Source organism: Podarcis cretensis (assembly GCF_951804945.1).
Source record: "Podarcis cretensis genome assembly, chromosome: 10".
Classification (NCBI taxonomy): Eukaryota; Metazoa; Chordata; class Lepidosauria; order Squamata; family Lacertidae; genus Podarcis; species Podarcis cretensis.
Genome location: NC_137179.1, coordinates 56,420,152 through 56,492,240, shown reverse-complemented (window position 1 = coordinate 56,492,240; position 72,089 = coordinate 56,420,152). Strand labels below are relative to the sequence as shown.

Here is a 72,089-nt window from a genome sequence, read left to right as displayed (position 1 = left end):
CTAAGAGACCTATGCATGCACCTCCATATGTGCATGATTAGCAGATGCTATCTTGCATTCACTGAACATGGGGCCCCCCTCCCCATGTTCAGTGAATGCAAGATAGCATCTGCTAATCAGGAGGCTCCCAAAATACCTAATCACTCACTACCAGAATGCCATCACACTCTGTACCCCCAGAGGCACATGAGAGCAACATCTGATAAAGCTGCTCCACCTCCTCGTGGGGCAGGGTTGCGGGCAGGCTACATGGTCTCCCCATATGCTGAGGGGACGTGGCCTAGCCCCCATGCCATTTGGGAGTCCCAGCTGTGTCACAGCCCCTGGCCAACCAATCCGGTTGGTCAGGGGGCGTGGCTTAGTGCTTTTAAGGAGCCGTGTGACCAGGGGAGCTTCCTTCTTGCTTTGGCTTCTGTGGATCTCCCACTCTCTTGTTATGTGTTCCACATCTTGGCCTTGCTATGGACCTTGGTTGGTTGCCTGTCAAGGGGGCCTGGTAGGAATTTTTCCACTTGGCAAATTGGCACCAGCCATTTGGTTTTCGCCTACCTTATAGCAATCGTCACCACTTTTGTAAGGTTTGGCAGTTAGGCATTGGTAAAACCAGGTTCTTGGGAGGGGAGGTTGCGGCCATCACCTGCCCCTCCCCCTTTAAGGGTATTCCGTTAAAGGGATCCAGGTGTGTGGATCTTGTCTGAAGCCTGGGTAGGGGCTAGGGCCATGCCACAACCCCGTCGGGGACCCTGGGGGAGCTTTCAGTTGATGTACATCAACAGGGCTCCCCCTACTAGTGGTTGACCCTTATGAGACGACCTGCATGGTGGGCAGGAATCAGATATAGTTGGTTCAATTCCAGTGCCTAAGCCAATACCACTCACATTCTGTAACCAATAAAGTTGTGGCCTTAATTTGCCCATTAACCTAAAATACTGTGTCCATGTGTCTATTATTCTACAAATGGGGAGGGCTTGGGGCCTTGACACACAAATGGGATCTTTCTAGAGATAGTTTCCCTCTTCCTCAGCATGACATGCTCTTACCCCAGACCCACATTCACCACAGAGCTATCAGGATAACTGCAAGACCTCTCCGTCATGTACCTGAAGTGCTGGCTGCTATTGGAGGTGGGCTACTACTGGGCCAAATGGACTGTTTGTCTCTAAGACTGTCCACATGTAATGTTGGTATGCTTGGACCCACCTGTGTTATATATGGCCGTCAACAATTCCTTAAGCAGGACCCTTCAGAAATATGCTGAATGTTCAGCAAGATTTAAGATGCAGACTGAAGAGGATACAGATGCATACATTAATGACACACTGTGTGTGTGTGTGAATGTGTCTTTTTTATTAGAGAATCAATGGCATTTCCACCTTACAATGCTTCAGAGTAACCCACAGACACCAAAGAAATATAAATATATAGTCTGAGCATTTTTCTTCAGGCAACAGATGCTCTGATCCCTTAATCAAAGTGACTTTTACATTAAACAGCTTAGCTCAGCTATTACTCTTAGAAAACGTATTTTATTCTGCTTGGCTACATTTATTTTAATGTATGTTTGCTCCTTCACATATAAAGCAGTGCTTTGAAATAGTGCTCTATAACTAAAAGTCCCCATCATTTCCATTAAAAATTCTTTTTTTCTAAAAATTTCCAGGAAACATGGCAGAATAAAATGTTCTGAACTCCTAAGAGTTAGGGGGGGGGGTAGTTGTTTGCTTTCCCCAAATGTTTTTTTCTCTTGCTTTTAAAATGATTCCTTTCACATAATAGAAAATATCAGTGCTGATTTTTGTTTAAGTTAAGGGGGGTGTAAACTGAGCAGCACATGTGCCTAAAAACTGGCCATTTTACACATTCACCAGGCCTTATGGAGAATGTGCTCATGCTCCTTCCCTGTAGAGGAAATTCTGCATATTTCCCAGTCAATAAACATAATCTCCAGCAGGCCTTAGGAAATGTGCATCTCTCCCATACTCCTAAGGAACAAAATAGCATCCTTTCACTAGCCAAAGTTAAATCATTAAACCAAAATTTGCCTTTTGATCTAAACTGATATTATTTTGGAGTTACTACCTCTCACTGTGTGGAGCTCAAGGAAGCTATGGAATAATGCTAAGGCTAGATTTGACTACAGGGATGTGGGTGGTGCTGTGGGTTAAACCACAGAGCCTAGGACTTGCCAATCAGAAGGTCGGTGGTTCAAATCCCTGCGACGGGGTGAGGTCCTGTTGCTCAGTCCCTGCTCCTGCCAACCTAGCAGTTCAAAAGCACATCAAAGTGCAAGTAGATAAATAGGTACCGCTCCGGCGGGAAGGTAAACAGCGTTTCCGTGCGCTGCTCTGGTTCACCAGAGGTGGCTTAGTCATGCTGGCCACATGCCCCAGAAGCTGTACACTGGCTCCCTCGGCCAATAAAGCGAGATGAGCGCCGCAAGCCCAGAGTCGGCCACGACTGGACCTAATGGTCAGGGGTCCCTTTACCTTTACCTAGATTTGACTACATGATTATAGAGGCTACACACAACTGTCTTTCCATACAATGTGCTTTTAAAGTGCTGCCACGAGACTCCAAGTGAACTGAATCAACCCCTGACCACTTGTCCTCATGTTGTTTCAGAAGAATTGTATCGTATTTATTTTATTTTATTGATTTTATTATTACATTTATACATAGCTCACCTTTCCTACAAAGTGTTCAAGGTGGTGTACCTGGTTCTCCTCCCTCTCCATTTTGTCATCACAACAACCCTGTGAGGTAGGTTAAGCTGAGAGACTAAGACTAAGTCATCAAGCATATTTCATGGCTGAATGGCGATTTGTACCTTGGTCTTACGGGTCCTAGTCCAACGCTCTCAACACTCCAACATAGCTCTCAAACATGGTAAGTTGGGGCTGGTAAAAAAAAAAAAAAAAACTACTAAAAAGTTCCACCACAACTTTCAGTCATTTAACTTGCAGAAATACTTAAAAGAGTTGTATTGTATCGGTTTCCATTTTTCATGGTGGACAATGTCTTCCTGAGCCACGTGGCAGGCAAAAGCCCAGCCAGTGCCGATATCTCCACTACTGTATATCTCAGTGTCCTTTCATCTATCTTATTTGCCATCCCCAATACTGTATGTTTAGCAAAACAAACTAGAGGAATTCGTTCATGTGGGACTGTGTATCAGATTTTGCTAAAGGTGCAAGGCTGCAATGCATTTAAAACAAAATGCACAACACAGGAATAAAAACTGCACCAAAATTCAGTGTATTTGTAGTATATCTAGAAAAGGGATAGAATAGTAGAACGAGGGAGTTGTGCTGTGAGAGACTGGAGATGCAGAGTAACAAATGTACCTTTGTTGTAAAAAAGAGACCCTTTGCATTATAAAATACAATATTCCTTTACAGTACTAGAATAAAGTGTATCTTACAGTATCAAAGACCTAACATGGCTAGGACCTAGGTTCCTGGGAAAATGTTTAGGTCCTGCATTCAGATCAGTTACATTTGTTGATGAAATTTCTATTGTGTTCCTACTGACACTTTAAATCTTTTAACAAGGTGCATTGTCAGGAATGAATTTACAAAGGCTTTACCGTAGCTCCATAAATGTTTTGGCATAGTGGATGGAAAAAGTGCAGGCTTTGAGCAGGACCATTCCGTTAACAGGTATTCTTTTAAATGGATTCCACTGTAATAAGATACAAGGTTTGGGTAATGAGATGGAAAATTGCTAACTACACATTAGGTGATTACAGTGTTTTTGCCCAAATCAATTTTGTCAGACAATAATAAATCTAGAAAATGAATGTCTAGTCTGCATTTTATAGACATCAGAAAGGTATTTTTTTGTGAAAATACTTTCCAATTTACTTCTTATCTAGTGGGGCTGGAGAAATTTGACAAAAGCCACATTTTTGATAACCTTATGGTGATGAACCAGGAAAAATAGGATGGGCAGAAGTGGGGGGGGGGGGACCTGGAAGCATACAGTGCATGTTTCTGCTTTCATTTGTGGCTTTGGGTAAAGGCAGATATCTAATGCAGTTTCACAGCATTTATAGGTAGGTAGGGTGTGTGTGTGTGTGTGTGTTTGTGTAAGAGAGAGAGAGAGAGAGAGAGAGAGAGAGAGAGAGAGAGAGAGAGAGAGTTTAAATACCGTTACTACTAATATTACCTCAAAACATACTTCTCAGTATTTATCATTTCAGAGTCAACTTTTACTACTCAAAAGCCACAATAAATCCATCAAGCCACTTGGACACGGGCTAACCATGTTGTCACCGTAAACACAGGAAGAAATACGACTGACCATTTTCAGATTACCATCACTGTTTCCAGAGAATCCAGAATATACATAAGGCATGTTAAGGCCGTAGCCATCCATTATCTCGGTGTTATTTCTGTCTAAACACAACTGTAAAGGGGTGCTGAAGGGATGCTGGTGTGATCCCCGTTGATGGGAGCCAGTGGAAAGCCCTGAAACAGGGTCCTACCGGGGCAGGAAGGGGATAGGACCGAGTCAGCTTGGGATCCACTAGATTCTGATCTGGTCTCACTGCACATAATGCTCTAGCCTGGCACACCAATCCTGCTAAAGGTGGGGCGAGGGGGCACATGCACTCAAACTTTGCTCCCATCGCTTTTTCAAATTCAGATAAGTGCTTGAGCTTATTCCACTTGAAGATAAATCAAGTTCTTATTCAAAATAATTAAGCCAAGCCTGAAATATTAAGACACGGAGGAGTACCTACAGTCTGAGCGGAGCTGGAATTTGGAATGCTGTGATCATCATGGGAAGCAGCCCCACGTTATATAGAGTCCTTATAATTGTACTCTCCAATAATGAAAACTCAAATGAGCAGACTGTCAACACACTAGGCGGTGGGAATCTTAACCATTACCATGCTGTTCCAGGGTGTAAATGGGGTTTGTTGGAAGAACCAACTACTTGTCAGGGACTGGCTAGATGAAGGGGAGTGGTGGAAGCTGCCTGACCAAGAACCCCCCAGGAAAAGCACTGAGGGAGAGAATTTGGATCTTGGCTCCTGGTGGTGGGAAACTGGCCACACCCCAGAGGACGGGACAAGCTGGGAAGTAGAGGTACAGGCATAGCTTGGTTTTAGAACAGCTTAGTTTTCGAACATTTTGGCTCCCGGATGCCGCAAACCCAGAAGTGACTCTTCTGGTTTGTGAACTATTTTTGGAAGCCAAACATCTGATGGGGCTTCCGTGGCTTCCAAATGGCTGCAGGAGCTTTCTGCAGGAGCTTTCTGTAGCCAATCAGAAGCCGCACTTTGGTTTCCCAACGTTTTGGAATGTTTTGGACTTCCGGAATGGATTCTGTTTGACTTCCAAGGTACAACTGTACTGGAGAGAGCTTGAGAGATCATGAAGAGGAGGAAACTGATAGAATTCCTGCTCCATGATTGCAGTCATGGGATTTTTGTCTATCACACGACAGTGTATGTTTTGACTCCACAAAGTGGGAAGTGACGGAGACAGGATGTTTGTGTTACTGTGTTCTGTGAAGTGGGACTATTGTCCTTTGTTCTTCCTCTTTGCTGTCTGATGCTAGAGAGAGAGGGAGCCATGTTGCAGTGCTCCGTGTGTGTTTATATGTAAATAAAGTAGATTAGCCAAAATGCTGAGTTGCTGAGGTCTGTTACGCAAGCTGCGAAGGCTCTGCGGATCCCTAAGTGTGCCTGTGTTGGTTGGCATCGGTTGCTGTGATGTTCAGGCTGAAGAAAGCTTTTGAAGCTCCTGAACGAATGACCAGGAGGGAGAGAACATGCCAGCTGGGCATGTGTCTCTACCAGGGTCCTACTCGAATGTAGGATGAGCTCCTGACAGAAACAGGCAGCTGCCCCAGCACAGGCCAGGCAGGAATCAGACTTGGCAGTTCTACCACAGAGCCACTCTGACAGCTTTTCTGCTCACAGCTTGCAAACCCCCTACCCTCCCAAAATCAGGTGAATGTTGCCGAGCAGAGAGCCAGGCAGACACAGAAAGCTTGAAGTAGACAGAGGGAGGGGCTTGACACAGAGGGCTAGGGAGTGAAGGGGGAGCTGCAAGCCCATCTAGACAACTGCTTCATCTAGACAGGAACACCCTTTAGAAGTTTCTCATTGTTTTTTGTTCTGCTTTCCTTAATAAAGAAACAAAGTTAGCCAAGAGTTTCACTCTCTTTCTCTGATCTGCTAACAACCTGCTCTCCTTGCCAGCTCCCTGACACTACTTTGCATTAAAAATGTCATTAAAGGAATATAATAGGAGGATAACAGTACTAGGAACTTTGCTATCAGCAGCAGCAACAACAACTGGCCCAGCCCTAACTGTCTTAGGATGGGTAAAGGTGCCGCAATGTTCTTGTATTTTGTTAGTTTTTATTGCTGGAAGCATGCTTCTGTTGGAGGAAGGTAGTAAATCATCCTGTTAGCTCTGCCCCATTATCTTATACACTTCATGTTGGGATTGGAAATACCTCCAAATAGAAATTTATACAGTAGCATTAAATAACTTCAAACTCAGTGTGTTTCTTCAAGGATGAACTAACCATTCCTATGCAGTTTATATCATTGCCAAGGGGGGGGGGGAATATACCAAATGGTAAGGGAGGGGTTGGGGGGAAAATGGAAGGGGGCATGGGGGGTGAGTAAGGCTGTATAGTTCTTTTTATAGTTCCCTTTCCAGTCCTTGAAAAGCAAAGTTTAAACAACAAGCAACAACAAAATAAGTCCACTTAAATAACTATACTTTATGATCAATTTTTTTGCAAGTTGTATTGATCAAAACTAATCCCGGCAGTGGCACCTGAACAACAGAATAATGACCAAGCACCTCCATGCATCTAAATAATAGCACACAGTAGTAAATGAAAAGGAAGACATAAAGGCCCTAAGAGATCACATAAAGTGTGGCATTACAGAATATTAAGTGCTCTGCAGATAACTGGTAACATATGAACAAAATTAAAATAGGCAGTCTGAAGCTGCAAGCTGGGAAACATTAATTCCTTTCACACTAATGTCTCCCTAATGGATGCTTCCAATGCATGATGGGGATTTATTTTTAAATAATGTTATTGCACTACCAGCTGACCTTCCTGTCTCGTTCAATTTACATAAAGAATGAAGGTGCTCAAAAGATATTTCTTCCCCTCTGTCCAGACAAAACTTCCGAAGGGTTCTGCAATAAAATATAGCTTTTGGGTTCCTATATGAAAGAACAAGGGTACAACCAGAGTTTATCAATGGTTACTGACGTTGAAACACATTTGAAGCACACATGCATAGGAATGGTCAGTTACATGAACGCAGTCACTCTGGATTCCTCATGACCTACTTAAGAAATTGCACACAGCCACAAAGCTGTGCATTGGACATAGCTGGAAGCCTCCCAAACAACCATGATAAAATTTGAGATAATGTGATTGTGTACAAGAGTCCTCAGCAAGTGCGGCAAGCAAGGAATCCTCATTCTAGAAACATGTATTATAGCACTGTTGTTTCTGTTTATCTCCCATGTGGAAACCCTTTGAGCTTCTGATCTAATTCCAATTAATTAGAAAGGTTTATATTTTCCTGACTGTTAAGGTATTTATGATATCTATGATATCTTCCACTAAATGGTGATCTACACCTTAGGCCAGGGTTTCCAAAACTTAGGGCTCCAGCTGTTTTTGAGCTAGAGTTCCCTTCATCCCTGACAGGTGGTCTTGCTAGCTAGGGATGATGGGAGTTGTAGTCCAAAAACAGCAGGCAACACCAGTTTGAAAAACCCTGCCTTAGGCCAATGGGTCCCAAATCTCACCACCACCATGAGCCACTTGAAAACTGCAGAAGGTCTCTTTTATTGCTTCTTTTATTTCTTATATTGTATTCTAATGTATTACAATCTGCTACAGAATTTAAAGAGGCAGTATCACAAATAACATAGGATAGGGATTTTTCAGTTGTGGAGTCCCAGGTTTTGTTTTGCAGCTTTAAACTTTTATGTACCATTTTAAAGCAGTTTTTCCTTTTCTGGTGCCCTTACTTTTCTACTGTGGTTCTTTTTTTTTACTGCAATGCCGTTACTGTTTTGTTATAACTTAAATTCAGACAACCATTCCAAGAGCCTATTGTCTGAAGAGTGAGGTATACATTGTCCAAAAAACACACACAACCAAAGTTGGGTCCTGCAACCAGCAACTGGATTTGGAAAATCACAACAAACCAATAAAGTCTCCTGAAATCTATGTGGCTGAAACATCCTGCAGAGAAAGATGCCCAAACAACCAGATTGGTCAGGTCTAACTGTTCATTAAAGAATGGTACAAACTTACAGCAAAAGCGGGGTGGCTCCCTCCTTGTTCCTGCTCATAGCATTCTGTGGGCCAGACTTCACAGCGAGGAGATGGCTTGTCTGTATCCAAGTAAAGATACACACAATCTTTATTCGCCCAGGCAGGCTATGTCACATGGGAACACAGGAGGCAGGTGTTACCCATTGCCTGGGATCCCTTGGGAACACAGGTGGCTGGTATTAACCATTATCTCCCTGTCTAGCTATGCCTGGGGCCTGTTGATACATCAAAGTGTGTGGAACACATATGAGCTCAGTGCTACAGCTGCTACCAATTAGGTAGGGGGCTTCTCGACTGTCAATATGTTGCAAGCAGGGCTTGCAAACCAGCTCGCCTTTCGGGTCAACACAGTGGCCAATGATTGCACTCAATGGAGTCAGAGAGAGGACTGCGGAAATGCAGCTGGTTTGGGCAGGATACCTAATGGTAAAAGCCTCATATGCTCCAACCCTCAAGTTTATGCATGTGGACACCACTCCTCATCATTCAGTTCAGCTATGCATTGCCTTTCTTAAGCAACACGATTTTGCAGCAAGAAACGACAACTGTCAACAACATTCTTTTACATTTTGTATCCTCTTGTTTCTTTTTTTAAAAAAAATACATTTTTATTAGTTTTTAACATATTAATTATCATTCATACAACAAAACTTCTCATCTTATACAATAATTTTTGGACTTCTGTCAACACCTCTGATGATTTTCCGTTCTTATCACTTATTATGCATTTCTTAATTTCATATTACCTTTAATTATCTTTAACTAATAATTCTCATTGTCTTTTCTGCAATATTTCAAATAATTCACCTCACAAAACTTCTTGCAAACCTACTAGTGTAATCTGTTCATCACAATTACTTTTCAAATAGTCCGTAAATTTACTCCAGTCTTCTGAGAATCTCTGGTCCCGCAGGTTTCGAATCCTTTCTGTTAGTTTATTTAATTCTGCATAGTCCATCATTTTCATCCTCCATTCTTCTTTCGTCGGTAATTCATGCTTCCAATTTTGTGCCAATAATATTCTTGCTGCTGTCATTGCATACAAAAATAACTTACAATCCTTTCTGTTTATATCATCACCTACAATGCCAATGTATCCTCTTGTTTCTATGGCGATATCATTTTTGCATCTGTACCTTCTATTTCAGGCATCCCCAACCTTCGGCCCTCCGGATGTTTTGGACTACAATTCCCATCATCTCTGACCACAGATTCTGTTTGCTGGGGATCATGGGAGTTGTAGGCCAAAACATCTGGAGGGCCGCAGGTTGGGGATGCCTGTTCTATTTCCTACCCAATCCTAAATATCTTCACCTCTTTTTAGTTTTATAGCATCTTGCGGGCTGTATTCAACGAAACTGAAATTAACGAACCTAAGCTATTCATGTCCATTAAGTCTACTCTGAGATGGACTAGCACCAAATACCACCCTTAGTTTTCCCAAACCTCTACCCATTGTACTCATCATCATTGTAACCAGTGCTATTTTTCTAGAAAAAGAGGTACTTGAGCTCACAATGAACTTAACCATTGTTCTCTCAGAATGGCAATGGTGTCCACCTGAGAGGTGCTATAACTGAGCTCCTCTGAACTCTGGTTGAATAATTAAAAAAAAGCCCTGATGGTAACTCTCCTCATTTGCACATTGATAAGTGTGTCTATTAGTTTAAATCCTCCATGTATTGGAAGCAAAGCCAGCAACAGCCCAAAATGCTAATGGTCTAGACTCTAGAGCACCTATTGGAAAAACACTTGCCTTGCCTTGTGCTTTCCAGTTTGTTTGAACCACTCTGTAATGTTCTTTGACTGTGTACTGATTTTCACACAGATGAATTCACATTCAACTGAATGCCACAGCATTAATTTCTCTAGCTGTGTTCATGGTATGACCCTGAGTGAAGCAGCTTTAGGAATGTGATGGTAATTGCTTTAATTTCTTTGCTCGCTGGTGTTCAGTTTCTTTACAATCACTCTGATGGTGCAAGGGAACCTTTTGATCCCTGCGTGGCTATACTTTTATATCTCTATGGAGACTTTGTTCTCTTCTTTTTGAATCTCCATGGAGCTTGGTATATATGATCCATGACTACTCCCCTTCCCTTCCTTCTTAGGTTTGGGTTACTGAATCAAGAAATGACTGCTGATTCTACCACTAGGGAGCTATATGCTTCCCTTTAAAAGGCCAATTTAGATGTCATGGTAAATACGTGACTGCCCCCCCCCCCAAAAAAGGCAGCTTATAGTGGTATTCAATTAAGTATTGCTGTAAAGTAAGTTTATTGAAATTAATGGACGTAATTATTCATTATTTCCAATGGATATCGTTCTTAATCTTTAGCATTTCCTGCCCCTCTTTAACACCTAGTGTAACTTAGGCATGTCCTGATATTATGCATCTCTCACTCTCAATGTCTCTCATATATATACATCACATTAAATTAGGCTTCCTCAAACTTGGCCCTCCAGATGATTTTGGCCTACAACTCCCATGATCCCTAGCTAGCAGGACCAGTGGTCAGGGATGATGGGGATTGTAGTCTCAAAACATCTGGAGGGCCAAGTTTGAGGAAGCCTGCATTAAATGCTTCAGCTTGCAAAGGGGAGGGGTAGGGAAAGAGGGAAAATCACAACCCCAGGTCACGGATAAGTGCTACTAGACATTAAGGTGCAGAAAGCAGGGAGGTAAATGTGTCGTTGCTATTTAGCAAAGGAATGAGGCAGACAAATTTCAGGGCAATATTGTTAGTTCTTCAGCTTGTCAACACTGCAGCATTTTTTATTTTTTTGAAAAAAAGTATTGTCTTTCAGGAATGTACAGTCATACCTCGGGTTACAGTTGCTTCAGGTTGAGCAATTTCGGGTTGCGCTCCGTGGCGACCCGGAAGTAACAGAATGCGTTACTTTTGGGTTTCACCGCTCGCGCATTCGCAGACACTAAAAACGGCGTCACACACATGCGCAGAAGCAGAGAATCGTGACCAGTGCACATGCAGGCGCGGGTTGCGTTCTCTTCAGGATGCGAACGGGGCTCCGGAACGGATCCCGTTCGCATCCAGAGGTACCACTGTACATGGGTTGAGCAAGTATTATGCAGTAGTGGATGCTAAGGCGAGGCTGTGTCACTCATTGACACTCCTCTGGCTGGGTCGCTGCTGCACACTGGGATGGAGAGTGTCAAGGGGCCAAGATTGTTGGGAAACTGTGTACGTGCAGCTACTCACACAGAGTCAATTAAGGTTTGGCAGACAGCCAGAAGGCAATCTGAAGGAGTAAGTGTGCCTGGTGATAACAGAGACATGGAGACCACTTCCTGATTGGTCAAGCTCTCTCAAAGGAGTGATAATTAATGGCCTCCTAACTGGAATGTGTTAGTTCAGAGTTCAGAGTTCAGAGTTAGTTCAGAGTTCAGAGGTTCAGTTGTTCTGTGTCAATGTGGGAGTTAAGAGTTGTGTCAGAGAGAGCTAGCTAAAGATTCGTGTTCTGTTCCTGTAAATAGTCCACTGTATATAATAAACACCTAACTACAAGTTCCTGGTTCCTGCTTCGTCTATCCTGTCTGCAGCCAAGTTGCCAATTGCTTCTGTGGATTCCGCGTGTACTCTGCTAGGTCTGGCTAAGGTCCTGCAACTAGTCAGAAAGTTGCGCAACACCAAATAGGTTTTACCAATAAAGATTGCCGTGGTAAAAACAAGTCAGTGGAAGCACTGTATTGGCTCCACCAGCATATTTGCCAACCTCACTGCCACCTCACCCATCTCATTAATCAGCAGAGAGAGTTTGGGTGACCAGTGCAGCCCCACCCCAACGTCTGCTACTGGCATTATGGGATTACAAAACACAGGCAAGCAGTGCCAGACCCATGTCTAGAAACCCCAGCATGCAAAGCAAGCTTTCTCCCATGCCTAGCTAAATCCTAAATAGTTTTGCATTCAGGCTCTTCCTCCCTTATCACACTGTAGGTATGCTCTCTGCTTCACCAATCTCCCATTAATTAGTGCCCATTGCCCCCTGCTAGTTTGAGACCATTGGTTATGACTCAATGCATTTCAATGTCTGGTTCACCGAAATAACTGTTGATGTAAACGTGTCTTCCAGTTTTCCCCCTATTACACAAACTCCCAAATAAAGTTCAGAATCAATTCAGGGTAATGTCTCAGGCTGGGTTTTCAAAAACAAAACCTGTGACCTCATTATTATCAGACACTAGTCAAAGGAGTAAACTTTACAAGCCGAGTCAAGTCTCAAAGAAATAATCTCAGCCAACAGAAAAGGATAAAAAAACAGATCACCGTGGAGGCCCAAATGAGATTCCTCTTGAGGGAAAAATGAACTCTGAACATTATCAAAATGGAATATAATTAGATCAAGAAAAAGCAGTTCTTCCTACTTCCTGCATTGTGTCAAGCCAATAACAATTCATGACCTTATGCACTGAAAGCCATCTGGTCTCCGCCTATAGCAGCTATTGTGTACTATTAGGAAAAAGAAAAAGAAAATCAGGGAAAAATTGAGCAGATGGAGTGCCACTACTTATGGATGTGAAGAAATGCACCTGAGAATAACAAGAGCGGAATGATCAGTTTCTATTAATATTTTTAAAATCCTGAGAGAGAACTAGGTGTGGGAGAAGAAGAAGAAGAAGAAGAAGAAGAAGAAGAAGAAGAAGAAGAAGAAGAATAGTAGTTTGGATTTGATATACTGCTTTATCACTACTCTAAGGAGTCTCAAAGCGGCTAACAATCTCCTTTTTTCCTTCCTCCCCCACAACAAACACTCTGTGAGGTGAGTGGGGCTGAGAAACTTCAGAGAAGTGTGACTAGCCCAAGGTCACCCAGCAGCTGCATGTGGAGGAGTGGGGAAGCGAACCCGGTTCACCAGATTACGAGTCTACCGCTCTTAACCACTACACCACACTGGCTCTCAGAGAAGGAAAGTGGCACATGTTTTCAGTGGCTATATTTCAGTGGGGGGCAGATTAAGGAAAATAATTGTAGAACCAGAACTGGTTTTCATCAATTTCAGGGTTGGAATCTGAACATAATAAGAATATAGAAGCCTTCTTGGTCAGGCCAATGGCCAATCTAGGGCAGCACCTTTTCTCACAGTGGCCAACCAGTGGGAAGCATGCAAGCAAGACCCGAGCACAAGATCACTTCCTCCTCCTGTGGCTTACAGCAACTGGAATTCAGAAGCATTATCCTCCATGGCTTTCCTAGTCCTCTTCTAAAGCCATCCAGAGCTCCACTAGATCATAGGCCTATCTAGGCTTAGTAGCATCCTGTTTCCCATAGTGGCAACCAGGTACCTATGGGAAGCCCACAACAAGTCAGACCTGAGAGTCTCTCCCACTGTTTCCTCCCAGCAGTGAATATTCAGAGGCATGCTACTTCTGACACTAGAGATATGATGTAGCCATCAGGGCTAGTAGGCGTTGCTCAGTTTACATTCCCAAAAATGTCCCATCTCCTTTTAAGCTATCTAAGTTGGTGGTCATCGTCAACATTTTGTAGGCTCAGATTCTGTAGTTTTTGCTATGTGCTGGCTGAAGAAACACTTCCTTTAGCCTGTCCTGAATTTCCCACTATTCAGCTTCATTGACTTTGGGTTCCATTATTATGAGAGATGGAGGGAAATTTTATCTTTATCCACATTCTCCAATCCACACATATATAATTTTATAGCCTTCTATCATGTCTCCTCCATATTCATTTTTTTCTAAAACAAAGAAGCCAAATGTAACCTTCCTTATAGTTTTTCTCCATCTTTTTTCAGCTCTACAGTACACTTTTGAGATGTGGAGACCAGACCTTTACACAGTATTCTGAGTGCGGCCATATTATACATTTGTGTTATCGGTGTATGTCTTGGGCCAGTTAGATAATAATACATGCATACATTTTTTAAAAAGCTCTGATCACTTTAATAGGACATAGATGACCTGATCACTTTCAGAGCAACCAGAACCATTGGGTGCTTCCTGACTATGTTTTCCTCACCACGGACCTGTGCCTTGCAGAAAGCCACATTAGAGCAGCTCAGGTAACAACACAGCACGACAGGACATTTCCATTCCAGTAAATACCGACTTTTGTTTCCAATTTACAGTGCAATCCTAGCCTTGTCTACTGAGAGCTAAGTCCTATGAATTCAACGTATCTTACTCCCAAGTATGTGGGGTTAGGCTGGCAGCTGTATTTGTTAAGCTATAAATGCACATGAAATTCTATGGCCATTTGAGATGTGTGCATATATAAAATACCTAGAAAAAATGATGGGATATTTTGTAGCACATCAGAATAAACTGCATCATGTATACATGCATTAGTACTAATAGTTATGTATTAGTTATGTAACTATCTGTAAAATAAGGTGTGTGTTTGTTTAACTCTACTTTAAATATTTTCTCTTTCTCTCACATACACACACACAATGTGTGTGTGTGTGTGTGTGTATCCCTTCACAATCCCTGACATATCAAAAGAAGTTTACCAGCTCTTAATTGTCTGTCCAAGTTAAGAAGATGGTGGTGATTGTGATTGTAGAAGACAGATCAAAATATAATTTTTATTTCAAGTCAACACTGAGTTTATGACTCTAAAGTTAACAGACTTCGAAATATTAATCTCTGGTGCTATTGTACCATATCATTCTCTGATATAATTGTACTTTAATATTTTCTTGAATATTATTGGCAAATGAAACCTTGCTGAATATGCAGTATTTTTCCTTTGCAAGTCTGTAGTTTGATTCCCCTCCCCCCCCCGCCAGCTAATTTTAAATCTACTGTTAAGTGCAAAGTGTTAGCATATGTTAAATATGTCATATGGTCAGGAATGAGATTATTCATATTATGTTTTTAGATAATTAAACTTCCGAACTTCTGCAGTTTGGTTTATAGAGTTTATAGCTAGTGCCAAAAGAATCCTTGTAAGAAGAATCTACCTGTTTTAATGTGACATGGAAATTAGCTGGCTCCAAAGACCCCTCTGGTAGATTCTCCAAGGGCAATTGGCCTCTAGGCTGATGGAAATGGGGTAAGCCAGATATCCAGTAGAGAAAATCAGCCACATGAAGAAGCTTTGATCTATATTTTAAGTAGCAGCTGCTCAGGATGCTAACACATCCTAAAAAGACCCTTTTTTCCCCTTTGTAGAGTACTCTTCGACCTATATTATGTCCCAATGTGGGAGAACTGTGCAGGTTTGACATTAAACTATGTGTAGACTGGCAAAGAGTCAGCGTGGAGAACAGTCGGCCTGAAGTAAAATTAATAAAACAGGAGGTAGAAAACATCCCCTCCCCCAATGTGCTTATGAGACCATCTCACAAACATACACAATGATCTGGATCAGGGGTCAGCAAACTTTTTCAGCAGGGGGCCGGTCTACTGTCTCTCAGACCTTATGGGGGGCTGGACTATATTTTTTTTTGGGGGGGGAACGAATTCCGATGCCCCACAAATAACTCAGAGATGCATTTTAAATAAAAGGACACATTCTACTCATGTAAAAACACGCTGATTCCTGGACCATCCGCGGGCCGGATTTAGAAGGTGATTGGGCCGGATCCGGCTCCCGGGCCTTAGTTTGCCTACCCATGATCTAGATCTACTCAGCTAGACTGGTAAAGAAAAAGCAATTTATATGCACTGTATCGGTGATATAACATTGTGCCAACAGGTGGTGATGTGGAGTCCTGTTTATCTCTACCTGTTTTCCCTGTTTAAATTTACAATGCTTTAAACGGAAAGGCTTCTTTGATGTGTCTAGATCCAGCCCTAAACAAATGTCAGATGCTTTGATTTTGTCAGCCACCATATCACATTCGACTTCCATTGTCTTTTGCTGGTGCGCTTAAAAGGAAAACTGAAACAAAGAGCAATATAAGCTGTTGTTAGTTTCAGTGGCTGCAGATGTTGCCTGTTTTGAAGGCACTACCATCGATGCCTATAAGAACATACTCAGGATGTGGAACATATATGTTGACTCATAATGCTCTGCAAAACTCAATCAGCATGGGAAGGGATTGCATTTTCTAACTTTTGACAAATGTTTATGTGTTAGATGGGGATTCTACTCCATAATGAACATGAAACTGGGTGCACTAGAAACTGCCCTAGACAGTGCCAAGTATTTGCTCTCGTAGATGCAATGAATGAAAACCAATTCAGGGGTTGTGTAGCATCATTCAAGACGAGCACAATAACAGCCAGTCACATGAAACAGAAACCAGATACTTCTAGCTGATGTCTGTTGCAGCAAAAACAACTCATTGAATTTGTGAGAAACCAATATGCTCCCGCTCAGCACAGAGGAATGGGATAACTTCACAGACTTGAGAATCAACACTCCAAAACAATCCCAAGGAAGGAGAAATGATCAAATGATGTGCAGAACTGTCTGACACCAAGATCTTTTGAGTTACACTTTTGCCCTTTATTGCAAAAACATAAATTAAATTGTCCTTATGAAGCAAGCTGTCCTACCATTTGGACAAATGCAATAGAATTATAATAGCAATCCTTGTGTTTTATGAGGGGGCAATGAAGAAAATTCCAAAGATTGAAGCCCAAACTGTACAGTCAACTGAATACTCACATTTGAAAATATTTAGCTTAGCACATAGGACTGCTGACATTGATAGCGCTACCAGAAGATAAAGTATTTCTTCTGAATAAAATATTAAGCTGGCTACTTATGTCTAACTTGCCATCAAGTCTGACAAGAGAAAGGTCTGTTAAAGGTGAATTAGGAAGCTTCAAAGGAAGGAAGTGTCAGTCCTATATTTCTCAGCTCCATACATCTCTTTTTATCTTGGAAGATACTGGGGTGTTTGGACAGATCAAAGCATGAAATAATAAGTTAACAGCCACCTTGCAAGAGAATTAAATATGCTAAGGAAAGTCATTCATACCATTTAGAAAAGAAATTCAAGAATATTGTTCTGTACTTCTTTTAGAAAAGATGACTACTTGATTGATCTTGGGCCTGAATTCCCATTACATTTTTATAAACATAGATACATGCAAATCATTATAATGGGATCATTTTTAAATAACAAAATGAATACAGGGACATCAGTGGAATTAAATTTGAATGCTTATGTCCCTTTGCTCGGCTGTTTGAAACTGAGCCTATCGCCTCAGCTGAGGAAATAGCTTTCACCCTTGCTGATTCACAGCAAATTGTGAAAGCCACTATTCTGAAAAGTTGTAGCACCCAGCAGGAATGGGAGTAAGGGATAGAGTATTTAGGATCCCTGCCAGACTCCAGCACTTAATGCTTAGGACTGTCAACATAACCAGCTCTTTTTAGGATGAGTGCAACTCTGCACTGAAAATGGGCTTTATAGACCATAGAGCTTTGTCCCACCTATCGGAGACAGGATGCTTCCTTAACCAGAGGAGCGTAGAGAGAAGAAACACACAGAGAGGTCTCAACTGCCACAGCAGGAGCTGTGACTCTCCAAAAATCTGACTTCCCCTGCAAAGGCGCATTCTCCCATTGTCTGCCAAGACAGATGGATGCCAGCCCAATGTCATAACTTTAGATAGCAGCTTAGATGGAAACATCTAGAGCAGTGTTTCCCAACCTTGGGCCTCCAGATGTTTTGGGACTACAACTCCCATCATCCCTAGCTAGCAAGACCAGTGGTCAGGGATGATGGGAATTGTAGTTCAAAAACAGCTGGAGGCCCAAGGTTGGGAAACACTGATCTAGAGGAGCTGTTAAGTCTTCTAATTTAAATTAGCAATGCCTCTGCAGAGTGTAGTATATTTGAGCAACATATGTCTATCACAGTGCGGTTGAAAAATAAGATTCTCACTGGGAATATAAATAAATGTCATTTCTTTCTGTAAATTTGATAGCTTGCTTGCTTAGTCTCGCTATGCACGCATGCTGCAACTTGGTTCTCCTAGATCTTTCAAAGTGACTCCATATAGCCAGGATTGTTATGAATCTATATGTTCCATGTTCCTAAAGTCTATCGGTCTCTGTCTGCTTCTTCATTCTGTTTCAACACCAAAGGAAGAAAATTGACAGTTACAAAGCAGAGAGGGAGGCAGGCTGCCATATGCACAGATTTCCCCAGACGTTATTTTCAGAGGACAAATCTGGGGCGTATGGCAGCCCCGCCTTGGAGTCTCTTACAGAGCTAAGCCTCTATATGATTTCAGCAGTGGTGCATGAGGGAGACAAGAGTAGCAGAACCATCCTCCTGGCAGCAGTGGTACTGAGATGGGGCAGGACAAGGTGGTAGCAATGTCAGAAGAGCTCCTGGTTGGCAGTGGTGGGCCTGTATATGTGTGTGCATCTGCAGGGCCGCCGCTGCCAACTCAGTGCTCCCCCAACCTCACTGTCACCTCACCCTGTCCCTGGCGCAGAGAGTGGTGGTGCCACAGCTTACAGGTGAGTGCTGCTGCAGCGCCACCTGTTCATTGTCAGGAGCTTGACCTACACTCAAGTAGGACCCTGGCAGAGACACATGCCCAACTGGCATGTTCCCTCCCTCCTGGTCGATCATTCGGGAGCTTCAATAGCTTTCTTCAGCCCGAACATCACAGCAACTGATGCCAACAGACACTGGCACACTTAGGGATCCACAGAGTCTTTGCAACTTCCATGACAGACCTCAGCAACTCAGCACTTTGGCTAATCTACTTTATTTACATATAAACACACACGGAGCACTGCAACATGGCTCACTCTCTCTCTAGCATCAGACAGCAAAGAGAAAAAGAACAAAGGACAATAGTCCCACTTCACAGAACACAAACATCCTGTCTCCGTCACTTCCCACTCTGTGGAGTCAAAACATATACCGTCATGTGAAAGACAACAATCCCATGACTGAAATCATGGAGCAGGAATTCTAACATGTGCCACTTCATGCGCCACTGCTGTACAATTCTACGATCGGGGGGGGGGGGGACGACTGCTAAGCAAATGTGAAATGTGAACACACACTAGCTTAAACCCGACAATTTTCAGGCATATATAAGTTGTAATAATGGTGGACAGGGCAGAGGAAAGCAGGGCGGGAGCACGAAAGGGAGATGAACCAGCTTTCTTTCCTATGTACTCACTTATGGCTTATGTGTGTGGTACGGAAGCTGTACTACCCAGGACAGGATGGTGTTGTGCAGAGTTGTTAAGGCAGCAGAGAGCATTGTTGGCTGCCCACTCTCCACCTTAGAGCAGATTTATGCCACAAGGTGCCATAGGAAGGCACTGGACATAGTAAAAGATCCATCACATCCTGGTCACTGTCTCTTCGAGCTCCTGCCGTCGGGACGGAGATACAGGACGATGAAGACAAGAACAAGCCGTCTCAAGAACAGCTTCTTCTCCAGAGCGATCTCGGCCCTGAATGGGAAACCTGGACTTTGAAAGTCATCTAATCTTCCTTGCTGTATTATACGATATTGTTTTAATTAGTGTTTTTATAGTTGTTCTGATTTTGAGTGGAGTGCCCTACCTGGGTGGATGGAGCAGCCAAGTAATTTCGTTGTCCCCGAGAGGGGGCAATGACAATAAAGATGATATTATTATTATTATTATTATTATTATTATTATTATTATTATTATTATATAACAGATGAGGTACTTCATTACAACACCAGGGTTTCTTATCCTGTGAGTTTAAATGGAAGCAGAAAACAGTTATGTGCTGCATTAGATTAAATTCCCTAGGATAAGCAGCACAGGAAGAAGAAGAAAAAGTTAAATTAAGTTACACAATTATTTGGTCTGATCAGCGCCAGCGTACAAATAATTGGGAGCACATGCTGCTTTCATCTCGGTTCGCCAGATATAATTCACTTGCATGCGCATTCAAAATCAACACAATTAAACAGACTTTAGGAAAATACAAGAAAAGGACTTTTTTCACCCCTTTAAAAAGCTCATATGCATAATCCTAGGAAGGAGGATGAGGAATAATTGATCAATTTAATAGTTCTAAAGGTATCTCAGAGGCACAAAGTAATCAAAATAGTAATGTTGTGGAGGCACTGTTTGGAAAGAAACCTGAAAAAAGCAATATAGCCTGGAGCATAATAGCATTATTTCCCCCCGGAGATTTATTATGTATGTAATGCGTAATATCTAAACTTATTATCCTGACTGGTCGGAAACCTCCAAGGAAATTATGTACCATCTTATGAACAGTGGAATTGAGGGGAGAGAAGATGTATAAGCCACAAACACTTGACGCCAAAAATGTTATTTTAGTCTTTTCCTCTTTAAATATTGGATCTCTACTGTTAACAGTTAGAATTTTGTTTTGTAGTGCTCAGTGCAAGAGCAAACACTCGTTCTTCATCGTGATTTACAAAGTGAAATTAAGTCTAGGCTCAGAGTGGTTCGGGAGTGTTATTGTGAGAAGCACCTCCCAGACCTCAGGATGTGCAAGTGAGTCAATTTTCATGCTCCCTGTATAAGATTCCAAGCAATATCTCATGCTTCCTCCATTCGGTGTGAGATAATGGAGCCACATCTTGAACGCATACAGAAGACATGTGTGTAATTTGTTACTTTGGACATCAATTCGAAAGGCCTGGAGAGGATGTGCAACTCATATCTTATGTCATTGCTTCCTATAATCACTACAGCCACCTTAAAAAGCAGTGGGTGGGGTGGGGTCAGACTTATGATGGGAAGATCTGTAGCTCAATAGTAGAGTATCTGCTTTTGTTGTTTAGTCGTTTAGTCGTGTCCGACTCTTCGTGACCCCATGGACCAGAGCACGCCAGGCACTCCTGTCTTCCACTGCCTCCCGCAGTTTGGTCAGACTCATGTTTGTGGCTTCGAGAACACTGTCCAACCATCTCATCCTCTGTTACCCCCTTCTCCTTGTGCCCGCAATCTTTCCCAACATCAGGGTCTTTTCCAGGGAGTCTTCTCTTCTCATGAGGTGGCCAAAGTATTGGAGTCTCAGCTTCAGGATCTGTCCTTCCGGTGAGCACTCAGGGCTGATTTCCTTAAGAATGGATACGTTTGATCTTCTTGCAGTCCATGGGACTCTCAAGAGTCTCCTCCAGCACCATAATTCAAAAGTATCTGCTACACGCCCACAATGGTGAGTGGAACCCGCCGCACCTGGCTTCAAATGTCCTCAATGAAGTCAGACAGAGCAAGGCAGATATAGAAGTAGATATGATTCATATTGCCACTCAGTCCTTTACAATGGTACCCTAGAAGATGTAATGTAAAAGAGTTCCTGTAAGAAGTCTGATGTAAAAACACCTTTATATAAATTGTGACGGGACAGAGGGCAGTTCTGACAAGCAAGGCCGAGATGGGCTCTTCTGTCCCATCTGTCAGAAATAGGATGGACATTTAATTAGAGCAACACACCTGTACCACTTAGGGTCAACCTGTCACACTTGAAGCACAGAGACACACAGTTTTTATCAAGGAGCACATCCCGGTAACAGTTCAAGGCTTCTGCGACCTCAGTATTCGAACAGAATAATGATTTCCATGTTAAAAATTCATTATTCAACTTTAATGTGGTTAGGGAAGATCAATTATGCTTCACCTGAGAGAATAATTGATTTTCTACATGGATTACCAATATTTAAGACAGATTCACGAACTTTCTGGGGAGCTGGCAAATGGCCTGTGCCTGTATCCCTTTCATTTATTTGAGGCTGGTTATTTGAGAGCATGACCTCTATTTTCATTCTTCTGAGAACTCCAAAATAGAAGAAACAAAGACAGAGGAGGTTCTTCTTTCTTCTTTTTTGGCGATCACTCGTAGCCGAGTAAGATTGTCTTACATAAACACGGTTTTAACAATGGGTCCATAAGTGACTGTGGAGGCCAATTCTGGATCCACATGCCCTTCCACAGTGGGGACATTGGTTTCTGGGCAGGAGCTGATCACAGTGTGGAGGTTAATTTCACCCCAATACAGTATTTACATGTAAATCACAACCCCAAGTAATATTCGCTGCATTCTACCAACTGGCAAGATGTCTATGCCCAGTGGGATTTATGGTCACTCAAATCCCATTCCCAAACGTGCTTCAGTCCAGGTAGGTAGATATACATGCTGTACTCTAAACAGAAGCTTCCTCTTGTCTCTTTATCTGTGGGACACATCCACACTATGAATTTAAAGCACTATGATACCACTTTAAGCAGTCATGGCTTTCTCCAAAGTGTTCTGGGAACTATAGTATGTTAAGAGTTGTTAGGAGACCCCAAGGAGATCCCAGATCTATAATTCTCAGAGTTCCCTCTGGGATTGTTGCTCTCGCAGGGGAATTGGCGTCTCCCAACAAGTGTCAATTCCCCTGCGAGAGCAACAATCCCAACAACTGGGGTCTCCCAACAAGTGTCAAGGGACGCGGGTGGCGCTGTGGGTTAAACCACAGAGCCTAGGACTTGTCAATCAGAAGGTCAGCAGTTTGAATCCCCTCGACGGGGTGAGCTTCCATTGCTCGGTCCCTGCTCCTGCCAACCTAGCAGTTCGAATGCACGTCAAAGTGCAAGTAGATAAATAGGTACTGCTCCGGCGGGAAGGTAAACAGCGTTTCCGTGCGCTGCTCTGGTTCGCCAGAAGCGGCTTAGTCATGCTGGCCACATGACCCGGAAGCTGTACACCGGCTCCCTCGGCCAATAAAGCGAGATGAGCGCCGCAACTCCAGAGTTGGCCACGACTGGACCTAGTGGTCAGGCATCCCTTTACCTTTACCTAACAAGTGTCAGCATCCTTGACAAACCACAGTTTCCAGAATTCTTTGGAGGAAACCTTGACTATTGCTACTGTGCTTTAAACATATGGTGTGCCTCTGACCTTAGTCAGGCCAGTGCATGTGTTTTGCTTCCTGGAAGCAGAAAAACCATACTGCTATTTTCTATAAGCAGAACTTTGCTGTCAGAAATAGTGAATCTTGCTCAACGCATCCGCACGCCATATGGCAGCTGTTACTCTTGCTGCCAAAAATAACAGCAGCCTGTCACATTAGCGTGGGGCTTGTCAGGCTCTGCCACAATGAATGTCCGCACACAAAAGAAAAAGGGAAATTTGCTCAAACCTGCATTGGTGTAACAAAGAAAAAACAAAAAACAAAGAGGAATTTGGATGGCAGGACATTTCTTTAACCAGAGTAGGGATGTCAGAATTCCAACAGAAATGGAATTAGAAATTTCCAACGTTCACTTATTTTTCCCATGTGCAGAACTGAAATCAATCCAGCAAATAAACTCAGTATACATTATGGTTGTAAGTCCACAAACAATACATAATTGATGATGGGGGAATTTTCTATTTTCTATTTGCATTGTGCTTCCTTTGCTTTGAAATGAATGGTGTGGCACAATGTAATAATAACATAATTAATTGCATAAAATTCCACCATAGAGGACAGTGAGATGAGTAATGTAGTTTTTGTTGGGAGCTGAAATGCAGCTGAATGGAGACAGTGCTGCTTGCAACAAACATGGGTCACTAGATAAAACCATTCCCTTCTCACATCCCTAATCCAGAGGAAAGCAAGAGAGAGAATGATTAGAATGGAGTCATTCAAGGCCAGAATACACTTCAACATGCCCATGGCAGTGGACCCCTGGAAAGTCAAATAATCCACAATGTCAATAAGCACAAGACCAAGTGGATCCTATCTTAGTTAAGTCTTAACAGCATTGCTGCTGCTGCTACTACTGTTGATATTCTCCTTTCACGGTATATGCTGGATATTGATCAGATACAGCAGAGATAAATTTCTCGAACTGTATTTCTTGCTGGTTTTTCATTTTAGTTCCTGTCATCAGACCTAAACAACAGACAGAACAACAAAAATAATCTTCATGCCTTTTTATTTCTGCTCTAAAGTTCTGACTAGGGATGTAGCCACTGAGACTCTTCTTTCATGACTTAAAGATACAGACTTCAGTCTTGACTCAAGAGTGGGTTTAACAGTCTGTCTCTCTTCCCAGAGAACTGTGGCTCAGTGAGGGGAATATAGGCCTCCTAACCACCCTCACCACCTTTAACAAACTACAGTTCCCAGGATGCTCTGGGACAAGCTACTATGGCTGTTCAAAGCAATATGGTACCACTTTGAATGTCTAGTGCAGATGGAGATCCTATTGACCTCTGAATCCAAAACACTGTCCAAGACATCTGGAGTATTAAACATGATCCAATGAACCTATATTGTAAACATTGTTATCTGTATTGTATGGACACAATTCAAAGTGCTGGTTATAATCTACAGAACTCTGCATGACATGTGAAAGACTGCATTCATCCATATAAATGTTATATGGGTTTTAAGATTCTTGAGGGAGGGTCTTTGTGTGTCTCACCAATATCTGAAACACATTTAGGTGGTTGTTCCAAGGATCCAGGATTCCCCAGCTAGTCCTACTGCTGATTAACTTCTGCCGGCAGGCCAATACATTTTTATTTAGAAAGTCATTTTGCCAATAAACTGATTTTTAAACATACTGAAACTGATTTAAACTGGTTTTCTACTGAATTTAGCAATGCCTCATTTTTAAAAAATTTTTACATATTTATTTTCCTGTTGTTTTAAGGGTGTTTTATTATATTTTTTGTATTTGAATTGTTGTTGCTGGTGACCTTGAGCACCGTTTGGTGCGAAGGTAGGGTCCAAAGTCAGCAAATAAATAAGCAAACATCACTATACTTGGAAGCATATGAGCATATAGGAGTATTTTTAATTTGTCTGTAAGTTGTAACATCTGCTATTCTGTTATCCTTCCTGGAAATGCAGGGTGCTTTGTGACTGATGCTAGGAAGAGTGGCATATCCTCCTTGGGAAAGAAAAGCATAAGGTGGAATCCTGTGCCAAGTCAAACCTGTCAACCCCAATTAAGCTAATGATATCTATCCAATGGCCTTCATATTCCAAAGGCAAGAGGGACTTGGACTTGGGGAAACAGAGTACGTTTCCTTATGTTTGCAGACCTCTGCATTGCCTTTACTGTGCCCTTAGCTAAACGGTGGAGGTTTTGCAGATGTATGCTTGGAAAGACCTCACCACGTTCTCAAAATCAGTTGAATGTACATAGTAGATTATGTATCTAACGATACAAATTGTTGGACATGGCACACAGACATGTAATGTAGAAGAAGAGTAAAAACAGCCAGGTCCAATATGAGTGGTCAGCCACATCAGGCACACGTTGAGGACCCTGGTTCTCAGAGGGGTCCCACACCAAGTCAAGCCCCAGCCTACCACCATGCACTGCCACTCCCATGTCATGGCATGTCAGTTTGCATTTCTTAGTGCAGAAAGTATTGATCTGATTGTTGGCTATTTGCAGTTTAGTAGCGCTGCAGAGAGCTTGCTGGGGAGGCCATGCATTAAAAAGGGACTCAAAAATAACTTAAACAAGGTTTTAATAACAAAAACAAAAACTCCTTATACACTAAATACATCAACAACAAACCAGACCCAACCACCAACTCACCCCCCAGGGTAATGGGAGAGCTAGGTGCTGCTCCTTATATACTATACCCAATTGCTGACACAGCTTGATTAACACAACTCAGCAGCACCTGCTATGTTTCACAGCTGTAAGACTGGGTCTCGTTATTTGCCCTGGCCCTGGCCCTTAAAGACATAACCAACTTGTGAGATAATAATGAACCTTCACATTTGAAAGTGACCATTCAACACTGGTGTCTAGAGATCTTCCCTATTCTGCTTACCATATTTTTCGCCCTATAGGACGCACTGTCCCATAAGGCGCACCTAGTTTTTTGGGGGGGAAATAAAGGGGGGGAAATTATTTTTTCCCCAGGTGCGGGGCTGGGGCGGGGGAAGCCCGAGCTTCCCCCGACCCCAGCCCCCAAACAGGCAGCTCTCTGCAAGCTGTGGGAGCCCAGCGCTGGCTCCCGCTGCTTGCTGAGAGGTCCGCGGAGCCTGGACGCGCTGAGCTCAGCACGCGCAGGCTTCAGCATGCAGGCAACTCTCCGCAAGCAGCGGGAGCCCAGTGCCGGGCTCCCACGGCTTGCGGAGAGGTCCACGAAGTCTGGACGCACTGAGCTCAGCGCGCGCAGGCTTCGGCATGCAGGCAACTCTCTGCAAGCCGTGGGAGCCCAGCGCTGGGCTCCTGCTGCTTGCGGAGAGGTGCGCGAAGCCTGGAGAGCGAGAGGGGTCGGTGTGCACCGACCCCTCTCCCTCTCCAGGCTTCAGTGAAAGCCTGCATTTGCCCATAGGACGCACACACATTTCCCCTTCATTTTTGGAGGGGGAAAAGTGTGTCCTATAGGGCGAAAAATACGGTAATTCAAGAGGGTTCTGGAAGCTTCTTTGTGTGAAAGAAACAAGCAGAAGGTTCCTGATGTTTGGGTTATTCGTTCAGAGAAGCTGAGTACAGCCGGCTTAAACTGGTTCTCTTATCTCTTTCTGTCAAGGTCATGCTGACTATAAAAGTAAGGCCAGAAGGAGCCTGGGTTTCACTTTCTCTTTTCCTTCTGGTGTGGTGTTCTATACATAGTAGGCTTAGTGTTAAGGTTTTAGACTTATTATAAGTTAAAGTTAAGTCTGCTGCAACTGGATTTCTCATGGACAGTGCCAATCCTGAACGTATTGGATTTGTGACCATTATGCTCATTTGCCTTCAGTAGCAGTAAAGCTCTGCTGTATGAAATATAATTGCCTCTGGTCTATTTTTGGGGAATCCTGCAACGTGCTTAAGTTTTTACTCTGTTAACTATACGTCAGAGTTCTGCTCTGGATCAATATTGAGTTGAATTTCATGACAAGGTGCTTGTCTAATTCCAATTGGTATCAAATTCAAGAGGGCTGAAGCTGCAACAACGACAGGCTGGTTTCCAGTGCAAAATGCTTTCACTAGTACAAACTGCCTTCTGACTATTCGGTCAACCATCAAGATTTCAGACAGGGCACCTTCCCAACACTACCTGAAGATGCTGGGGATTGGACCTGGGAGGTGTTTTTTTGCAAAACAGTGGCTCTACCGCTTGATCAAATGCATCCATAGGATACGTTGGAGTTCTGCTCCAGAATTTCATGACATGACACCCTTGACAAGCCCCTGGACGGTCAGACATAGAATCATAGAATCACAGAATTGTAGAGTTGGAAGGGACCCCAATGGTCATTTAGTCCAACATGCTGCAATGAAGGAATCTTTTGCCCAACATGTGGCTTGAACTCATAACCCTGAGATTAAGAGTTTCATGCTCTACCGACTGAGCTGTCCCACATCAAGTAGGCTGTGCAGTTGCTGACCTTTTGAATGTGAGCCAATCAGCTCAGCTAAGGATGCGGGCAAAAATTGATTCAATTCTCATGTAAAGACAAACCTAACCCATTTGCACTTTCTGAAATAATGCAAAAAAAAATCAACAGTTAATTTTCAACTCAGCTAGGAGCTCAGAGAGCTTTCTTCTAGCTTAGTGTATCCCAATGGAATTTTCCAGTGTTAAACCCTTCAGCAATATACATACAGGCACTCTTCATTTCAGTGTGCAATTAAACAATGATATTTAACAAACTTCTTCAAAGGGATTCCCTATCCAAGTTATTCCTTCCTGATGCTCCCTGATCAGGGAAACCCCAACTTACCCAGTGGAACCTTGCCTCCAACTGGTACTCACACAGGAAGCACTTTGGTTTGGCTATAGTGTGATTAAAGCTTTCCTTCCTCTCTACAAATTGAGGTAGATGGAGGTGTGCCCTTTTGCCCCACTGATGAGTTCTGTTTTACGGCTGATATCCCAGGATAAAAAGCATAATTTGAGGGAAACTCTTGGTACTCCATAGAAGGAGTCTGAAGATGGGAAAATCTCCTGCATAATATCTCTATCCATTTTTTTAATGATTTACAACACTGAACAGATACCATTGTTGTGTGCTAAAGATAAATTTTATTTTAATAGATTTCCTCCTATCACAGTCCAAAGAAGTGCATAGGCTGCTTCTACTGAAAGGAAATGTGAGAGTTTCATCCTATTTCCCCACATGTTTGTTGTATTTCATTTGTGAGCAGAATTCTGGGGAGGGGAAAGGAAGGACTGGCCATGCATCCATTGAGAACCCAGGTGAAAGGATTAGAGTCTAAGAAAAGTTATCCTTGCCATTGTGGAAGTAAATAATCCCAACAAATGACATGCTTATTCAAAAGTAAGTCCACTGATTTCAAAAGGATGTACTCCCAGGAACATGTGTATGGGCTTACAGATCAAGCTATACCTCTAAATTACATTGTTCACAAAAACAGTTTAAAAGGGAGTCAGTGAAGTTCCATGATAGCAGCCACTATAAACCATACACACTTGCTCTTACATCTCAGCAAAGATAGGTGGGTTTCTGAGGTACCTTTTCAAGTCAAGGATTCCATCAGGGAGGAGCGGTAATCATTCACTAATGAACGGCATGCTTGTTTTACAACTGTAAAGGAATTAACCCAGCAATTAGCTCAAGAAACCAATTTCAAGTTCACAAAGCACAGAAATATACTACCCAATTGTTTCAACTGTTTTTAATGTGACAATTAACCGAACCAAATTGTTGTCAAAGGACTCTATTCTTCGTTACTGCAGCACAATCAAGGCAACTTGTATGGGGTTTGTCTTTCTGGAAACATATACCCGTCTTCTGTGTTATTCCACTCCAATGAAACACTTTAATGGTTCGTTTTTATCCAGGGGCAGAAAAGCTTTTGTGTTTTCTTCAGGCTATCCAGTCCTCCACTGTACCACACGCATTGCTTCTTCCTCTCAGAACTCTCTGGCAATATGCACCAGACCATCAAATACTGCAGTATCACTATTTATAGAAAACTCTGTAATATTTAATTATTAAGTAATTTCATTTACGAATCACATATTTCAAAGGGATATATACCTTAATCACTCCTAGTTCAGCCCCACGTATTGCAGGGGTTTTTTCAGGAGCACAATGATTTTGTCTTATAGTGCACCCAGCAAAATGTCTAGACTGTGGTCAGAAAACAGTGTCAGACATAGATGACCTGGGTACTGGGAAACATGCAAAGTGGAAAACTGGCTCTTTAAACCTTCTTTATTGAAAATACTCTGGCTGCCCACTGGGCAAACTAGTCCTGTTTCTACAGCATAGTCGAGCTGTCCTGTCCGACAAACTATTAAAATCACTTGCTTAAGAGTAGTTGCACGTCAACTCTGTGCTGAAAACCATTACTCACAAATTTCAACTGGCATCTTTTTCCCTTTTCTATTACAAAGGCTATAAATAGCCTTTGTTCTTTTCAAGTAGAATCTAAGGTTGGTTCCAGGTGACCTTTCATGGAGTATTCAGCCTAATTTGTTTGCAGGGAGGCTATACAACATTACATCAAAGGACTGTTATCCCACACTTCCGATCTCTTTCCTTATAACAAAAAGTCCAATATTGTGGTGTGGAAATATATAATTCCCACAGCAACACCAAATCATCTTCAATTGTGCAATCTAAATTTGCTGGTATGTGATTGAATCCCACCCAAGAATAGAGACAATCTGGAAGTACCCTAACAGAACAACACTGTACAGTGTTACCTTGGTTCTCAAATGTCTTGGTTCTCAAATGCCAAAAACTCGGAAGTAAGCGTTCTGGTTTTCAAACATTTTTCAAAAGCCGAACGTCCAATGCAGTTGCCAGCTATTGTTTCCAGAGCACCTGCACCAATCAGAAGATGCAGCTTGGTTTTTGAACATTTTGGAAAGTCACACAGACTTCCGGAACAGATTACGTTTGGTGCTTTTGTTTTTGATATTTATTTTGCATTTTTGTTTTTGAGGCGTTTTCGGTTAATTTGTTTTTGTGACTGTATGGAACCCAATCCAGCTACTGATTGATTGTGTGACTGTGGAAATAAATAGATGACTATCATCAGTGCAGGTAAGAAAAAAAAATATTTTTTATCATCTACAATACTGTCTTATTTTATAATACAGTACATTGATTATTGCTTTCATTTTATGGATCAATGGTCTTGTTGGATAGTAAAACTGATTACTGTTTTAGGGGTTGTTTTTTAAAGTCTGTAATGGATTAGTCCATTTTGCATTACTTTCTATGGGAAAGCGCGCCTTTGTTTTGGAATGCTTTGGTTTTGGAACGGACTTCCAGAACGGATTAAGTTTGAGAACCAAGGTGCCACTGTACTCTCATTATGCCACTAGATCAAATACATGCCCAGCCCAGAAAGTCGGGAAACACAGAACAAGAAAATACAATAAAGGCATAGAAATGTCAAACAGGCCCAAAGAATCTCTGGAAAGACCAATCAGGGACTTTGCTGCCGAAGATGACCACATGGCACCCACAAATAGAGGCAGCCAATCAAATCGCAGCATCAGGGACAGAAACCCCCCATAGAGCAGAAGGGCAAAAGATTGCTTGATCTTGATTTACAGTATGACTACAGACCATGAAAGCGGGGCCTCGCAATCCTACTGGCTTTTTGAGTTTTAAGCAGCAGGTGCTTTAAGTCAGAAATAACCAGATGAATCCAAAATCCTTACAAGGAAATGTTATAATGTTTAGCTTAAGGAAATTAAGTGAGGGGGAACATGGTAGTGGATTTATACAATTTAATATTTTGTTGGAAGCCGCCCAGAGTGGCTCGGTATAAATAAATTAATAATAATAATAATAATAATAATAATAATAATAATAATAATTAAAAAAAATGGTTGGAGACATTGGCTAGAGAGAAGAGTGGTCCCCTCTCACATCTTCTTTCCCCCATTTTTAAATTTTTTTTTTTGACAAAGTAATAATCCTACATAAATAAGAATAAAAATGTGCACCCCACCACCGATACCATTCCATTGTAACTACCCAACCTCCCAAAATTTCAACACCTCTTGTGATGCTTTGCCCCCTTTTCCGTTTTAACAGTACAAATTCTACCAACACCCTCCATATCTCCTCAAAATCATTTCTCCTGCATATTCCCTGTCTTACCTTAATGGAACATGTTAATTTACCACGAATAGCTATATCCCAACACCTCTTTATACCATTCTTCCATTTTATATTCTGCTTGCCCCTTCCAGTTCCTGGCTATAATGATTCATGCAGCTGTCCATAAATTTGTGAGCAAGTCCTTCATAGCCTGCGAACCTTCCATCCCATTCTAAAGTGATAATAATGCTACCTCTGGACTTTGGGTCAGCTTTATCCCCCCTCACATCTCTCATAATACTTGAACGTGGGGTAATCTAGTGCAGGGCTTCCCAATCTGTGGTCCCATAGACATCTGATTGGCCACTGTAGGTAGGAAACAGGACTCTGGACTTGATGAACCTTTGGTCTGATCCGACAAGGACCTTCTTACATCCACTGCTTTTCTCTTCAAACAAATGAGACTTGGGAGCATTGAGGATGTGATTCTGGACTAAAAAGGTCAAAGTAAAGGAGCCCTGACAGTTAAGTCCAGTCGCAAACGACTCTGGGGTTGTGGCGCTCATCTCGCTTTACTGACCAAGGAAGCCGACGTTTGTCTGCAGACAGTTTTTCTGGGTCATGTGGCCAGCATGACTAAGCCGCTTCTGGCGAAACCAGAGCAGCGCACGGAAACACCGTTTACCTTCCCACCGGAGCAGTACCTATTTATCTACTTGCACTTTGACATGCTTTCAAACTGCTGGTTGGGCAGGAGCAGGGACCGAGCAATGGGAGCTCACCCTGTCATGGGGATTCGAACCACCGACCTTCCAATCGGCAAGCCCAAGGCTCCGTGGTTTAGACCACAGCGCCACCCGCGTCCCTAGCCCTAGATTCTGGACTAGCCAATTCCTATTTTAATATATGCCCCTACTGTGAGAATGTTAGGCATATTAAGTTAATTTCATGCACCTAAATACAGAAGTTAGCTTTATTCCCAACAATCTTTCTGTTGCAACCGGCACATTGCTGAATGGGTTGCCCACACCTGTCCCGATTTCATTGTTTTCAAAATAATCTGAGATGGACCTTTGAAATGGATAATATTTCTATAAACCCCATGGCTTGCCAAATAATCCATGGTGAAGTGTATACCTGTTGTTTCCGCAATTTTCCATTCATCCTATCACTCACCGCCACATGGTACCTGCATAATTTTTCATCATCCTAAAAAAAAAGTTTCCACTTGGTAAATTTTAAGCTCATTTATTTCAAGCGTGTGTACTTAACAGCAGCAGCTTAACTGCTGTTTCATAAACAACATTGGCAATTATACCCATTGTGGATTTCTACTTTGGGCGGAGTATAAAAAATTAGCTTCGAATGTTTATGAACGGCTGGATGCAGGTGAGCATTAGATTCCTGCAGGCCAAACTAACAACACCAGTCCTTTGAATGACCTACATTTTTAATTTGGCATGAAACTACTTCAAGCTAGGTGCTGAAACTAATGAGGCTGCCACAACTGTGCAAAGCAATAATCAACCGCTACTTTATTGTTGCAAAGCGCATTAGGCCTATGCGCGAGGTGAACAGAGACAGGTTTCCTTGCTTCAGATTTTATTTTATTTTTAAATCTGTTGCTGCGCTCAAACTGTTTCTCTGAAAATGAATAAACATTCCACCTGTCTGCAGGGACCAAAAGGGGTCCAAGATTATTAGTTCCTTTCATAGAAATGCAAAGCAGGAAACACTCCCTTCTGCCATTAGACCTGGGAGAAATTTCAAGCTGATAGATTCCTGCTCCCGGAACATTAATCTTTTGCGATTCAAACAAATGATAAATGGAATATAGCAACAAAGCTACTATATTACACATAGCGGCATATCAAAAGAGGGAAAACAGTTACTGATATGTAACATTTAGTATTTAAATTATATTGTGCCAGATGCTCTATAGAAAAGTGAAGTGGGCCAATGAGACATGCCGCTAAATGCGTCATTGACAACCACATCTGTTGGGAGGGGAGGTAATAGGTAGAGTGGGCAATTTATTTAGGGCCACTAAACACAGGGATGGCAGGCTTAACCCTTACCTCTCAGCTGTGGTCCTGACAAAAATAACCTCGCTCTACAGACACACGCCCATTATTAGTTCCAGTAGAAAAGCCTCCATTGATGCCATTGGGAACTTCACATCTGGGACTAATAGCAACGTGCAGGGGGAGGGTGTCAGGTCAAGCAGGACAAGAAAGGGTTAAAAGACCCCATGCACCGCAGTCACACAAATAGTAGCACACCTGCTATTATTATTTTTCAACTGGCATGATTGGCAAAGGCACATTTAGTGTCAAATCTAGACTCTGCCAAATGGCTATGATACTGACTTTCACAGGTGACTGACTTCCGCATACAGACGTTTGCTTGTTTAAAGCAGCCTTTGTCAACCTTCAGATGTTTTGGGCGACAACTCGCATCATTCCCAGCCATCACAGGTGTGCCGGCTGGGACTGACAGGAGTTGCAGTTAAAAACATCTGGAGGGCACGAGGTTGGCAAAGGTAACCTTCAGGTATTTGTATTCTGCCTTACTGAACAAAGTGGCTTACAGAAAATCATTGCAAAAATGACAAATTTTAACCCCTATGTAGGAAACATGAGCACATTGGGTGAAAGATTCCTGAACTGCAGGCATTTAGAGCCCCTTCGTCCCTTCCAGCTCTACAGTTCTATAATTCTATGAAGAAAATTACAAGTTTCTTTTCTACCTTATCCAAGAGAAAACATGCAGCTTGCCTTCTGATGAAGGGAGGGAAGAGTGGCATGCAAGAATTTTATTCCCGTATAAATTTTGTCAAACAAAGATGTAAACGAAAACGAAAAGAAACTGAGCTTGCTAAATAAGTCGTGCTGCTTCTCTGGCACAGAGATAAACAGCAACGGAAAGATCTCAACAGTCAAGGCTATGGGTGGCCCTAGCTTGATTAATAAGAATGAGCAGGCTGCAATTACCCACTGAAATCTTTATTCCGAACTGAGTTCAGTTAGTCCAATTGTTCTGTGTTCTAAATAAATAGTTTGTATTACTCTAGGAAGGGGACGCAGGTGGCGCTGTGGGTTAAAGCCTCAGCGCCTAGGACTTGCCGATCGAAAGGTCGGTGGTTCGAATCCCTGCGGCGGGGTGCGCTCCCGCTGCTCGGTCCCAGCGCCTGCCAATCTAGCAGTTTGAAAGCACCTCCGGGTGCAAGTAGATAAATAGGGACCGCTTACCAGCGGGAAGGTAAACGGCGTTTCCGTGTGCGGCTCTGGCTCGCCAGAGCAGCGATGTCACGCTGGCCACGTGACCCGGAAGTGTCTCCGGACAGCGCTGGCCCCTGGCCTCTTGAGTGAGATGGGCGCACAACCCCAGAGTCTGTCAAGACTGGCCCGTACAGGCAGGGGTACCTTTACCTTTACCTTTTATTACTCTAGGAAGGAAAAGAAAAGCAGTCACATGCACAGACACAAGAACAATCCTAAGATTGTGTCTTGTAGCTTCGGATAGCTCACTTCACACTAAGCAGCTCTCCTGCAGGGAGGTGAATTTCATAGAGAGAAAGGGGTGTGGGCCATTTCGTTGAAGTGCAAGAATGAGTATGGCCTTTCAAAGCAAGTGCGCTAATCAGGCCAGCAACAGGAGTGTCAGCCTCCCAATCAGCGTACTTGAAGCCAAAGAACCCTGAGACGTTTATTTTGGGTGCATGAATATTAGCTCAGTATATATAAAAAATCCAATGTGCAAAGCAGCCCTCCAGCTGCTTTGGGTTTCAGCTCTTCTAAAGCGGCTGTCTAAGCAAGGTTTGGGATGCTTTATATGCTAATAAGCACTTAGTTAGAAGCAACATCTCCTCTTTGAAGCTGGGAGTGGAGCGAATGCATCTTGCGATCCAGGCGCCTCTCTGAGCGAAGCTGTGGAGTTAACCTGTTATGTGCTTTAAAACACTGTTTGGTAAGATGCAAATTAAGAGCTAGATTAGGTATCTCATCAGAAACAAGTGGGCCTGAATACACCAACTGCTGGTGTCTGTGTCCAGATCAATCCCTGTGAGGGACTGATGAGTGAAAAGGATGGGTACATAATCTCTACAAATGACCACCCAAGATCTTTCCCCCATAGCTGGCCTAACTTCCAGCTTCAGAGCTTTAAAAACCTTATTCAGGCCAGATCGTTTTCTCCCCTACTAAGGTAAAGGTAAAGGCACCACTGACCATTAGGTCCAGTCGTGACCGACTCTGGCTTGTGGTGCTCATCTCCCTTTTTGGCTGAGGGAGCCGTCATACAGCTTCCGGGTCATGTGGCCAGCATGACTAAGCCACTTCTGGCGAACCAGAGCAGAGGATGGAAACGCCGTTTACCTTCCCGCCAGAGCAGTACCTATTTATCTACTTGCACTTGATGTGCTTTTGAACTGCTAGGTTGGCAGGAGCAGGGACCGAGCAACGGGAGCACACCCTGTCGCGGGGATTTGAACCGCCAACCTTCTGATCGGCAAGTCCTAGGCTCTGTGGTTTAACCCACAGCGCCACCCGCATCCCTCTCCCCTACTACTTGTGGCCTAAATTTGACAGGTGGTGGGGTTGCCCTCCTGTCACTCACTTGACATCACAATGTCAGATGCTGATCAGTGGGATTTCAAAGCACCACAGAGGGCTTTCAGAGAGCCCTGCATGGTGCTTTGAAGTGACCCTGCTCCACGAGCTTGCTTGCCATCTATCAGCTGATGGGCAGTGACTTCAAGCCTGCTTTCTGCAGGGATCGGCTATGTCAAGTATAGTAATTTAAGTTACTGAAACTGTAAATGCTTATACGCATTAGCGTGCATTTAAATTTGGTTGGTTGTTAAATGAATTCTAGAGAGTTCTCCAGTAGTTTTCATGTGATTGGCTAATGTTGGTCACATGGGGGATATCTAGTGAAGGACTCGTTTTTTTTGTGAAGCAAGATGACTGTGCTTTCGAATCCACTGTGAACACTGCTAAGTTGAATAGAGTGTTGGAGTACTTCTTCTCTGCTTGAAAGAAAGAGAGCAAAGCTGTAGGAGAAGGTAAAAGTAGATTACTCTCATAGAAGCTGCAAGGCATGGCCTAACTGAGATACAGAAGGCTGAGCACTGAGCTCTGGAAAGAGAGGAAAATACAGTTGTTTGGAAGTTAGAAGAAGAAACTGTAAACCATGCTTGGAGAAGCAGGTAACTGTAACTATTATGTTTTAATTCATCTACAATTATAAGCTTCTGCAAGTAAAGTTTTTGAATGTTAAAGTCTGGACATTGGTTAAATTTTCAAAGAAGGGTGTTAGAGAGAGAAAGCATAATTTCTGAGCTACGATTTTGCTAATCTTACTTCAACAGGCTGTGCAATCGAGTATCCCATGGGGAACTCAGTCACACAAATGATCCAACCACATATGATGCTGGGTGTAGAGCAGGTGGTCATGGTTTGGGGGAAATGGTCTCATGGGTAGGAAAATTAGATCTGCAAATCAAATTGCTGCACCATAAAATGTTGCGTATGATCGTTGTGTTCTCTCTCTCTCTCTCTCTCTCTCTCTCTCTCTCACACACACACACACACACACACGCCTCAGGGATGCAACATAATTGCTCATCGCTCACCCTTGATAAATTGATGCCTTTGATTCCCCGGTATTCTGGTGTGCTCCACAAGCACACCACATTTCGTATAACCGAGCAGGCAGAGAACATCAGCCCCTTCTTCTGTTTGGTGACAATTATAGTTTGTGTGTTATATAGCCAGTTTTTTTAAAGATGTCTGTGGACCAATATAAAAAGGCAAAATGTAGGACAGCAATAAAACACATCTCCAAGAAAGTCTGCAGGAAGTCTGAGTGGCTTAACATAACATGGGAGGCTGGAGAAGAAATTAATTAGCCAGCAGCAGTTTGGCTACACAGATTTATATAAGGTTCTTCCGTAATATGTGGCTTGTCCCTTTTGCTTTGCCACCTAATAGCCAAGGGTGCTAAGTCTTCCTAATTAAAGAGATGATTCTTTAACTGTGAAATCTATATTCTATTATTTTCTCTATTTATTACACAACCTGTCTATTTTAGAGATGGCTCCAGGTTTCACTCCATGAAGATTATTGCTTTTATCAGGGGAACTGGAAATATGCAGCTCACGCGCTCTCTGTGAAGGAAACTTGTTGCATGAAAATTAAATTACCCACTTTGAAGGATGATAAATGGGGGAGGGGTGTTGGCACAGAAGTAGACTGACATGAAACAGTTTCCAAAAATACAATAGCATGGCAGAGGAAGCCATTTCGTCATACACTTTTACTAGTTTATCATTATGATTCAGATTATTTTTATTTGCATTTCAAATCCTCCCTCCTCTTTCAACAAGGTTGAGTTCTAATCATACCCAGAAGTTTCCCATTAAACTGAATGCAAATTCAGAGATCTATTTTGCCAGGGGGTTCCTAGATTTTGAATAAGTCCTGCAATTTATCTTAGAAATTTAGGAACGGTGCAAATCAGCAAAAAAAAAGGAGCACTGCATGAATTTGCCTAAACTTCATATTTGCTAAGACAGGAAAGTGGTGGAGATTTTGCAAATTGGTTCCTTGCTATTGTAAAGTGTGACCCAAGATATTTACAAGTGAGAGCTAGTAGGAGAAAACCCCACTGGAGATATTGAGTGGAGGAGGGGTTGCAGAGACTTTAAACTGCAATCTTATATCCACTTATGTGGAAGTAAGCCCCAGTGAACTCAATGGGATTAATTCTGCATGTGGGAATGTGCTGTAGGGAGTAAAAGGTAATAAGGGCAGATTGTCAAAGACCTAAAGGCTAATAAAAGCACAAGGAGACAGAATACTGACAGCCAGTCACAGTGTGCTGCATGACATCTATTAGTGTATATTGAAGAACTGCAATGCCATTTCAAATCATTACATTGGATGCTATAAAATAAGTAGGGCGCAATCTAGATGAAGTGAAGACATTTTCTAGTCCCATGATTCCACTAAGAGAATTAAGCATATGAGAAAATTTTAAAATAGGACTTTTTAAAAAAGCTTAATTTTGCTAGATTATGCCCCTCGAGTTCAACTTTTTGGAGTTGTTGTTATTGTTGATATTTGATCTTAAAAAAGAAACAGCACTCTAAGTAACTCAATGAAAACTTTTATCCTTGTAAACTGCTTAGAGGTTTTACTACAATCAAGCAATATATAATTTTTGTTTAAAATAACTGGATAAAAGTCCTACGTTTCTTATTATGTAGTATGAGAACAGCTGCTTCCTTGTGCATTTCCACCTAGCATATATACTATGGTCCACATGTGGTGCTTTGTTCCAATGGACAGTGTTAAACAGGACCAGTTTAGAATTGGCCCAATAATTCAACCTCCAGCTGTTGTACATAGGAGAACACATGGGGGGGGGGAAGCTCTCAGGGAACAGGAAGTACATCAGGAGATTCCCACCTGGGACTGCAGTGACTACTCTAACGTCAGGGCACGTACACACTGTATTATAATGTACATTCCGTGCAGGATCCAGGCGCAATTTTGGGGTGCTACACATACAATGTCATCTCTGTGTCCTCCCTGTTCCACACTATTGGTCAGTCTAAAGCACATTCTTCAGGAATGGTAATAATCCGTTTCGTGCTGAGAAGTCCGCTCACCTTTTACCCGGTGGGCGGCATTGCGGCCAGTTTTCTGGCCAATGGGGTGGAGGCACGCCACCTTTCCTCACGCCGGCTGCATCATCACTGCTGGGGTTCTGCCCTCTGTGGGATAGCCCCAGCCAATCAGCTGGCAGGGTCGGTGTGGCCACGGGCAATTTAATCGTGGCGCAGCCGGCCAGCACCCTCTTTCTCGCCCCATCACCGGATCACCTTACCCACCCACCCTCTTTTCATGCTTTGCTCTGATATGACCTTGCTATGGACAATTGTCAGTCGCCATATTGTTGGGGCCAGGTAGGAATTTTTTTACACTTGGCAAATTGGCACCGGCCATTTGGTTTTCACCTACCTAGTAGCAATCATCACAACTTTTGTGAGGTTAGGTTTTGTGATGAAAGTCATAGCGTGCCCCCCATTGGTGGTTTACCCTTAAGTGGACTCTCCGCAGACGGAAAGGAGTCAAGATATAGCCTGGCTTCACCCCAATGCCTAAGCCAAACTGCTCTCATCTGTAACCAATAAAGCTGTGGCCTATTTGAACCCATAAACCAAAATACATTGTGTCAGTGTGTTTTATTGTTCTCCTGGGAACTTTGTGGCTCGGGTGCCTTGGCAAGCAATGTACTTCTCAAACACTTGCTGCATACATGTGCATACAGACCTGAGTGCTTTCTCAGGTCACCTCCTATTGGGGCAGAGCTACTGACACTGAAGGGCTGTGCAGCTCCCCCTGCCCCGCCATGTTTAACTTGCCAATGAATGAAACGGGCAGAGTAGGAAGAAGTACAGTAACTTAGCCACCTCTGTAAACCAATAGATATCAAGTGTCTATCAATATATCACCATACAAGTTTCCAGGCTTTCTCTTTTGACAAACCATTTTTAAAATATGATAAAAAAAGATCTGCAGAAACACTAATTGAAGGGAGGGGAATAGAGAACAGTGTGGCACACTAGTTTGGAAACATGCCTACCTGACAACACAGATGGTAGGTGCCAGATGACGTTATTGTCTACAACTGCAAACCGTTGTGTACAAAAGTGTAGTGTGAATAAAAGACCACAGTTCAAAGGCTATGTGTGTGCACAGTCTTAGTGGCTTCCTGAAGTGTCATCAAGATCAGAGGAACTGATACAATCTCACAGAACTATGTGCACACAGACATATAATTCTCATGGGGCTATCTCCATGTGATTTAGGCATGCGCAAGCCAGAGGCTGAGCAAACTGAGAAAACTGACAGTGCACTGGCATCAGTTGTTACATGGGGATTATTTGATGACTCCGGCGCATGTGAACATTCCCTGGTTTTGATATGGAGATGCCGTAACATAACCAATAGTCGTAAACATTGATCGGTAACTTGCTATGGCAGCCCTGTGACTAGAACCCACTCCTCATCAAAGGACTAACATGCATAGCAAACATCTCCAAGGCTAGGGCAAGTTACTTTCATTAATGTAAACATATGAATATTTTGTTAGCAAAATAATTGTTTGGCATTCTTTAATGCCTTTTATCTCCCTAGAGTGATTCCATGTCACAGTGTTTGATTTCAACAGGGGAAATGTCACTGCCACATTTGCAATATTTTACGGCTCCTTGACAAAGTACGTGAAATTAAAGTCAGTGGTTTTAAAGCATACAGGGCACCGTATCATTTATACTTAGATCCTCCTCTCACTAAGGGAGACTGATGCAGCAGAATTGTTTTCAAAAGGGAAATATATCTGGTGACATGCTAATAGCAAGTTGCCAGTTGGAGTCAGCAGTTCTCAGCTGAAGGGGGAATGTAAAGCAACATTCTTATAGGCAGAAGGCATTTCTCTTTGAGACGGGCTATAAGCCTGCCGTCTTCCACAATCAGGAGTGAAATAGTACACATTTTGAGTCTAACTGGTTAATCGGACAGTGTGCAAGATCCTAGACCAGTCCGGAACATAGGGAGCTTCCTAGTGTCAGGCTAAACAATTTTCAGTGTGGCTTTCGAGCTTCCGTCATCTTGCCCATCATCTGCTATCTAATCCTTTTAACTGGAGGCTGGGGTTTCAGCTGGAAAACATCTGCACACAAAGCATATGTAATACCACTACTTTCCACCCAAGCTAAGCCTGTGGTGCTGCTCTAGAGCTCTGTGCTAACCTGGAACGTCTGCCCTGTTTAACAGCCTGCATTGTTGATGCTGCTTTGCTTAAGAACTTAAGGAGAGTTCAGTGCAGTCCAGCAACCTGTTCCCACAGTGGCCAAGTCATAGATGCACTTAATAACAGTGGCAGTATGTATAGACATGGGGGCGGAGGAGGCTGCAACTTGGGCAGAAAGCTGCATCAAAACCACCAGCCGTTTACTGAAAAACTTTAAGAATGAGGTAAAATGGCAAACTACAATTTGAGAAGAATGAAAGTACTGTCTGCAGCTGGAATTAAGAGATTTAGAAAAGCCAGCAAAGCAGGCTGTTTTACAGATAGAGAATACAGGTAAAAGCCTACAGCTGATCCTATGAATAAGACTTGGAAGAAAGAAAATCTTACTGAGTTGAAGGGGACTTACTCCCATGTAAACAGTCATAAGGTTGCTGCAATCCTGAAGGCAGGCAGCTTTAAGTACGGTACCATGGTCTGCAGTGTCCGGAATATGAGCCCTATTAGTCTGTTGCAAAACACTGATAGCCCTATCATCCATGAGGATTTGAACCCAACATAAATATTCTGCCTATAAGACCACAGATTCTCATGCATGTGTAGCTATAAATATGCATAAGTACTTCACATGATTCCTTTAAAAAAAAAAAAAAACCACCACTGTTTGTGAATAGTCTTCAGTCCCAAGTCAAAACATGGCGAATTAATTCTATTAAACCCACATACTTAAAATACATTGATTTTGCAGATAAATGCTTGGGCCCTCTGTTGCAAATAGTTGAGCTGATAGCATTCTTCGTTGCAGCTACCAGTTATTGCCGCCTAATGATAGGATGCTATTTTAAGCAGGAAAAGTTCTGCAGGATGCTATTTTACTATATTATTTAGCTTCTGACAAAACCTGTACTAATTTATTAGATGTGCCTTTGATTCCGGAATGCTATTATCTGTAAGAAAGAGGCTGGAATATAAGACGTTTCTTCTCATTTGTTACTCACACTATTCATTGCAACTCAGTTTCTAAATTGCCTTGGTCCCCAGGGAAATTTCATCACTTTCCATTGACATAATAGTGTGTGTTTTTTTAGCTGACAGAAGTTTGATGTGTTTCCTATAGCAGCTACACTCAAATAACCTGTAAATAATGAGGATAAACCAGCAGAACCAGCTGAGGTAGTTTTTTAAGGCACTTTAACATTTACTTTTTCTCTGACTGCAAAATGTTAATGGGTTTTCTTCATTTCATAAATTGGAAAAAAACCCAATGACTCATATATAGTACAGATGAGAAAACAGAAGTGATGGGTTCTGGCATGAAAAAATTAAACTCCAGTGCCCCGTGATTAATATACTGTTGTTAGTTCCAAGGTTGTGATAACTTCCTTTACTACAGGTCACTATTGTTATAATTTTGACTATACTTCTTGCAACATTCCCCTCAAGCAATTTGTTGCCATGCTTGTAAAGCTGAAAGGAAGACATACTGACTACAACACTGGTTATACGGCACTGAATTGGGCTGACTTCTCTGAACCTGTTTAGTTTGATTTGAACTTGCAGCAATCAGCACACTATTGTGAACAGTGTGCAGAAAGTAAGTGCAGGGTTGCCATATGTCCAGCGTATGATAACCCATGTTGGCAGTGTCGTTTTTGCCAATTTTTCTTTAAAAATAGCTCAAAAATGTCTTTGCCAAAAAAGCCCAAAACTTTTTAAAAGCTCGTTAACTCTCATGTCCTGATTTTCACTTTTTGAAAGATGGCAACCTTACGATAAAGAGGAGTCACTCTCCCATATTAGAATTTGGGGTTCTCCAATAAGATTGATGGCCAACAGATACAGACAAAAGAAAGTATTTAACCCAGCACCTAAATGATTTATGGACTTTTCTGCAGCGATGGCCACTAGCTTAGACAAATTCATAGAAAATAGGTCTGCTGTAAAAGGTAAATGGAAGGTCCATATTCTGAAGACGATTACTTTTTGGGAAGCAAAAATATAGTAGAGGGCTTGTGAGAATCCTGGAAGCAGCTTTCTGGTCAGTACAAGAAATAAAGAAAACAAGGACTCAATGGACCCTTGGTCTGATCTAGCAAGATTTTCAGATAAGATGATTACAAATGCAGGCACATACCCCAAAGGCCATGACTGGGTGTCTCTTAACCCAATATAATCAAAATGATTTATTCATTGCTCTATGTTGTGCTCACCTGCATTATTCTGTGCTGTTCAACTTTTATCCTCAGCTGTCAGTTTCTTTTGGCCAAAGCACCCTTCTTCCTCCATTAAAACTGGTGATGTGTCACACAGTTATTCAATTCCTATATCAATGGGGATACATTGGGCTAATGCCCCTCCCATGCTCTGCTTTATACATCAATGCTATATTCAGATGCTACATAAATCCAGTATACAAATTTGTTTGGGGAAAGCAGCTGTAGAATATAAACCTTTCTAGTACGGCAGATCCAAGATTCCAAACTTTAACTAGTGAAAGTTAATTTTAACTGCCATCCCTCTTCTATATCACTGCCTTATTCTTGTTTGATAGGAACCGAGTGCTGCCCATTGCTTTAGCCAACACATGTGCATCTGAACTGGCTCTTAGAACAGTATTTCTCAAACTGTTAAGGTATTTAATTGTATTTTGTATGGTATATTTTGTATGGTATTTTTGTGTATCCCCTGCCCTTCTTCCAATGACTTCAGGTAAGTTTCAGCTAAAAGATGACCAGTGAGACTCATGGCTGAGTGGAGGTTTGAGGTTCCTTCTCACATTCTAGCATTGCTTTCTGAATGCAGCATCTGTGGGCAACATGCCATCCTTGGGTATCCATAAGACCTTCTCCAACTAACAACAGATAGACAGAAAACCAGGGGCAGCCACACACACCACAAAGCAAAACAGCAGCCTCCAGCCACTTGCCATCCACACAGGCCTAGACACATTCTTTGAATATGAACAAATATGGTGGGCATCTGGGGCTGGTGTTTTCCTTAGTAGCAACCCAACCATCTGCTAAAATTAGTGATTTATCCCAGAAACTACACACTAGCCCTGCACTATAGTTGTCAAAACCACGTGATCACTCTGTACACACATCTGGTTTTCTTCTTCTCTTGCATGGCAAGAATGGTGGTGGATGTCATGAATGAAGCAACCCTATTGTGTTTGACAACACATCTTCAACTTGTACAGAAAGCAAACTTTCTCTAATAATAACATGCTGTGGTCCTAATACTGAAAAGAGTTTTTTTTAAAAAAAAAATAACTCTTAGATCCTAATGACTGTTATTTACTTTAGTTTCTGTATTCCTGAGAATCTTGCTTTTTCCCCTTTTTGTATCTGTTAATATTTTGAAAGACAATAAAAACAATTCAAATAACAGCAGCAGCAGCATGATGTGCTTCTGGCCAGATCAGATGCAAATCCTCAGACTTGATCTTGACCTGGTTTAATTTTCAGCTTCTGCAATGGCAGTCCCAGGTTCAAAATAATTGTGCTGCTCACACATTCGGAAAAGCAATTGGTGTCTGAGGCACATGTGAAGCTATAGCATTAGAAGGGTAACTCTTCATGCGGTATGATGTAGCAGCAGCTGCTGTTTATCGCTTTGATTGCAGGATCCATGCCCAAAGCACTTTGCAAAGCAGAAGTGAGAGGCTGTCTCCATGAGAAGAGGGCAAGGGAAGGCCAAAGGGAATGGAATAAGTTGCGATACACAAGTGTAGTTATGCATTCACACTTTTCTTTAAGAGGCCATTCAGGCAACAGAAGCAAGAGGGAAGCAGAGTTCAGGAAACCCAGACAAATAAATGAGTTGCCAAGAGAGGTGAAGGAGAAAGGAAATGTGACAATTCCTGCATGTTCAGTTTCCAAGCATAGCATGGGAGAATGGCCACTATTAATTGGAGGAGATGACCTTCTAAGAGCAGGAAAGACCCAACCCTCTCCATTCCTTCTTTTATTTTTCATTCTATATCAGGCCCTTTCTGCATTTCTGCCTTATCCATATAGATGAGACCTTAAGTCTCTTGAATACGCACGAAAAAGCTTTAGGTGCTCTGTATGACTGGTCCCATCACCTCCTGGCAAATAGAAGGGGAAGAAATGGAGGCAGTGAGAGATTTTACTTTCTTGGGCTCCATGATCACTGCAGATGGTGACAGCAGCCACAAAATTAAAAGATGCCTGCTTCTTGGGAGAAAAGCAATGACAAACCTAGACAGCATCTTAAAAAGCAGAGACATCACCTTGCCAACAAAGCTATGGTTTTCCCAGTCGTGATGTATGGAAGTGAGAGCTGGACCATAAAGAAGGCTGATCACCGAAGAATTGATGCTTTTGAATTATGGTGCTGGAGGAGACTCTTGAGAGTCCCATGGACTGCAAGAAGATCAAACCTATCCATTCTTAAGGAAATCAGCCTTGAGTGCTCACTGGAAGGAGAGATCCTGAAGCTGAGACTCCAATACTTTGGCCACCTCATGAGAAGAGAAGACTCCCTGGAAAAGACCCTGATGTTGGGAAAGATGGAGGGCACAAGGAGAAGGAGACGACAGAGGACGAGATGGTTGGACAGTGTTCTCGAAGCTACGAACATGAGTTTGACCAAGCTGCGGGAGGCAGTGGAAGACAGGAGTGCCTGGCGTGCTCTGGTCCAGGGGGTCATGAAGCGTCAGACACGACTAAACGACTAAACAACAACATGACTTCATGTTGCAGTTAAGGAGTCAAATGTTTCAGTGCTCCCCTCCCCCAATATTCGTACCCACACAAAGAAGCTTGCTTTGCCTAGGGGGAAAATACCCCATTCCTTTTAACATGCCTTCTGAATAAGGGGAGCAGAGGATAATTTATGCAAGCGTTCAAACACTCATTCTCTGATCAGCGATCTGAATTGATACATTTCCACTAGAAACACACAACCACACATGCTTTTTGGCATTATTTCACCTTGTTCTTCACAATCAACTGCTGGTGCCAATCAGTATATAGCGTTGTTATTACTGTGTGGGACACTTAGAGAGAAGAACAGAAAATTTGAGTAGGGCAATCCTTTTGTCTGAACCTCCACAGTTTACCTTCAGATTGTATAATACTGTACCTAACCCCATGAGATCCATGTGGTCCCCTTTCTTACTTTTTTTTTGCCAAATCCAAATCCAGATAAATTCACTGTACTAGTCATTGGCCATGACAAATCTGAACCAAAAATAAATATACATAAAGGGATGCCGCACAACAAATAACAGTCTCTGCATCTCCCTTACAGTTCAATGCTATATTGGACAAATTTTGGGAACTGGGGTCCAGAGGAATGAAAGATGTGAGATCAACACATGATACTATTATCCTGGCCTGGGAATGGATCAATGATTACAGCAAGCTTCATGGCAATCATTCAAGGCCCCCAAATAACTCAAGTAGCAACACTGACCTGTCAAATCTACCCAAATAGCAAGAGGTGTCCCTCAATACAATAAAACATTTCACTGACTGCTTAAAACCAAACAAAGCCATGGGAGAAGACATGATGCTCCAGAGCTCTTCAATACTCATTTGGAATGGTACTCTTTTGCCTGTCTTTCTCTTGGCTTCATCAAATCATGACTCAGCCACAGACAGGTGACAGAGAAGCACTTCACCAACAGATGTTAGGGACTTGGTGGGACAGGACAAGAGGAGACAGTTTTTCAGGTATCCTAGACCAAATCCATGTTGGGACTTGAGGGGTGACCACCAACAGCTCAAATTGTGCTCAGAAACAAATTGGCAACCAGTTTGTTGAAGAATACCATAAGCAGGAGAAGACAGTACCAGAGGGATCCTATCTATCAGTACAAACAGCAACTGCACATGCACCAATGCACCTTCGGTTTTATTGGTGGTGGTGATCTTTTTTGTTTTGGATTTTATTTTTTTGCACTTTAATTGAAACAAATGTGAAATCTAGACCAGCTGTTATTTCTCAGGTAACTGTGTTTTCCAAAACAGTGCCAGGAAGCACTGATCGGAGTGGAAACAGGAACAGTAAAAGGTAATCCTGTTCCTACTGCACTGCGATTGCAACTGCGTCAGAAATGTGTACGTGTGTGTTTGTGTGTGTGGTGCTTTCCTCCCTCCCAGTTGTAGTCATTCAGAGAGTTTCCTTCTTTCTAAGCAGATGGTTGAATCTGAAAGCTTTATCTTCCACTGAAAACATAATACACAGGCCAGATGGACATGTAGTATTTTGGGTGCCAGTATAGTACGTGGACCATATGGAGTGTAAGATTTATTGCAGAAGGCAACTATTTTTATATTCATATGTGTGAACAAGATAATACTACCACCTTACTTGGAGATTCTGACAACTTCATGCTTTCAGCATAGAAAGCCATAAGAAGTAAGTGTGTGAATGACATCAGACCCTCCAAGTGTCCCTATTTTCCAGTCCTGGGTTTACAGAAGCCATGATGGTTTCAAATTTGATCCCGGAATGTCTGCTTTTCCTTAACACACCCCTGTTTTATCAGAGAAAAGTTGGAGGGTATGGAGTTATGTGACCCTCGAGCCAAGGAGATAAGTAACTATACAACCTTTAGAAGATGTTATGCAAGACAAAACTGGCAGCAATTAACTAATTAATAATAATAATAATAGTAAAAAAAAAATTATACCCCGCCCATCTGGCTGTGTCTCCCCAGCCACCCTGGGCGGCTTCCAACAAAGTATTAAAATACAGTGGTCTGTTAAACATTAAAAGCTTCCCTAAACAGGGCTGCCTTCAGATGTCTTCTAAAAGTCTGGTAGTTGTTCTTCTCTTTGACATCTGGTGGGAGGGCATTCCACAGGGTGGGTGCCACTACCGAGAAAGCCCTCAGGTTTTATTGCTCAAAACACAGAAATCACTCTGGAGCTCAGTCACTCAGCGTTGGCTTCCAAGTTTGCTGTTACCCAAGTCTGAGGTACGCCCCTTCCTCCTCCCACTTTTAAAGCCCCACTTCTGCTTCCTTTCCTGTTCACACCTTTCATTACTCTTTGCGAGCCTACGCACGGGGGGGGGGGGGTTGGCCAATTCCCGGTAGCTCGTCCTCGGAGCCTGAGCTACAGCTGTCAGTCAGCATCTTCTCCCTTGAACTCCCCCCTTCCTTCTCCTTGTTCTCGGCACTCAGGCTTCTACTGCAAATTGGCTGCTCCTCCCCCCAAAAACGTCTTGCGAGTCTTGTGAGTTTTTTCCCTCCCCCCCCTTTTTCTAAGCTGATAAACCGCTAATAGCCGCTTAGCTGCTAAGCCGCTAATAGCCGCTAAGCCGCTAAGGCGCTAATAGCGCTAATCCGCTAAGCCACTAATAGGGATGCTTCGCAAGACGAAAAAACCGCTAGACGAAGAGACTTGCGGAATGGATTATTTTTGTCTTGCAAGGCACCACTGTACCTCTACCTGTCTCTCCACACTCCCCCCCTCTGTCAGCAATGGAATGCAGCTGACAGAAGACATCTGAAGGCAGCCTTGTATATGAAAGTTTTTTAATGTTTACATTTTTACTATGTTTTTATATATGTTGGAAGCCAGAGTGGCTGGGACAATATTATTATTATTATTATTGTTAGAATAGGATGTCCCTATTTTCATCGGATAAACGTTGGAGGGTATGTGACTGTTATTCTAAAGCAGCAATGCAGCAGCAAGCAAAGGCTCTAGCAGCTCAGTCAGCTGCTTGTGGCTGAAAAGCCAAACAGGATGTGGGTGACTGTTGCCATGGAAACAAAGGGGCAGTCCATTCTCTGTACTGAGCACCGGATGTTAGCTCAGTGTGTGTGTCATATGACCTGTACTGGAAGTACATGGATGGAGTTTATTCTTACTGCTGTTGAGTGCAGACATATTTCTCTGTACTGAAGTGAAAGACAGAAATAAAAGATGTAAATAGGTTTCTGTCTGCTTCTTTCCCCTCCCTGGGGGACACCAAAGGGGAGAGAGAAGGAACGGTGTGTTTTTCTCACAGCCTGAGAAGAATCGCCGAGACCTCGCCTGCTTATCTGCCGGGAGAAAGCAGCCGGGAGGTCGCCAAGGAATATCTGCCGGTGCCTAGAAGAGGTAGGCACATTCCTCTGACCGAGGCAGAATTCCAACAGTGACATGTCTTATTAGAAATTTTAGGGGCAATTAACCCAAGTAAAATTAATTTCAAACACCTTTTTTATTATTATTAACCAGTTTAAATAACTGTACAGTAGTACCTCGGGTTACATACGCTTCAGGTTACATACGTTTCAGGTTACAGACTCCGCTAACCCAGAAAGAGTACCTCGGGTTAGGAACTTTGCTTCAGGATGAGAACAGAAATCGTGCTCCGGTGGCACAGCGGCAGCAAGAGGCCCCATTAGCTAAAGTGGTGCTTCAGGTTAAGAACAGTTTCAGGTTAAGAACAGACCTCCGGAACGAATTAAGTACTTAACCCGAGGTACCACTGTACTATTCTTAACAATAATTTCTCTATTCTTTGATAGAACACAAAATGCTTTACAACTCCAGCCTCACAACAAAGCTGTGTCCCAGCTTAGACAAACGATGTTAACGTTGACTGCTACCTGTGCAAGTGAATCAGAAATGTAAGTTGGGCTTTGTTTTTCCCACAAAGAAAGAAAAAGCATTTGTTTGAGGAAGCAAGCCACTGAAGCTTGATTTCATAGCTCCCTTGTGCCAATCCTTTTTAAAACTCCACATGAAAGCAGGTTTCCCTACAACTGGGTAATGCCCAACCAAATCTATGGCCGGAAAGCAACTTCTCAAAAGCCACTCTTTGTGCTAAATGGCTGAGCATAGATTTGAACTGACCTGATACAAAAACCGAACCCACTAGTATCTATTGCCCGCTGTCACAAAACATATGCTGCTTTGAAAGCATTGTAGTTTTTTGTTCTTCTGAAAACAGTCTTAAATACGGTGTTTTCTAAAGCAGTGACTCCAAATTTCAGTGCAAACTTCCAAATTTCAAAAGCAAAATGCTTAAAGGATGGGACTTGTTGGGCCTGGACACAATCAAGTAACAAGAACAATGTAGGAATATCTACATCATGCTTCAAAACTTGGTTGGTGTGCACAATCATGGAAATGTGTCAAAATGGGTTTTGAAGGTATAAATAGTCCCTGAGCAGGCATATTAAAAAAAAAAAAAATCTGAGGGCTCAGTAACATGGCTGATCTATATATATACACTTTGAAATAATCTTGTTAAGCCAGCTTGGGAATCAAAGATTGTAAGGTGGGGAAGAAACATTTTAAATACATACATAAAATAGCTGTGATTGCTTATTTGATGTGCAATGTTTTGGAAAGTTAAACTGTGAATCAATAAACTTCTATCTAAGGCTGATTTTTCCTTAATTGCATTTTTGATTGATTTTTTTTGAGGGGGGAGTTGACTAACTTTATGATAATTCGCAAGACAGAAAGTAAACCATTTTTAATAGTCAAGCCAGGTCTCCCAGACAAGCATTATACACAGTGCTTTTCAGTACTACCTCACAGTAGATATCAAACTACTTTTCCAGTGAATTAATACAACCTCAAAATCATTTGCTAAGCACACTTCTGTGGTAATTAATCATCCTGAAGAACAGCTCTCTAATGTGGCCCTCCATTACTTCTTCTTTTTTTCTATTAGGGCATTGCAGATAACTCTCATAAACACCTACAACAAGCGGTGAGATGAAGAAGGTAGATGAAAATATCTGTTGAGAAAAACAAGGAAAATGGATGATGTGGGAAGAAAAGATGGAGAAAAATGTATATATGTCACTCACTGACTTTCTCATTTCAAGGATCACTGCTCCTTATTCCTCTCTCTCTGTTTCCTACCACTACATTGGTGATTTGATAATAAAATTTCAATTTGAAGTTGGAATTTTACAGCTGGTTATCGTGAGTCAGCCCATAATGTGCATAGCTTCTGCAGGCAGTTTTGATTCCCATTTTATTACGTAACCTCAAACACTGGGCAGTGAGGCTGACAATGCGACCGGTATCTAGCAAGCAGAGGGCCCCAGGCTGCGGGTGCCCAGCGCTGAGCGCCGCGATATCATGGCCTCGCGTTGTGGGGCACAGTGGCGCTGCCACTCTCTGGTGCTGCTTCCGCAGTGGGGCAGAAATCAGAGTTCACAGGAAGGACAAAGATAGAAGCAATGGGGCAGATGGAAGGATTCATCACCATTCTATGGTAAAACATGTACCTGTGGTTGTGAAGTATCCCACTCACTTCATCACAAAAGCCTACTTGTTACAAAGAAGTTAATGCTAATTCAATTCCACACTGGAAAGTCTCACTTTATTATTATTATTATTATTAGTAACCCGCCAATGTTTGGAACAAATATAAAAGCATAATAAAACACCAAACATTAAAAAAAAATCCCCTAAACAGGGCTGCCTTCAGATGTCTTCTAAAAGTCAGATAGTTGTTTATTTCTGATGAGAGGGCTTTCCACAGGGAGGGCGCCACTACCGAAAAGGCCCTCTGCCTGGCTCCCTGTAACTTTGCTTCTTGCAGTGAGGGAACCGTCAGAAGGCCCTCAGGATGAATGATGGGGGTGGAGACACTCGTTCAGGTATAAGTTATAGTAAGTTATCTCTTGAAAAGTCCATCAGCCAGTATGTGGAAGACAGACAGCTTCTCATTCAGCCACAGACATGCAATGCTGTCCTTCAGAGCTATTATCCTTCCTTGCTTGGTACAAAATATCGATATCATTTCCTCTACTCAACTTGTCTCAAACAGATAATTTACCAGCAGCATAGGGAAATTTCCAGCCTCTTAATTTGGCACAGGGGAGGCCCTGTAGCCTCTTTTTTTGATATATTATGTTGTCTGTTCAGCTGTATCACAATTGAATTGTACTTTAGAAGAAGCAAGAGTATGCTCCAAGGCACAACAACAATCCTATTTAGGAGCAACTAAGATCTACTGTTCTAGCCCCAGGTACCAGAAGAACTCAAATTAATAATAATGAAGAAAAAAACCTCAACCTTTCCTCTGTACTCCATAGCGATGTGTGCAGAGATTAGCGCCATCTAATTGGATCTGTTTGGTGACCAAATCAGCACTTAGTGTGCTGCATGACGTTTTCAGTGAGTGAGCAAATAATGTAAAGAAGCACGAGACGGCGAGAGAGAAACGATCATCTGTCCAAGCAGACAGAAGGCTTTGAAAAAGAGCATAACATTTGGTTCAATGATATTAATTTAACACATTTTTCTAAGCTTCATAAACATAAGAAGCATCTTGGTCGTTCTGGCCATACTTGAGTGGCTATAGCAACCTGCCGTGGCTATTTCTACAGTCCTAGAAATCAGAAAACACGTATCATTTCCCTAGTTACAAAACGGTAACAACCACCACACTTTCTTATTCTGTTCAAAAAATGCCCTGATTGTATAGCACTATGGCATGGCCGTATATAATATCATGCCATTTCAATCTCATTTCACATACAAATATACTTTTCCTCCCTTTTTGACTGGGCTGTTTTCTCCATTATAGACAGATTGCCAAAAGATTGCATCCCCCTCCCCCTCCTCGCCCTGAGATTTGTTCATTGGTTAAAAGAGTGTAATACAGAGGCAGAAAAGAAGACCTTTCATTTAGCTGATGCATTTTCCATCTCATTTCTCGAAAGCCTGAGGAAAGCCAGTGTCAACAGAGCATACCTTATTAATGTGCATGACTATTGTTCACTTTCAAAATGTTGCAGTTTTTCACAATACAACTGAACCAAACCAAACTTGTGTGCTGCTGAGCTTCTTGTTTTTAAAACCTAAAGTGGCTGTTTTCACCAGTTGCAACAATTATTTTGTGGCTGTTTTGCACTGAGGATATTTTGCTAACAATGGTTAGAAAAACCTTTCTTAACCGGAACTGCTAGATGACCAATGTCAGGAAATGTAAACAAAATGGAAAGGCAAGCTTACTTTTTCTATTTTGTCATTGGGGTAGTTGTTGGTGAGAGTTTATTGCATAGGCAAAGAAAAGTGAATTAGAAAGCAATTAAGACTGCAGCTAAACAACAACATGCAGTCTCAGAGGAGGTTGTAACAATTTTTAAATACAGCATGACAATATTAAAAGCATATGGGAAGACCGGAGTTCACAATTAGTGTATGATGTCCCACACTGAAGAATCCATGCATATACAATGTGACATTTTAAAGAAAAGGCTTTTAGCCTAGCACTGTCCTTAGCACATAAGTTTTGGGTAGAGAGCTTGTTTGATGGTGCATTTCAACATCTGATTTCTCACTTTCATTCAGGAATGGCACAGTATACCAACATGCCTATCACCTGGCTTACAAAAACCAGGTAGAAGGTCCAGGTGCAGGCTGTTCAAATGCCCTGGGAGCGGACTTGAGGGAAGACTGCCTGCTTCATCAGTCCCACCCCCTGGGCCAGTCCTGTGTCCAAGCCTGCCTGCCATTGGCCGATCAGGCAGGCAAGCTTGGATCCAGCACCTGATAGGCAGAGGGAGCATTATGCCTCCCCTTACCTGCTCAGGCAGGATCCCACTCCCAGAACTCCCTTTTCAGGTCCTGTGGGAGCATCTGCTGGCCCATAAAGCCACAAGGAAGGTTAGCGGACTTGTATCTAAAGCACTATGAACTTAAGAAGCAAACACACCCCATTTCAAGTTGTCAGTGTGAAATGAAGTAAATTAAGAATGCCCAAACCACATTACTGCCAGTATTTGGGGAGTTGATCATGGCGGTAACTTAACCATCCTTTTAATTATTAAAAATGACATGGGCAAACTTTAAGGCTGAAAATGCATTAGTTCATAAGAAATTGAGCCACTGGTTTTATTACTTGTTTTTCTTGTTAGGAAAGAAGCTTTTAAAGCTACTTTGCAGTGTTAATTGCACATTTCTTTCCTGCCTCGCAGAGACTGATATAAAACCACTGAGGTGTTTCTTTTAGTTTCCAGACATCGTGTAAGAGAATAAAACCCACTTAGCCTGAATTCAAACCCTCCATCCTATAAACCCTTTTTTATTATTAAAAACATTCTGATATATGCCTCGGCATAAGGAAAAGTGCAATGATGATGAAAAATAATGTGCAACATGCAAAGCTGGCAATGAAAATCTGGTTTCCTTCACCACCACATGTGACAGCAAGGTAGCTTACTCTCAAGTAGTATGAGTTACTGGTGAATCAACTTCTTCCTCACAGCCAAACTACATGTTGCAAAGGAGATACATGACTGGATCTCCCAACCTCTTTCCTTTTAAATGAAGTTTAGCTACAGGGAGCTGCCAGTGCGGTTGAAAATTAGCAGAATGGGAGTTGTTGTTCTCCCCTACACACACACACACACACACACATCATTTCCCCCAATCTAAATTATACCCACACAGCAAAGATTCTTAATAGGGCAATGGGCTCCAACATTTCTCCCCTCTCATTTCCATTTAAGGGGCAAACAGCAGCTAGGAGTCTGATTAAGATCTGCAAACACCATGGGCAAATGATTAAAAGCCACCGCCCCCTCTCCCATTGTTCTAATCAAACTGGCAGCCCCATATAGCTGTGCTTATTAAATCAGGAAACAATAAGAAAGCTCTCACAGATAATGTGTAGTTTGGCCTTGAGTCATTCATAGTTGGAGTCACAGTAACAGACCCTCCATGTCCCTATTTTCCAGGGACAGTCGCAGATTTACAGAAGCTGTCCCGATTTCTGAGTTGATCCTGGAATGACCTGCTTTTCCTTAAAGGTAAAGGTAACCGGACCCCTCACCATTAGGTCCAGTCATGACTGACTCTGGGGTTGCGGCACTCATCTTGCTTTATTGGCCAAGGGAGCCGGCGTACAGCTTCCAGGTCATGTGGCCAGCATGACTAAGCCGCTTCTGGTAAACCAGAGCAGAGCATGGAAATGCCGTTTACCTTTCCGCCGGAGCGTTACCTATTTATCTACTTGCACTTTGACATGCTTTCGAACTGCTAGGTTGGCAGGAGCAGGAACCGAGCAACAGGAGCTCACCCCGTCACGGGGATTCGAACTGCCGACCTTCTGATCGGCAAGTCCTAGGCTCTGTGGTTTAACCCAGAGTGCCACCCGTGTCCCTTGCTTTTCCTTAGGGCATCCCTATTTTCACTGCAGAAATGTTGGAGAGTATGATGAGCAGGGTACAAATAATAAAATTATTCTGATTATGGAATAGGACATCCCTATTTTCATCCGAGAAATGTTGGAGGGTATGCAATAATTGGCTGACAGCATAGGCTGCCGTATTCGTGTGTATGCACTGGCTCCAAGATTTGCTTTATATCGGTCTCTGTACTTCCTTTAAATATCTGGTGTGTTTCTGTGCTGCTCTGTGCTCTGTCTCTGCTTCCATCTGTAAATTTGGTTCGAAGCTACTTTGCGTAAAACAGAGTGCCGTGTTCCCAAATTCATTATAATGGGGAATGTAAAAATGGCTGTAACCTCTTCCATTTTTGACCAACGTGGATAAAATTTAAAGGCACATGATCCACTCTGGAGCGTATTAAGCCTGTCAGATTGCAAACAAATGGATCTAGGGGCTGCCTATGGGCAAAGAATTAACTTTCCTTCAAAATTCCTATCAGGCAATATTAAGCAGACTAAAACTCCATAATCCATATAAATGTCCTGTTTTTGAGTAGGAAGCAAGGGATTGTATCATGTTCTTTTTAACCTTATATCATGTCCTCCCTAAAAGAGGGCATGTGTTGTGATGAGACCTGGACACTGATCTCCTGTGTTGTGGGTGGGTTGGATTGGTTAGCCACAACACCCGATTGGTAGGTCCCTCGATGTTGGGTTCAATCTGGCCAATGGGGCGCAGTCTAAATTGATCAAGGGACCTATATAAACCCATGCACATGACCCAGAGCTTCCTCTTTCGGCTCGTGCATTCGGAACACCCGCCCACCTCTCCCTATATTTAGGGATTGTGCACTTGACCTTGCTATGCCGTCGTGTGTTGTCTGTTGTTGGGACTGGGGCATGGCAGGAATTTCCCCCACTTGGCTGATTGGCTGTTGCCATTTGGGTTTCGCCCGCCGTGTAGCAAATCATAACAACTTTCAAGGTTGCAGATAGGCACTGGTTCAGGTGATAGGGATGGGAGAAGGCTCTCACCATCCCTATGTGAAGGGTATTCCATTAAAGGAATCCAGGGACTCAACAGGTTTGGTCAACCCCTGAGAGGGGGTTGTGCCCGTGCCTGAGTCCAGGGGGCATTTGAGTGGTGAACATAGTCTGTTCCCAGCTTTTTGCCTTCCCAGGTTTTCACCCTTGGCTGACCTATGCTGGTGCCTTGGGTCAGCGCTGCCTGCAAGGGTGCAGGGAGCTAGTCAAACCAGAGTCTATGCAATCACTCACCTTCTGTAATCAATAAAGTTGTGGCCTAAATTCTGCCAAAAACCAAAACTAAAATTTGAGTCAAGTGTGAATTTACTTAGGGGGGAGGTCTCTGGATCTGAACACGCAAAATAATTAACTAGCCATGTATTGTTGCTTATACGTTTTTTGCAAACTTTGGAGCTTCATATTAGTATTTTTTCTGGCAGTAGTTTGTATCTTCTGACAGAACTTAGTGTGTAAGACTGTCTAGCTGCCTGTGGAATTCTGAAAAGCTCTGAGGGTTATTTCTTCATCTGTTAAAACAGAGCAATTCTAAATTCCTCTGCTTTAACACAAAGATATAAACCCAGAGCTCTGTGCTCTCTAGACAACATTTTGGACAGTCCAGACCTAGAGAAACAGAGATATATGGTACAGAAATGGAATTATATGGTACAGAAAAGTACAGAAACAATAGAGTAATGGAATGACACAAGACTTTGTGGGGCCCTGATCTGGCTTGGAAGGCGGTATTGACATAGTTCAATAATATTTGGGATATAGCAAGTTCAGAACGACTAACTGGGCTTAAAAGAGTTGTAAATGGGGTTACAGAGGAAAATACCTTTGATGAAACCTGGTCTCCTTTTTTTCATACGTAAGGGAAAAAGAAAGCCTAACAAACCGGCCTTTGGCGAACCTATATGGACTGTCAATGTTTTAAGACCATGTAAAATGATGCCATGAGCTTGGCGCTATGTATTTTCCCCTTTGCTGTGACTGTATTTTTTTTTTTTCAAGGATCCAAACCAGTAAGTAGAGCTTTTTCAACCACTGGCATGCAGCGATGAAGAAGTTAATCTCTGCTTATCATGTAGATAGTACTGTTAAGGGCCCAGAAATTCTATCCATAATGAACATGGTAATGCTAGACAGAATAAGACATATAAATGCCTACATAGTACCCATTAAAAAGAAATCAAGCCATATTATATTGAAAGCACTGTCGAGAAATCAACAGAAAGTGACAGTCACATTCAGAAATTTTCAGTTTAAAATACGTAATGATGACATCTCCAGCACTAACAGGTTTTGGGTTTTTTAATGGTAATAATAATACTCATTAGGCTTTGTCCTTGCACAGAATTTTCTATCCAGATCTGAGAGTAAGATTACTTTCTTTCAGTCTATGAAATGCTATTTAATTGTTCCCTTGCATTCTGAGAAATGTTGAAAGAATAGGAAGCATTGTCTCATTAATACAACTTTCAGCGACTGTTGGTTCTTTACAATATGTGGCGGGTATTTTTATAGCGCAATGCCATTGTTTACAAGCAGTTATCTGCACCTTGTTGGGGTTTTTTTTGTTTTTGTTTTTTTTTAAAAAAAAGTCAGATAGTATATAAACATAGAATGCAAAAATGCATGTGTCAAGTCATAGAGGAAAAATGATGTTTGCATGTTCAAAAATGAATGAACCCCTTTATGGAAATCGAAAAAGTTCTGCCTCAGTAGTTTTGCTGCTCTGATTTAATTTTACTCTGGAATGCAGGAATGAAGATTTATGCTTCCATTAGAATAAAACAGAAATAGCTTGAGTCTGATCCAAAGACCACTGAAGTCACTAATGCTGCAGTCCTCAACTGCATGTACCTTGATCAGTAGTTCGAAACAACCAGGAAGTCAATATATAATGCAAAGTGTGAAAACCTGCAAAGGGTAATTTTACCAGAGATTCTGTTCTTCCAAAAGGTATGATTCCTTTCTTCATAAACAGTAGCCATCAAATTCATAAACAGTAGCCATCAAATAGCAGTGTCCAGGTTGCCTTATACTTGTGTGTGTGTGTGTGTGTGTGTGTGTGTGTGTGTGTTGTGTGCCTGTATGTATGTGTGTGTTAAGGGTAGTATAACCTGAAGGCAGACTTGCTTCTAAATTTATAGTTGAGCGAGCTGAATATTACAGATTTTGGTAATTCAGAGTCCTGCTCTAAAAAGCCTGGAAGCATTCCCTGCTTTTAGTGAATCCATTATACAGCCACGCTTGACCAGGAAATATTCACTGTTGTCATCATTACACCAACAAACATTATGTATGCTTGCCCTCTCTGTACATTCCCGATAGTTAACCTTTTAAAATCAATTGCCTTGCATTTCTTACGACATGCTAATTCCTCCAGACCAAGCCATCTCTTGTGAAAGTCCTATTTGGGCAATGCTGCAATGGCATAATTGCCACCAACCTGCCCATGACTTTCCAAACTGCAATGCAACCAAAACCAGGTTTACTTGAAAGCAAGTGCTATTGAATTCCATGGGGCTTACATCCCAGAGTTAATTGGGTTTAGGATATCAGCCTTGGTCAATTTTATTTCTGCATTTTGGCCACCCGGCATATCTGTCAAATAGGTGAGACTAAGAGATTGTGACTGACCCAAGGTCACAGAGAACTTCAAGTCTGAGAACCTGGACTCTCGTCTCCCAATTACTACTCTGACACTCCACCACACTGTTTCTCTGAATTACAGGCTCCTTGCTTCATAGTGATATTTCTCCGTAAAAATAATATTGTACAAGTCTGAATTTCTATCCAAGTCAATGGTTATTTTTGTTGCTGCTTCAGCTACTCAAACAAATTCTGGAAATTAAGTTTAGCTTTGCCATTGTGGAAACAATTGTGGTCTTCTCCCTTAGCGCTAATGGGGCCAGACTGTGTGGATGAGCCCTCAGTCATTCAAAACATTTTCCAAGCCTGAGGACTTGTTATCGTCACTAATTATATTGTTGCTTTGGTTCTTGGATACAAAGCTATAAAGATCAACTGACAATTTCTGGAGGAATCAGTAGCTGTCATTAATTACTCTTAAAAAAAAGAAAAGAAAGTCTATTGTTCATTAGTGTCCTTAGTGGTGATAGCAAATGCACTGGCTAATGGGAGAAGGCTTTTCGTAATTAATATAACTTCTGTCAGAATAAGCATACATAAAATGTAACCTAAGGGGTGGGGTGGGGGGAATACTAGCCCCAGTAAACAGCAACTAATTGTAATAGTTAAATCCCATATGTAATATAATTACAGTCACTCGGTGGAATATGTTTGAGTTTAAGTATCTACGCAAGACAGGCTGACAATCAGGTACAAAGCGGCTGGGTTTAGGGGGAACGGTTATGTTAAAATTGTTGGGTACTGTTTTTAAGGAAATTCTTGATGTCTTTCAAACAGAGGTCTCCCCCCCCACCACCACCACACACATTTACTTTTTCTTTACCTGTCACACTGCATTACATATATATGTCTTCTCGGGTGGAAGTCCCATTGAGTTCAACTTGGGTTACTCACAGCTAAGTAGATATAAAATTGCAGTCGTCAATTGGTGTCATGCTTCTCTCAAATTCAGTAATGGTCGCTTGCCACTTTCTTGGGGGGCAACAGTTGCAGTCCTTCACTCTCTGCCTCCTTTCCCGAGCACATACACTCGCCAGGCGTTGGAGGGGAAGTCCTCCACAACTGAGCGGGATTTCAGGGTGGACTTCCTGCCCAAAAGGCAATTTCAAACAGGCCAATCACAGGCCCCTTCTAGAGGGCAATACCTTGTTGGCTGGCTGGGCCCTGGCTGCTGCCTGGCAGCAAGGCTTAAGAGGCCAATTGCACGAGCCTTCCACAGTGGAGTCAGACAGAGAGAAAAACCCTCCCACCCGCCCTGTCATTATTCCATTTATATTTCAGGTCAATTACCTATCATGCTTCTAAATTTATTTTCCTTTTCAGGTTCTTCTTAATGTTGCTTTCCCCCTAGGTCTTATTCCATTCAACCAATGGTTTCTTGTACCCCCTGACCTTGCTTAGGATGTTAAGGGTTGCCATATTTGGAGCCGGAAAGGAATTTGCCTGTAGACAAATTGGCCGGTCTGGAGGTTTTGCCTTCCCCATAGCGAAACATCATAACTTTGGGCGGTTAAGGCAATGGGTGGAATCCTAGTGTTCAAACATTGGGTGAAATGGTGCATCGCCCAGTACTGTCATCAGGTTACCCTGTTAAAGGGGTCTCGGAAGTCCCTGTGCAGAAGCCAAGTGTAGGGCAGAAGGGCCATAGGGCTTCCAGCGGAGGTCTTAGGATGGCCACATCAGTAGATCGGCATCTTTGGGAAGCCATAATCCTTGGCATGACCCTGGAGAAGTTCCAGCTCTCCAGCGGGAAGATAGAATGGATATACACCTGAGCCAAAGTTCCACCTACATCTGTAATCAATAAATTTGTGGCCATTTTTAATCCAGATCACTATCTTGCCTGAGTTTGTACTGTCACACCTCACCATATTTCTTTTCTTAAATTTCATACTTCTAAGCTGTCATAAGCTATAGTCAAGACAAGAGGGGATTTGGTAACATGTACAAAGTACATTATGTACATAAGGGTGCAGTAAGCACCTTAATCAACTCCCCCCTGGAAACCTATGTCTCCACTGTGGAAGGACGTGTGGATCCAGAATTGGCCTCCACAGTCACTTACGGACTCACTGTTAAGACCGTGTTTATGGAAGGCGATCTTACTTGGCTACGAGTGATCACCACAGAAGAAGAAGAAGCAGTAAGCTGCAACTTCCAACCATGCCAACACACATGAAAATATCAATGTGGGTTTTTTCCATGGAAGAAAACCCTGACACACTGTGTGTGTTCGTTTAAACGTTAAAAATCAAAATATTTCCCACTTTATACCATCAAGGCTCGACTTGAGGACCATAACTTTTACTCCTAAAAGCAAGAATCACTTCTCATTAAACTACCTCACAGCTTCTTTCGGAAAACAAATGTGTGAGCACGTAAAAGAACGATGAGCCTCAGACTTTTTCTATTTATGAAAGGATTGGATAACATCAATCAAGCAGGCAGGCAGCTCAGAACAGAAGTGTCAAAGGATAGCTGAAATTCTAAAATGAAACTTTTACATCTTGCTGTGCCTAGTGCTCTAATAGAACTGAAGGATGTTAATTTCTTGCCATGTTGTGGCAAGAATTATAATTCTTGGCAACCCTGCAGTTCAGGGATAGTCTGTACTTAATCCTGAAATGGATAATGATGTATTTTCTGACATATCACTGGAAAGATTGGATGGTTGCGTGGCAAGACCCTCAAGCCAACCCCCCATTAGGATAAATAAATTCACACGGACACAGATATTTTGTTTAAGGTTTTTGGGCAAAGGACCTGAGTTCTTTATTGATTACAGGAATGAGAGAGGTATTGGCTTAGGCATTGGCAAGACTATATCTGACTCCTGCCCCCCTTTGCAGGAAGTCTGTAAGGGTAAACCACCCAAAGGGAAATTGCTTCGGGGGAACCTACCTGCATCTCCCTGGGTTTTCCTGGAAGCCTGGCATGGCCCTCACCCTTCAAGCGGACTTCGGACAGGAACCAGGCCCCAGGTTGCTTTAATGGAATACCCTTGAAACTGGAGGGGCAGGCGATGGCTGACCTCCCCTCCCCAATTCACCATAAGCCAATGCCTAACCTCCAAACGTTACAAAGTTGTGACGATTGCTAAGAGGTAGGCAAAAACCAAGTGGCCTGTGCCAATTTGCCAAATGGAAAAATTCCCACCCTGCCTCCGACTCAAGCTGGGCAACCAACCAAAGTTTAAAGCAAGGCCAAAGGATCTAAATTAAAGGGAGGGTGGGCACCAGTTCAGCAGCGCGAAGCAGAAGCCTGACACACATCATGCTGTTGCTTTTATACTTTCCCCCACTATCACCCTTTGACATGATTGGGCAATAGCCCTGGGTAATTGTGGTGCCACCCCGGCATGGGTGTGATAGCTCCACCCACACCAGGGTGGGGGGAACCAGGTTGAGAGCCTGCCCATAACCAGGACCATCTATTAAGATGATCCAATTTGCAAGAAGGAATTCTCCCCGCTATTCCTACTTGACCCACACCAAAGTCTTCGATATGTGAAAATAATAATATCCAGAAACAAGCTTATAAATGTATGACATAAATAGGAAAACATTTTTAAGTGACCCATAGTGTCCCCAGACTCCCAGGTAATCCTATTGAACCCTAAAACATATTTTCAGAATGTGAAACTAATGCTCTGAGCATAAAAGAAATTGCATCTAAGCTACACATCGACAATGGTATAGCAGATATCCATGGTAAAGAAGATAGGATAATCTTATTCAGCCATGCTACCTGTCACTAAGAATCCCATTGCAGTAGATTACTATTGCTGAAAAAAAGAATTATGCTGGTATAATCCTTGGTTTAGAGAGTCCCACTGATGATTGTGGTGGCTGTTGGTTACCAGAGCTGGGAAGGACTCTTGCTCTCCATCACAACTGGCCCTAGGTTAGGAGTTTTCCTTTTCTCTCCGTGGGTACCAAAAGTTTTCTTAGACATCTCATCTTCATTCTCAACATGGTGGAAATTGCATTGCGTAAGGTGCTGAGAGGTGAATGGCCCTAAGCCCTAGCTCAGGTGCATCTGGCTGGCCAGTGGTCATCCCAAGTTACCAATGGTCACATGGTTTTGCACCATGCTGGGTTTCTGATGCTAGATAACTCCCATTGCATGCACCAAGGATGAAGGTTGGTTTTTAGGTTGGAAATACTTTTGGTCAGCAGATCCTAACCCAATGGTATGCCAGCCCAACCTATGTAGGCTAGCCAAGTTGTGGCCAACCTTTGCCTATACACATCCATTGGTCTGTTATTGGTTCACAACCCCATCTGTTCAGGATACAGCCTGAATTCCCTTGCCCCTTGTGATGTCCTGTGAATGCTCCAAAAACTTCATGAGCGACTAATGCAACTTTTGGCTGTGGCTTTCGAGTCCAACATGCTTTGGGATTCCTTCCTTACATTCAGTGTTGTGAATTAAATATAGTTGCTTTTGCTCATATTCATGTTTTACAGCACTTGATACATCTGCACCTAAATACAGAGGATTGTGTGACCAACAGTAAATATGACATTATGCAAGTTCCATGGGGCTCTTATAACTTTGTCAAAGGGGGAGGGAGTACTGGTGTAAGACATTACTTCCCTTAATCGTTTTTCAATGTTGGGTCACTATTATGCCATAAATCCTGTTCCACAGCTTAGTCACAATGAAAAACAAGTAGATGTATCATGTGTGTTTGGTTTTCAATGGTGCATGCACTTTTGTGATCGTGAACCCCACTGAATTCAATGGTGTTTAAACATGTAGTAGGACAAAGTAGAAGACTCCATTCAATTCTTTCAAGCTTTATTGGCATATGTACAAGATTTCAAAAGGGTTCAATACAAAAAAAAAACACCTACTCATCATCATCAACAACAACTTGCATGTGACGCTTAAGTTAGTGTTGTATAGCATTTATGAATCCTCATTGCCTGTTGCAGAAACCTGGCTACTATCTCCATCCTATCTGAGTAAACATAAAGAAGGCTACCTTGCATTCGTCTGAATACTACCCCCTAAAGGTAAAGGTAAAGGTACCCCTGCCCGTACGGGCCAGTCTTGACAGACTCTGGGGTTGTGCACCCATCTCACTCAAGAGGCCAGGGGCCAGCGCTGTCCAGAGACACTTCTGGGTCACGTGGCCAGCGTGACATCGCTGCTCTGGCGAGCCAGAGCCACACACGGAAACGCCGTTTACCTTCCCGCTGGTAAGCGGTCCCTATTTATCTACTTGCACCCGGAGGTGCTTTCGAACTGCTAGGTTGGCAGGCGCTGGGACCGAGCAGCGGGAGCGCACCCCGCCGCAGGGATTCGAACCGCCGACCTTTCGATCGGCAAGTCCTAGGCGCTGAGGCTTTAACCCACAGCGCCACCTGCGTCCCTGACTACCCCCTACTAGCAACCAACTGATTAATAAACTTAGATTTAATTGTCTTGTACCAGGGGCAGTACAAAAGAACATGCACGACTGATTCTACTTGAGAAGACTCCGTTCTTTTTTTCATTTTCAACACCTTTTCAGATTTTACTTTTAAAGCAAGGATTTGGTTTAGTTTCCTTTATACATATATAAAAAACACAAAAAGCAAAGGGCATATTGATTGCTTTGTGGGAATTGCCTTATAAAATAACAAAGGAAACTAAGTACAAGTGCACAAACCAGAGACCCTTAGCATTGGATTCCCAGTGTTTATGTCTGCAACGCACACGTCGAAAGCTCAGGTATTGGTTTGGGGGGAGCAGAACTGTCACCTGTTTTAAATTGCTCATGAAACAGGAATGCTAACACTGTTTACAGAATATTGAGCTTATTCATCATTGGATTTTTAAAAACATTTATTTGCCTTCTGTAATGATTTGCTTGTTGCTATATGACAGGAAGGTACTGCATTTCAAAAAAGTGGAAGAAACACCACGTCTGTTGTCTGGAGATCTGCTCCTGTCGTTTCCAAATAGCAGCCTGGTTAATTTTTTATTATTGACACATCTCTCCAGCCGAGTCTAGGCTCTTCCTCCCACAAGGGGAGGTGCAGAAATTCTTATCTCTGCCCACCGTAGCTGAAGTGACACAGTCAACGCCTCCAGACACACTTGAGGAGCCTGGCTTGCCAAATCGGACTATTTCTCCTTATACTGCACCTGCTCCTTAATCTTCTCGCCACTGACCTGGCAAGCTGGTGCTTCTCTTGTCGGAGAGTGACTCAGCTGACAAATTAAATGACCCTCCCCTACTGCTCCCTGAGCGCTCCGCAGACATTAAAGGAGCCCGGCTAGCATAGCCTGTTAAGAACAAGTGCAGTTATGGATGGCTGTGCAGAAGCACTCCGTAAAGTTACTTTTCTGAAATGCACATTTTAAAACCTGGTTGTTAGGGACGGGAGTTCGCTGAAAAGCTGTGGGCAGCCCAGATGGGAAGGTGAAGCATTCATTAACATAGATAACAGCTTCCTCTGCTGGTGAACTGCCTGATTTAGACTACACAGCCAGGTACTCACCATAAAACTGGAAATGTGTGTGCACACGTACACAGTAAGTTACAGAACCATAAAATTGTGGCGTTGGAAAGGACCCTGAGGATCATCTAGTCCAACCCCTTGCAAAGCAGAAATACGCAGTTGTTCCATACAGGAATCAAACTTGCAACGTTTGCATTATCAGCACCATGCTCTAACCAACTGAGCTATCCTGGCTCATTCTTAGGTGCTAGTTTCTGTGACAGTGTGTGTGTGTGTGTGTGTGTGTGTGTGTGTGTGTGTAGGAGAGAAAGTGAGAGAGCTGCAGGATTTTTGGTGCAAAAGCCTAGTTGCCAAATCTCTGTTGGTGTTTTACTAGAGCTGTGTTTATTTACCATGCACTTAACACACACAATTCTTCTTTTTTAAAAAAAAAGTTTTTGTTGCTCAATTTCCACATAACAAATTAATCATATAATCACCTACATAATTTTACCCCCTCCCCCCCCAAGACTCCCCTTAGCTCCTCTCCCTGATTTCACTGCACATATTTTCTCTGCACATTATAAAATTGTATATATCCTTACATATCTGTTCATCATGTTATCAACAATAAATTTGTGTATGTTTATTCAAAACCTGCCAAGGAGTCCAGTTCATTTTGTTGGGTACTTAACACACACAATTCAACCTGTGGTTGAAGAGTTTATCCCCACCACACAGTTCCATACACAACTGCTTGCAATATTTCTCACAGACACTGGCGGAGGAAGAAGAATGTGGGGGGAGCGCACCGCCCCCAGTAGCGAGATCCCAGTAGGGTGCTATCGTGGCTGCCCGTACTGGGTGCCCTGTCCCCACAGGTGGCACGCCCCGCCCCCAGGACGCGCGCCAGCCCCACCCCCGCCTGCTCTCCACCCCCCCCCCCCCCCCCCCCGGTGCCAGACCATGAAGCTCCGCCACTGCTCACAGGTTTTGTTGAGCCAAAGAAGGCCAAATAGTTGATGGCAAAGCAACATGGGGCTGTGGCAGCAACTGATATGCGGGTTACTATCTCATGGGACGCAGGTGGCGCTGTGGGTTAAAGCCTCAGCGCCTAGGGCTTGCCGATCGAAAGGTCGACGGTTCGAATCCCTGCGGCGGGGTGCGCTCCCGCTGCTCGGTCCCAGCGCCTGCCAACCTAGCAGTTCGAAAGCACCTCCGGGTGCAAGTAGATAAATAGGGACCGCTTACCAGCGGGAAGGTAAACGGCGTTTCCGTGTGCGGCTCTGGCTCTGGCTCTGGCCAGAGCAGCGATGTCACGCTGGCCACGTGACCCGGAAGTGTCTCCGGACAGCGCTGGCCCCTGGCCTCTTAAGTGAGATGGGCGCACAACCCCAGAGTCTGTCAAGACTGGCCCGTACGGGCAGGGGTACCTTTACCTTTACCTTTATCTCATTTGTTTATCCAAATAGGGGGGGGTCCTCACCTACTGGCCTTTCTCAGGTCTCAACATGTCCTAAAATTTTGGCTCCCGTTCCAGTTGCCATCTGTAACCCAAAAGACGATAATGAAATTCTCCATACCAATCGAATGTATTCCCCACCAGGAATACATACACCCTAGAATCTCATTTCCAGAGTGGGATTCTGCTTCTAGCATGTTTTGGTATACTGCCATAAATTACAATATTCCCTGGAGCTTAACAAAAACTTAATCGAAAATTATGGAGAGCCCACCCATCCCTCTCCCAGCCACCAGCCCAATCAAATTTCGCTTGCTACAAGGATTGGCAACCAGTTCAATCATGACTATGGTATGTGACTAGTAATGACAAACACTGAACTTGCAACAGTGATGAGACTGGCTGGTGAGCAACAGTGGCATCTAGTGGCCCTGAGCTGCTAGAAAGTGCTCATCACCTATAATGTTCAATCAGTTCCCTCATTATCCTGTGTTTCCAATCGTTATTTGTTCTGTATTGTATTGTACTCTATATACAGAGTGCATTATGGTGCAGCCACAGTGAAGGCACCATTAAGCACTGGTCACTGAGGTTATGCTCAAGCACACTTGACCGAATGGTTTGCAGGACCTTCATCACATCATTAATTAGCCAAACCATTTGTCTGAAAGCCAGATGCCTTCATCTGCCCCAACTGCAACAAAACATGTCTCCCGTATCAGACGCTGTAACTCTACAATGGTTTGACTTCACCCCCAAAGGTGCACTCTTCCCTTGTCTCCCGAGACAAACGAATGCCAACAATTGTCTGAACCACACCCAGGAAGCATGTTTTTCTGTATTGGCACAGAAGCCGAAACCATAAACTGTGGTTTACACATTCTCTAGAAATAATCAAAGATTATTACTGACTCTTTAAAAGAGAGCTTTCTAAAGCTGGGGTGCTACCACTGAAAAAGCCCTTCTTTGTAATTGCAGATATTTGGGGCTAAAGACATTTAGGGCTTTAAAGGTAAGTACTAGCACACTGAATTAGGTGCAGATACGTAACCAGTGCAGTTCTTTAAAGACTGGAGTAAAATGCACAAATATGGCTGTACCAGCGGCTGAATTCTACACTAAATGAAGCTTCCAAGTTCTCTTCAAGGCCAGCCCTGCTTATTATGGATTAAAGTGAGCCAGCCAGGAGGTAACTAGAGCACAGATCATTTGAGGAATCCCAGGATTCCTTGGAACACAGTTAGAAAAACATCTGATTCATTTAATAGAGCCTGGAAGTAATAGAGTAGTGGCCTTTTTTAAAGACCAGCATCAATCCTACAGCAGAAGCAGGTGGCATTAACACACGTCAGGGGAAAACTTCCTTCCTATTTTATAACCTTATAAAATTACTGAAGATATCCAAGCAGCAGCTGAAGAAAGTAAAGACTGAAACATTCAAAAACCTAAATCACCTCAGAAGCATTTCTAGGCTACTTTTCTGAGCCCAGTTAAAACCCCAAGCTACTAAGAGCATCCTCCAAAGTGTGACAAATCCCAAATAAATGTTTTGGCTTGCCAAGCCAAGCCAACTCCTGAGGCAAGCCTGAGTCCAGCACCTAAATAATCTTTTGGGGAATATTTTGAAGAACTGGTGCAGGCAAGTAGAAGGAAAAGTGACCATTGGTTGCACAGCACTTCATGGTGTTTTAATTTCAGCCTGTTACCAACATCCCTAAGGAAATTAATCATATTGGAAACTTCAAGACATATTTCTTAGCAGAGAAGTTTCACTGAAAAGTGGCTCAGGGCTTCACATCTCTCCGAATAAACCTGGTTCCCCTACCTGAAAATTACTGGGCGCAGGGGGTGTCTGTGTGTGTGGTGAGAAGGATTGCAGCAGGATAGCAAGATTCTCAGAATCAGGCTACGTTATTAGGAAAACATTTAGCTAAAAAAAGAAAAACAATTTGTAAATTCAGTCAGTTGCTTTCAAGGTAGATCACAGTTATTTTTAAATCCTCAGCTGTAGTATTCTCAGGATAAAAGGACAGGGGGGAAAGAAACAAACACATTAACGTAAATAATACTTAGCATTCATATTTCACTTTAGCGTGTTCAGACCACTCTGCATACATTTTATCAGTAGCGCTTACCATAGCTGCATTAAATTTCAATACAGTGGTGCCTCGGGTTAAGAACTTAATTCGTTCTGGAAGTCCGTTCTTAACCTGAAACTGTTCTTAACCTGAAGCACCACTTTAGCTAATGGGGCCTCCTGCCGCTGCGCCGCCGGAGCACGATTTCTGTTCTCATCCTGAAGCAAAGTTCTTAACCCGAGGTACTATTTCTGGGTTAGCGGAGTCTGTAACCTGAAGCGTATGTAACTTGAACCATATGTAACCTGAGGTACCACTGTATTGCAGAAGTACAGGCCCCCATACAGTGGTACCTCAGGTTACAGACACTTCGGGTTACAGACATTTCAGGTTACAGATTCCGCTAACCCAGAAATAGTACCTCGGGTTAAGAACTTTGATTCAGGATGAGAACAGAAATTGCGTGGCGGTGGCGGGAGGCACCATTAGCTAAAGTGGTACCTCGGGTTAAGAAGTTTCAGGTTAAGAACGGACCTGCAGAACGAATTAAGTTCTTAACCTGAGGTACTACTGTATTGGCATCTGTTATCTTCAAGAAGCTCAGCTGCTGGGGTCCAAATATCCAGACTTGCCTTTCTCCCACACCAGATATGCACCAAGTGACCCCAGTTTAGGTTCTCACAAGGCCTCCAAGTCACACTACACAGAGGGCATTGTGCAGAGTTTAAATGATACCTCCCCCCCAAATTCCTACCCTGATGCTCCCAAGTAAGCTTACCACAGAAGCCCATTAGCAGGCATCTCACCAGGCTCCCAGACCCTTCAACTGTCTGGGGAAAACTGGGACATCCCTTTTTTTTTCACGTGAGAGCATGGCACCTATTTTGGGCAATGCATTCTTGTGCCATGATCTCGCTCCCCAAAAAATCGCTTGTTTAGGGCTGCGATCTCACTTGGGTCATGGGACTCACACAGGAGCTCAGTGTCCCAGTTTTTACGCCTCGATGTGTTGGAGAATATTGGGGGGGGGGTGGGGCACCAGAACTTCAAATTGGTTCTGTTGACCTGGGCTGTGGCAGACATCTAGTGGCTTACCTAAAGTCTCCCAGTGAGTTTAAGATTTCAACCATGAGCCAATGAGATAACTTCAATCTCAGGGATCAAAAGAAACATGGCAGGACTGGAGGTTCTGGAGAATTGATGGGTTATTATGTGGCTGGTTGCGCCTTTTAATAAAATGTGGAAAATGGGGGTGTTGTGAAAGGCAAATATCGAGCCAGAGAATGACAGGATTCAATCAGTCCTGCCTTCAAAAAGCTGGGGGGGGGGGGTGTTCCTAAAGTCAGCGCAGCAAAGAGCAGAAATTTATGGAAAAATAGCAATGCATATTACAGTTCAGCGTGCCATTCTGAAATTGCTGTGTTGGATAATAAAGGACTATAATGATGACCATTAGACTTATTGGCATGTTTACAACTCTGCGTTTAATAATTAAAACAACGTGATGTGACTACATAAGCATTGTTATGCTGCCGTTGCATTGCAACAAGCTTCTTGTTATCCTATTTATTTTGCATTGATGATGCACTGAACAGCTGGTCTCTCGACAGAATACCAAGCAAAAATGGTGGCAACCTTAGGAGTGAAGTCAGACGGTGTTGTCCTACAAGGAAGTGTGGACAAATGCAACACACCTTCCAACAAACCACTACTTAGGGCGAATGTCTAAGGTTGAAGGTGGCCTTCAAAGTCATGCAGCTGACTGAAGAATGATGGTGCCAATGCTTAAAAATAAATAAATTCAAATTACATTTTCCTCACCATTAAAATGCAAAATGCCAAATGAAACAACAGGCCTAAAGGCAAATCTGGTTCCAGTTAGCCCAGTGTACTTAATGTAGCAGAAAGGCATATGGTGGCCTCGGGGAAATAAGCTTTGCTCATTTCAGCCCCATCCCCATTCTGTTTCGGTGCAGTAAGTAATGTTCCTGTTATGAAGTGGAAGGAAATTCCAAAAAGAAAACAATCACATTTTGTGTCTGTTATGCTAAATCATGACAGTTTCCAGCTCATTGCGAGGAATCTATATTGTGAATCTATCTGGTTGTTTTATATAACTGGAAATAAAATATGTATTTGAAATAAATATGAGCCACATCTTGCATCGATGTAATCCTGTGCCCCAGGCCAGCTCAAGACATGTTGCTGCCTGAGGAAGAACAGCAAATGGAAACATCTTTCCCTTCCCAAGTCAAGGTACAAAGTATTCCAAATAAGCCAAGCTATTTTTGCACTTAAGGCACAATGACCGCTCCCCACTTAAAACGGGGGGCGCCTTTTGCGTGGACGCATGCAGCCCTGGATCTGGAGTGGCCCCATCAGCATAGGCTTTGCCTTCCCTCAGGTGGGATACCTGGAGGTCCCCGCCTACCCCAGTGAGTTGTCCAATCCCACCTGGGGGAAGCGTTGCCAGGGAAACCAGGCCAGGTAAGGGGAGGGATTACCTGCCCACACAATAGAGGGTGGATCTTAATTGTTAATCCTCACTTGGCTCCAGAGCTTCTCCCACCCTACCCACCCTCAGTTAATGTCTTTTGCAGGTTAACTTTTTTTTTTTTCATAGGTTTTGCAGGTTAACCTGTCTCCACAGGTATGCGGGCGCTGCTACGATAAGGTCGCTGTTAAAGGGCCGGAAAGGAATTTCCCTGCATTGGCAGGTTTCGCCTTTCCCGTAGCAAAACGTCACAACTTTGGCGGTATCAGGCCTTGGGCGGAATCCTTTAGTCCATCTTCCTCTTTGCGGCGGCGATACCAGGGTTCCCCGTTAAAGGGGTTTTTGAAGGGAGGCTTTGGCCGTACGCCGAAAGGTCGTCATTGCTCTCCCCTGCGGCGGCGTAACGGGGGCGGCTATCTCTGCTTGAACTTATGTTCTCCAGAGCCGGCCCATCCCCCCCACACACACTGGATAACCCTGATGCTCCCTAGGTCCCCGGCTGGGGACTAGGGAGGGAGAACGCCCAATGCCTGAGCCAAGGTCTACCCACATTTGAAATTTAATAAAGTTGTGGCCAATTTAATCCCATAGCACATTGTCTAGAGTCGTTATTCCACATGACGGGGGGGACCACTCGGGATCTGGGGACTCCGCCTGTTCACGCAAAACCCACCACACTTCCTTTCCCTGACAGTAAAAATGCAACAGTAATTAATAAAATAACCGTAGGAATTCACAAGCCGAACCATGAATCAGCAAGTGTTGTGTGGCTGCAAAGAAGGGTAGT

General features: G+C 42.9%; 1 long non-coding RNA gene across 1 annotated transcript; it reads left to right on the top strand.

Annotated features, from left to right (window-relative positions):
* The first annotated feature begins 48,793 nt into the window (after positions 1 to 48,793).
* On the top strand, positions 48,794 to 50,732 carry LOC307226055. Its single transcript, XR_013843298.1, has 3 exons — positions 48,794 to 49,122; positions 49,536 to 49,637; positions 50,693 to 50,732. It is a non-coding gene; the product is annotated as an uncharacterized lncRNA (long non-coding RNA).
* Positions 50,733 to 72,089: the final 21,357 nt, after the last annotated feature.